This window comes from Phalacrocorax carbo, chromosome 6 (assembly GCF_963921805.1).
Source record: "Phalacrocorax carbo chromosome 6, bPhaCar2.1, whole genome shotgun sequence".
NCBI classification, from domain to species: Eukaryota; Metazoa; Chordata; class Aves; order Suliformes; family Phalacrocoracidae; genus Phalacrocorax; species Phalacrocorax carbo.
This window is the reverse complement of record NC_087518.1, coordinates 42,681,348-42,735,956: the sequence shown is the minus strand read 5'-3', so window position 1 is coordinate 42,735,956 and position 54,609 is coordinate 42,681,348. Positions and strand designations below refer to the sequence as shown.

At 46.0% G+C, this 54,609-nt stretch overlaps 2 protein-coding genes and 1 long non-coding RNA gene across 11 annotated transcripts; 1 reads left to right on the top strand and 2 right to left on the bottom strand.

The window, feature by feature from the left end:
• Window positions 1-5,044: 5,044 nt before the first annotated feature.
• Window positions 5,045-28,805, bottom strand: KANK4 (KN motif and ankyrin repeat domains 4). 6 transcript variants are annotated; one of them, XM_064454928.1, is made up of 11 exons: window positions 28,708-28,791; window positions 27,941-28,072; window positions 17,591-17,673; window positions 14,279-16,192; window positions 13,233-13,344; window positions 11,637-11,852; window positions 10,965-11,052; window positions 10,332-10,551; window positions 8,767-8,909; window positions 7,626-7,826; window positions 5,045-6,752 (listed from the first exon to the last, which is right to left on the bottom strand). In XM_064454928.1, the coding sequence occupies exons 3-11, from the start codon at window positions 17,604-17,606 to the stop codon at window positions 6,651-6,653; spliced, it is 3,012 nt and encodes a 1,003-aa protein (XP_064310998.1). In that variant the 5' UTR covers window positions 17,607-17,673; window positions 27,941-28,072; window positions 28,708-28,791; the 3' UTR covers window positions 5,045-6,650. The 6 variants fall into 6 exon arrangements, with proteins under 6 accessions (XP_064310998.1, XP_064310999.1, XP_064310997.1 ...); XM_064454929.1 differs by lacking the exon at window positions 27,941-28,072 and having other exon boundaries at window positions 28,708-28,805; XM_064454927.1 differs by lacking the exon at window positions 28,708-28,791 and having other exon boundaries at window positions 27,941-28,635.
• A 3,574-nt stretch (window positions 28,806-32,379) lies between these two features.
• Window positions 32,380-40,399, bottom strand: LOC135314088 (uncharacterized). Of its 4 annotated transcripts, none has more exons than XR_010373563.1 (6): window positions 40,325-40,399; window positions 38,159-38,712; window positions 37,446-37,538; window positions 36,690-36,808; window positions 33,722-33,921; window positions 32,380-33,562 (listed from the first exon to the last, which is right to left on the bottom strand). It is a non-coding gene; the product is annotated as an uncharacterized LOC135314088 (long non-coding RNA). The 4 variants fall into 4 exon arrangements; XR_010373564.1 differs by lacking the exon at window positions 37,446-37,538 and having other exon boundaries at window positions 38,159-38,324; window positions 38,409-38,712; XR_010373565.1 differs by lacking the exon at window positions 37,446-37,538 and having other exon boundaries at window positions 38,159-38,324; window positions 38,646-38,712.
• A 513-nt stretch (window positions 40,400-40,912) lies between these two features.
• On the top strand, window positions 40,913-54,300 carry USP1 (ubiquitin specific peptidase 1). The gene is made up of 9 exons (XM_064454924.1): window positions 40,913-41,070; window positions 41,409-41,647; window positions 42,746-42,869; window positions 43,232-43,339; window positions 43,862-44,022; window positions 44,454-45,172; window positions 46,292-46,462; window positions 47,616-47,817; window positions 52,719-54,300. The coding sequence occupies exons 2-9, from the start codon at window positions 41,478-41,480 to the stop codon at window positions 53,446-53,448; spliced, it is 2,385 nt and encodes a 794-aa protein (XP_064310994.1). The 5' UTR covers window positions 40,913-41,070; window positions 41,409-41,477; the 3' UTR covers window positions 53,449-54,300.
• Window positions 54,301-54,609: the final 309 nt, after the last annotated feature.

The following is a 54,609-nucleotide window of genomic DNA, read 5'->3' as shown; positions in this document are numbered from 1 at the left end:
ACAACAGAGGAACGGACAGCCTGATGCGCTTGCTGAAAGCAAGCAGAGCCGGGCCCCTGCAGTACCTCCGTCTCCTCCCATAGCAGCTCTTGGGGCTAATGCTGCACGAGAGTCCAATGCCTCCTTGCACGGCCCGTCGCGGGCTTTGGGGGGACTCATGCAGCCCCCAACAGCGATGCTGCTCAACAAAGGCCTTTGTTAGTGCTCACCTTATGAGACAAGGAGGATTTGCGCACTGAAGATAGTGTTTTGCAGCACAGTAGTGCCAAAAATCACTTTTCAACAGAGGTGGTGTTTGCTCCGAGCTGCGTTTGTGTTTGAAGAAGCCCGTTACCAGTGACCCCCTTGCTGGCATTGCCAGCAGTCCCTGCTCCGGTTTCTCTGGTGTCTGCAGCTGCTTGCTGGAAATCAACCTTAGCCAGTGAAAAGTGCATGTGGGATCATGCCTGTCAGAGGCAGGTTTATTTCTTAGGTGTTTTACTGCTCCTGCCAGAGAAGCAATAACTGGTTCGCAACCCCTGATGCTTACAAAAACCTGATAACTTGCTGCACTGGGGAGAGGCGATAAAACTGGACAAATCATTATTATGTGGAAAAACATTTTAAAATATTGCTGTTTTTTAAATCTGGGCATGGGACAGCAAACGGGGACAGTTGCTGTCTACGTTGCTGTTACCCTGGTGCAGGGTAAAGCGTGAGCTGATGCTGGCTGTGCATTATTTAATTCCCTCGATGCCAGGTTTTCCCCTCGCAGATCACACGTGCTGGTGGTAGGTGGTCCCTGGCCTTTGGGTGATGCCAGGGTCTCAGTGGCAGTTGACAGCTGGTCCTCATCTCCTTGATGGTTTGGGCCCACCCTGCCAGAGTTTTGAAATCTGCTCTTACCTTGCAGGCCGAGGGCCAAGACCTTTGCTTCATTTATATTTCTCTCATCTTTCTCAAAATGGGACTATAAACCCTTTCAAGGAAACATCTGCCCTTGTAGACATGATGTTTCTTATGAGCATTTTCAAATATTAAGAAATCACTTAGTATTTTTGTTACCTTTCTTTTCGTCCCCCCTAGCAGCGTACGTGGGAGGCAGTGTGTTCCTGAGCCGCTTGCGCACGGCTGCCGTCGGCTGATGGATGGCACCAGCTCTGGACCAGGGCAGGAAACTGGCGCATCCACCACCAGCTAGGGAAAGCTGCGCAGGCCCCAGCCGCCACGGCTGCACCGGCTCCTGGTGGTGCACTCCTGGTGTTGCACTCCTGTGGCTTTTTATGCTGAAATGGCACTAGATGGAGCAATTGACAAAATATTGTATTTCTGCTGCCTTCAGCCCAGGCCTGGTGGCCGTGCCTGAGGGATGCTCTGAGGATGCTCTTTCCTCTCAGCCCAGACCAGGAAAGACAAACCCCCATACCTCTCACCTGGCTTTTTCCCCTGCAAATAGGTACATGCTGCAAAAAGGAGGAGACACCTAGGTACCACGATGAGAGATTTCTAGGAAATGTAGTCACAGCCCATCTCACCCCTGCTGATAACTGCCCTCCTCCCTGGTGAAAGCGGGGCTTAGTGGCCCCTCCACACCAAGCTGTGGGGACTGGATGGGGTGCCAGGGGGCAGCTTGGCCCTACAGCCCCCAAAGCGGAGGTGCTGTCAATGTGCCTGACACCCTGTCCCTGTGGCAGCTCATTCCCCTGCAGCAAATAAATCTGCCTTTGCCACTGAGATGTTCGTCTCTTCTAAGAATATTAAATTCTGCTTATAGTCACTGAGCTGACACCGTTCAAGCTGCTGATGGGGCAGTTTCTGGGTGATAAATGGAGAGGTGCTGATTTTCTCTGCCACATGCATAGGCAAGACTCAGGGAGGAAAGAGAAAGCAGAATTTATTGTGTTTCATACCCTGTGCTTTGACTCAGACCCGAAAAAGCTGCTGGTCATTGGTTCTGCTGCTCCCCCAGCATTAAGCCTCAAGAGGCTTGTCCCAGTACCCGGTCATCACTCTCTGTGGGGAGGCAGTGGGCAGGAGCTTCCCACACATGTCTAAGGAGCTGAGCCAAGGCATGTCCCCACCGCCTGGGAACAGCCTGCTGCTTTAATTAACCATGGAGGTTGTGTTCACCAATTGCATGGGTCTCTGTGTGCACATTGGGCTCGAGGTGGTCTTCTCTCTCCTTGCACTTTGAAGGTGGCCATGGCCCCATTTCGGAGGCCAATGAAGATTTCTTGCCCTGCTCTCCCCCTGCTCATGTTGGGCCTCCTGGCTCGACTCCTGTCCTACCCGGAGGTAGTGGGGTCCTCCTCTGTGCCATGGGCTGAGGATACCTATACTTACAGTGCAAGATATTAGTTAACCTTTAACAAAAGCTAACTGCAATATTTAAAGTAGCCTGGACAACATTAGCAAATTACTGCAATTATTTCATCCCCTTTTCTGCACTATGATCTCAAGCCAGTGCCAAGGAACCATCTGCATCCCTGCAGCAGGGATGGAGCCCTCTTTGCTGATACTTTTCCCAGCTGGAGGCCCATTGCCCCTGACACAAGACCTGTGATGTTTTTACCACCCCACAGATGCAAGCGCTGAGCACAAGGCAGCCTTTTGTCTGGGCCTGCTGTATCACAGGGACCGCACATTTCGCCACGGACCCAGCGTTTTCATTCCTCACATATCTTGCAGCTGATGTCAGGGTGGTGTGGGGGTGGCTGCAGGGGCCCTCCTGCTCGGGGGGGGCATAGCATGGCCACATCTCCATGTGTCGTGTCCCCCCCAGCAAAATTTCTGGATGTTGCCTTCCAACCCTGGTGCCCCCAGGGAGTCATCGTTCCCGAGCTTTGGCAGTTCACAAGTGGTGGGAGGAACAATCTGGGATCATCTGGTTTTTGGCAAGTAGTGGGGAAGCCTCCGGCTGTTTCTTTTGTGTGTTGTATCTACCGTGGGTATCGGCACCAAACCACATGCAGAAGGCGGCTGGCTGGGATGAGAGGGTCTCTCATGGCTCTGGCCGGGTCCAGCACCAGTGAGGTCGGCTGGGGCACAGAGGAGAGCTGGGAACAAAGTGAGGACAGACACAGCCCCAGGGGGGCCGGGGTCTCTACTGCCCCAGGGTTCTGTACCCCAATGCAACCCCTCCATGGTCAGGCACCATGTGGTTGTACGGTTGCTTCAAAGCCAGCTTTTGCCATGGAGCTGGAGCCTGCTGACTGTGGATGACAGCTCCAGACATGGGACACAGAATCATAGAATGGTTTGGGTTACAAGAGACTTTTAAAGGTCATCTAGTCCAACTTCCCTGCAATAAGCAGGGACATCTTCGACTAGATCGGTGCTCCATCCAACCTGACCTTGAATGTTTCCAGGCACCCAGGGTCCCCTTCTGCCCCGGATGGCCCTTGGGTGGACCTGGCTGTTGCTCCTTGGGCGCCTCCCCTTTGGCACCACCATTCCACCTTCTCATCCCTGTTCTGCCACCAAAGCACTTGGTGTCCAGCATCGCGTTCAGGCAAGCCCAGCATCCCTGGGGACATCTGATGGGCTCACGTGCATGTGGGTCAGGGGACAACGTCTGGGCAGAAGAGAGCTTTCTTTAAAGGTTATCAGTAAGAGGGAAAAACAGAATCACTGGAAGTTATCCTGTTTTCAGTCCCAGTATAGATGCTAAGGGCTACGCAGAGTGACATGGTTCTCTGTGACTATGGAGGTGCTTTGGATGAGACTGTCAAGTCCCTGCTCCCCTCCTTGCAGCAAAAGAAAGGGGCACACTAGAAATGGCCATAAGGAGAGTGGAAAAATCATGTTCAACTGAATTTCTTGTCATTCTTTCCCTTCATAGCTAATCAGCTCCTAGATGGTGAACCCATAATGATCATTAGATTAATTTCTTTCCTTGCTGTGACTTAATTGTCTCTATTTGTATTGTACAGCGCTCACACTGGGGGGTGTATTTTTGCTTGCCTATATTTAGTTTGATCTCTACCATGATATTGAAATATATAAATTAAGGCTGGTTCTTGAGCACTTCCTGGCACTGAGATCCTGCAGATGATTTTTTATCGGTTTTGTGCCATCCGGTACCCTGTCAGCGTGATGCTGGGTCTGGGAGGTGCCAAGGGCAGCATCGAACTGTCCACAGTCCCTCGGGGCTGCATGAGTGGAGGAGCTGCTGCGGGGCGGGGGGGTGTCACCCCATGAGAGCTTTTCCTCCTGGGAAGACAGTTTGAGGGGAAAAGAGGAACTATGAGGCAAACAAAAGAAAATAAACATTCTGGGGTTGTATGTGTTAACTAGCCTGGGCTGCAGGGGTGGGAATGTGAAGGAAAGGGGGATGTGGAGGGAGGCAGGGGGAAGGCAGCAAAGTCCATGCTGCTTTGCTGCACAGCTGCAGCACACCCTCAAAATAATATGCCCTGCCCCCAAATCACGCTATGGTGAGCTCGCTGTCCTGCGGGATCCCACAGGCAGGAGGAGGCAGGCACTTCCCAAAGCCATGCTGATCCTTAGCAGAAAATCTCCCACGTTTATTATGTTGAAGCCAGAAAGTTCTCTTCCTTCTGGGAAGCGGCAAGCGTCAGAGTGACATTCCTCTCTGCAAGCCCAGCTCCAGAGCTGATGGAGGGGAAAAAACTCAGTGAAAATTGTCACAAAATGGTATTATGGCTCTCTGTTTGCAGCTGGGGCTTGGCAGCAATGCACTGGGTGCTTATGCTGGCAGTGGGTGCGCAGAGCCCAGCACCCAGGTATGCAAATAGAGGCAATTCCTGTGCAAAATATGCATACATACACCCCCCACACCCCCTACACCCCACCCCAGTTTTTTTCTGTCCAGCAAGCTGGGGCCTGAGACATCCTGGGGTGGGAGGAGGTTACTGATCTGCAGAAACACCTCAAAAAAAATTACTGATTTAATGATGTGCACATACGTGGAGTCACGACAGGCTGAGGGCTTTCCTTGCCAGCCTTTTGCTTCTAGGGGTCAGTCTGTCTGTCAGAGCATCCCTGCTGCCTTGTGTCAGGAGAGCACTGCGGCAACGGGGACAGGCACAGAAGAAAACACAAGTAAAGGCTTAACTCAAGTTTATTTATACATAAAGGAGATAACTGAATTTTGAGTTTAAAAAAAAAGCAGATAGACATTTGCGATGAGGAATGTTTATGACTGAAACCATGAAGAAAGGAAAGAAATGGAGTAGATGGCAAATTTCAGTGGAAATAAGGTGGCAAGGTCAGTCTTCCCCTCCCTGCAAGGCAAGGTAATGGGAGCATTACTGGCATAAGGACTGGGCCTCAGAAATGGCCTTGACACATATTGCGAGTAAGAGGGAAGGGGAAAAGGCAGTTCATGATGTGAACAAGCACTCAAAGTAGTCCAAGATTAACTTGCGCTTAGTAACAAAAAAAAGAAAAGTAATTAACTAGGGAGATTTGCTTTTAGCAATGGCAAGTAGATCTGGGTTTATGGACATGTACTACGCACCAGCTCAACTGGTGATGGCATCCAGGTCCACCAAAGGCTACAGAGATGCAGCACAGCCTCATGAAATGGAATTTCCCAGTATGTAGCAACATAATGACAGTGTAAAGATGTTTGGAAAAGTAGGGCCCGAGCCCTCCTCTCTTTGTCAGCAGCAGAGGGATTTAAGAAAAAAAAAAACCAAACTGTCCTATGTATTATTTAAGGTGATGCTGGTCTGTGGGTCCCCCACAGTGTGTGCCCCATGTCAGGGGAGGCCCTGGCACTGGCTGACTCCGGCAGCTAAATCACGCCATGGCTTTACACGGCAGTAGCTTGGGCATCTCAACATTGAGCACAAGGGAAAGCAGAGAGCAGACTTTTCCCCAAAAGGCATCTGTCAGCAAATCCCCTCGACGAAACCCTTGGACAACATTAATGCATCCCGGGACAGGAATCTGTTGTGATCTTCTCATGCTGTGCTCAGGACAACCTGATCCTCCCTGCTGTGCCTGAGCAACACGTGTGCTGATGCACGGTGCATGTCAATGGGCTATGCTTCCCCATTAGCTCAACCATAATTAGAAAAAAAATAGGCGCCATATGGTAATTCCAAATACAGGCAAAACAGTGTCTGTGTGTTTGGGTCTGGTATACTCAAATATTTTGCTAGAGCATTAATTTTTAATTCTTATATCAGACCCACATAAGCAAACATAAATAGGATTTTATACTTTACATAATCCATCCAGCTTGTGTTTGCTGTTACATACACTGAATAATCACTGCCTGCCACTAGTACAGAAGAGCTAATAATAAATATTAGGACACAAAGTTACAAGTTAAATGAGATACAGTTAAGTAGTCGATTAAAAGGACAACCATAATGTAAGGTTACAAAAGGCTAAGTATTGCTTTTCTAATGTGCTTTTCTCCTTTGTTTTGGTCGCTCACCTGCCAAATCTATACCAGGAGGAGCGTATAGGAGAGCTTGGAGTAATTTGTGGCAATGTGCATATATTGGATGGGTGTAAGCAGGCTTAATAAGGAGAATTCATCATGGGGAATGTATGCAGATAATTGACCGGGTTCATCCCCTGTATGTATGGAAATCCACGATGATAGCCCCAGCTGCCGAGGTGAGCAGCGGGGCTGTTACAAGAAGGGACTGTTTGTTTCCCACTCCCCATCCTGGTTTCTTGTTCCCACTTGGTCACGCAGAGAGGGACGGGCCCTGCTCAGCATGGGCTCGCAGGAGGGCTGCGATGTCCTCGTGAGCAGCGCGCTGGGCCAGTGACAGGGCCGAGTTACCGCCCTGTGGGGAGGTGGTGAAGACGTTACTGCCTGAATCCCTGCATCTTGCCCCAGCCACCCCCATAAACCACCCAGTTCCATCCTCAACCACCACCACTTCTTGGCCCCATCACTGCTAAGAGCGGCTGTTTGCAGTTTGCCCACTGATGTGTTTTTCTCAGCTCTCCAGCAAGCGGTTGGACAAGGCAGCTTCACATCCAGCTATTTACCCCCGAACCTCCTTCCCTGCATTTCCCCCCTCATTTCAAATGAGTCCTGCAACCTCCCCATGGTGTTTTGGGGCTTAACCTCAACCACACAAAATGTATCCTGCCTGTGCCTTCTCCTGGTCCCAGTGCCATTCCACGTTAGACAAAATTGTATTTTAATTAGAAAACAGTTGCAAAACTATAAATGTAGCTAAGTGGCCCCATCGCCGTGAGCCCATGCAGGAGGAGGATTGCCACCAGCCAGCCGTGCTAATCCCAGCCCAGCCCCATCCCACATGTCACCCCAGAGAGGTGTCTGTTCTCAGGGGAGAGTTAATTGCTGCTAATTTCTTGGAGCTGAAGCTCTCCTGCTTCCACATGTCAAGGATTTAATCTTTTTTTTTGGTAGGTTTAGACTGGGTTGGGCTTTTCCCCCCAGTGCTACTGCCAGGGCTACAGCTGGGATGCAGGATGCCACCACAGCCACCCCATCCATGGCACAAGCATCAAAACCAGGGGTACTCTCCTAAAAGTGGACCCTTGATTAGAAAGTGGACCAAAATTGTACTTCACTTGAAAAACACCACTCAGGAATTGCTGCCCATAAAGCATGATCCCGTGTGAGCATTCCCTGCCTGGTGGATGTGAGTTGGTGTATGGGACCGAGCGCGGTGCCAGAGCCTCACCTTGTCTGTCAGTGTGACCTGGCATGTGGGCTGGGCCAAGAGGAGCCTGACGATGTCGGTGTTGCCCTGCTGGCAGGCCACCATCAGGGCCGTCATCCCCTCCTCATCCTGCAGGTTGACATCGGCCTGGCAGGAGAGGAGGGCTCGCACCATGTCATCCCGCTCGTGGCTGACCCCCAGCATTAGGGCGGTCTGGCCTCCCTGCAACCACACAGGGAAAGGCTGAACACCCCTTACCCACTGGCCTCCTATAGTCCTGCTCATTCAGACTGTTATATGTATTAATAATAAGGAATGTTATTATTGCATATATATAAAATATTGCATATAAATATTGCATAGTACATATGTAACAATTCATCTTATTAATGCATATTACTTCATATTATTAGTAAATAACACTGGAGCTCTTCAGCAGCTATTGCAGGAGATATCTGCTCACTTGCACCACCGCCACGTGAGGGTCTCTGCAGCAGCTGCCAGCTGCCCCCTTAACCCTCCTGAGTAGTTTAACTTAGGTCTAGACTAACTTTTACAGCTGTTTGGAAGAAGAGCTGGGTGAATACTCTGCCATTTGTAGGACCAAAAATTTGTGACTTGTGAAACGACTGCTCACCAGCAAACCTGGGGATCCTGTACCCCAGGATCCACCCCACACCACTCCTTGCTGGCATCACTTCCAATTTTTTAGCTCAGAAAAATTGTTCTGCAAAATTTTTAGCCTTCCTTTTGCCTCTTTGTTTTACCCAGCTCTCACATCCCTTCACAGGGAGCTGTTGGGTGGCAATGCTGCAGTTTAGCTGAGTTTGCTTTTGTAACTTTTGGGAAACAGCAACTCCAACCCAACATCTACCGCTGAGTCTCAGCCTGGCACTGCACATGCAGTGTAAGGAACTTGAATAATATACCGCCTGCTCCCACAACCCAAGACCTCTATGGGGACACGATGATGCCACAGTCTGAATTAGCATCACATAAATGATGGCTGTAAATAGGAGGCTACAAGCTCAGCAGGAGTCACTTTGCAGATGCCTTTGCCAAATAAGTGGGCTGGTTGCCTTCCGCTCGTGCCTGCGGCATGATCCCACATGAGGCCATGCTCAGTTTGCAAAGAAACAGTAGAACTACTATCAGGACGCACCTGGGCAGCTCGCAGGTTGACATCCCCCTCCTTCAGCAGCTTCATCACCACGTCCATGTCCTCGCCTGTCTCGGCAGCTGCCAGCGGGGTGAGCATCACTGCTGTGTAGCCAGCGCGGTTCTGCAGGTCCAGGCGGCACAGGCCTGGTGGGTGATGCACCATACAGGAGCAGGATTCAGCCCCATGATGAATCAGACGGAGAGAGACAAGCAAACAGGGAGGAAAGAGGGAATTATAAAATACACAGCATCTTATGTTCCCAGAAACAGGAGTTTCCATAATGATAAAGGATTGAGATATATCTGTGTTAAATATGTAATCTTGTGAACACAGCAGTAAAGGATATTTGGTGCTACACATTGCTACAGTTAATTACAATTGCTGAGGTCAACTCAATTAACTTCAAAGACCATAACCAAAAAAAAAAAAGGGGGGGGGCGATAGTTAATGCCTTGGGCACATGCCAGTTGTGGAGCTGTGGCCTGTTTGCTTCAACTCCTGCAGCAAGGGAGCAGCAGAAAGACAAATGTCACCCAGTGGGCTGTGTAAATCCATCCTGGCCCAGTTTCACTCACTTTTCACCTCAAAGAGCCTATTTCCAACTCCACCATGAAGAACGAGCCATGTCTGACAGGCTGGGGCTCACATCCAGCCTAGCCCCGGAGACCCCGCCGCCCCGGGTACTCAGAAGCAGGAGGGGACAAACCGCCACGGCTCCCTGTGCGTCTGTGGCAACAATCGGGTTATAGATGGGTATGATAATCTGCCATTTCCCTAACATTTAACAGATTTTCTGGCCCATGAGAAAAGGCCAAAGTGCCTTTATTCTTCCTGAGCGCACGTGCGTTTTTTCCCCCATACAAGCTCAGCTGAGATTTTTCTTTCTTTGTAACTTGAGCTGAATGTTCAATAGTTTAAAATGGAATTTTTCTGCAGTGCTGTGGGGTTTGTTACACTCTCAGGGGTCTGATCCTCCAGCTCCAAGCCATGATGTGGCATTTGCTGCTACAAGAAGCTGGGGGAGCCACCCCATCCCACCTGGACCAGGGCCAAGACACACTCCCCTTGGCCATGGGGACACTGAGCCCTCTCCAAAGTCAGATTGCAAAGCCCTCAAGATGTGTCAGGGTCCTGAGGGTACTAATGAGCCTTAATGTCCTTGAGGGGCCTCAGCTGGGACCCCTGCCCACACCCATGGGACCAGGGCCAAGCTATGGAGGAGGATGCTGGTCTTCAGATCAACCATGTCTCCTGGGTGGACCTTGGGCCCCACATTTGTCTCCTGGGTGGACCTTGGCCCCATGCTTGTCTACTGGATAGCTCTCTTGCATGCAGGTTGTAGTTGATCCCCAGCCCCACCTCTGTCCAACTCCTTTTGCTCCTGACAACTCCCTGGGAGGACCCTGGACCTCATTCACTGTTTGCCATGTCTGGGACTGTTGATGGATCCCTGTTACCTGGCTCTGCTGGCCATGGTCATCCCCTATGGGACCATGCCCCATTGGCAAGTGCAACATAAAGTAACTTCGACACCCATCTCCAACAAAAGCCGTAGCTGTTCCTACCTGTGTCTAGCAGGAGCTTTGCAATTGGGAAGTTGGAGTGAGAAACACTGTAGTGAAGGGCTGTGTTGCCATTCCTGTCAGCCAGGTTCACCACCATTGCCAAGAGCTGGGGCTGGATGGACCCCAGTGCCTTGAGATATGCTGCAACCACCTCTGGGCTGGAAGACTTGCGGCTTGACACCCGGAACCACTCCTGGCAGACAGTGCTCAGGACATGCCGCTGAAAACACCAAGGTCTCACCATTACTCCTGGGGTAGTCATCCTGCAAAACAGTTGCTGCCCTGGCTCCTCACCCCACACCACTTCATCCTGTGCTCTGGCATCGCCCAGCCGGTATTTAGCTTGTGGTTTGGGGATTACTGCTATAACTTAAGGAGGAAAGGAATTTCCTGTGGTAACTTGAATGAGTAAGCAGAGAAAGCCATAATCTTTTTTTTTTCCCCCCTTTTCCTTTCTTTTTGGCTAGTCTAAAACTGACTCAGAGGTCATCTTGTGCCCCCTCTCCTCACAAAGCTACATGTCCATGGCATGGTAAGGCACAGCCTGCAACATGCTGTCAGGATAATCTTATCCATTAAATGTAACCAGAGGGTGGGAAATGCATCTGAAATGGGATTGAAAATTATCTGTACCAGATGCTTGTCACTTGTGGTCCTGATTTCTGAGAGGTGCTTGCTGAGTAGCTGGCAGTCGGCAAGGAAGTCTTCAGACGGTTTGCATCTAAAGGGAAAATACTTTTGTAAATCCAACATGAGACATAACTTGCAGGAGATATTGAAGCAGGAAGGAGACCATGCAGTTTAGGTCAGAATACATTCAACTTATTCAAGTGCTTAGTTTTATGGACATAATTGTCCCATTGACTTGACACAAATTTTTAGGTAGAAAGTTAAGCACTTAAATAGGTGTCTAAGTCCAGAGTCCCAGAGCTGTATGGTCAACTTCATCTGTTACAAGAAGCCTTGAAGGGGGAGGGGGGAATCTTTTTCCTGAATCTGCAAAGAATTTTACTTAGAAACCTTACTTGAGAGGGGAGAAATGAGGTAATTCAAACTAAATATACTCACTCTGCCTTTTCCACAATCAAGTGTGGAATCAATCCCCATTAGATTCTGTAGTAACTAAAAAAAAGATTTAGCTCTTTAAAGCATTTTCCCCTGGCTACAGAGGTCAGTAGCTGCATTTCCACCGAGCAGATGAAGCACTGACCCCAGCCCTCTAGGAACGGCTGAATGCAGTGCCATTCGTCCTGTGGCTGCAGAAACATGCTGGAAAGCATGATTGCTGTCTGTTTTTCTGGTTACCTGTCAGCCTGGTGCTGAATGCAAGGCACTGCTTCTGCTGATGGCTCCTGCAGGTCGTCGTCCTCACGGCTCTCCTGCGAGGAGGTCCCCAAAGGAGCCCCCTCACCTTCACTACTAGCTTTTGCCTGTGCGGGCTCCAAATCATCAGCTCTTCTCCCCATCTCACTCTCTGTGTCCTCGTCTGATGGGCTGTCTTCGCTTGAAGTCGTTTCATAGCTATTTGGGGACACCACATGTTATTCTCTCCTTCCTGTCTGCAACCACAGGGCCTGACCAAGACTCATTGAAGACACCCACTGACTCCAATGGGCCTTGGATGAAGCCCAGAGTGATACGTAAGTTAAAAGGTTAGAGCCATAGAGCCACAGCCAAATTTGGGGTTAGTTTGGGGTGGGGTTTTTTGTCTTCTTTAAGCCAGAAGGCACGCGATAGAAGCAGTTAATTAGCGGTAGGCAAGGTTACTTCAGGGACTACTCAGTTGGTTTGGAGGGACGTCCATTGCACAAGCCCCAGCATGGCCAGGCAAAGGCTGCATGCCGCCTCCCTGCTGGGAGCTCCCAGCACACTGATGGGGAGCCGTGAGAAACATGGACCCTGTGGCAATGTGGGACAGGTGGCATGTCGGCAACCTTGAGGACTGCTAGAGAAAAACTGTGTTTGCGGCGCCAGATCCAGCATGGACCTGAATCCACCATGTCCAAAAGTATTAATAACAATAATGTCTTCCATGAGACAGAACATTTCACTCTGAGGGATCCCAAAACTTTTCTCAAACTAGTCAAGAGTCCTCTACTTGCTACAAGTTGTACCCATTTCAGTGACTGTTAGTAGAAGAAGCTCTACACAATAAGAGTAATACCCAATGAACCCAACAGCAGTAGCCATCGAGCTGGGAAGTCAGAGAAGAGTATGTCAGCAGAAACCAGCATCCAAACTTGCACACATAGCTGTTTGCACAGTGAAAAGAAAGTGAAATGCATCCTGCCCTCTTCATGCCAGCACACTCCTCAATAGAAGATGTACCAGTGCTGCTCTCAGAGGTGCATCTACAGCACATGTTGTATCTAGTTAGCTCAAAGGCCAAAGTGTGTTAGATATTGGATACACAGGGAACTGGGTGTTGGAGCACAACTTAAAATATGAATCTCCTCCTCCCCGAGATAATGCCTTGTTTACTGAAATAGTCTTCCCTCAGTCCCTGAACCAACATCTGTTGGCTATCACTGGAGCATGGAGAAAGGTTAGTGGCAGTGATCCCACACAGGCAACGCTAACCGCCTCCAAAACCCACCAAAGTTAGTGGGAATCTTCCCATGGACCCAGTGGGGTTTTGGATGAAGCCCCAAAAGATGGTGTGCAGAAAGTGTCAGTCCCCAGGATGTCCCTTGCTGAGCTGAAAACACCAACATCTTTTCTACAGGGTTACTTACAGGTTATCATTGCTGGATTAAAGAAGGGAGAAAGAGGCTCCATTTCAAATGGCCTTTTAATCAAGAGGTTTGGAGGGGAAAAGAGGGGGGAAAAAAAGAACTTCTTCAGCGATACAGAGGACATCACGTGTTAAAATGCAGTTTTATCTTCTGAATGGATGCTTACCCACCATTTACCCCAACAAACTGAAGATTCTTTTTGGTCCCATTGCCTCCTGCATGGAAACCATAACCTTTCTTTTTCATGATAGATTTAAGACTTGTGGTTGGAGAGATTTCTAGCAAAATACAAAATAATAGATTAATTAAGCAGATGTGCCATAATTATCAATGATGATCCCAACCTCTAGAAACAAACTACAAATCAAAACCATAAGCATCTTAGTTCATCTTAGGTGATGCTTTTTATGTCTTGCAAAACTACTTATGCACCTGGCCACAATGTGAACCTGCCCTGCCACCTTTAAAATACAGGTCTCAAACATCTCCAAGTGACTAGGAATATAAAAGAAGTGACTGGGCATTATATACGTGTCCTATGAATATAAGTATGTTTTACTTTTGTACTAATGTTTTCCTTTTTATTTTTTTTTCAATACTAATGTACTGGAAATCTATATAAATCTTCTGTAATACTACATGAATGAGTCTTTCTAGTGGAGTTTGAATAGTCTCACATGTATTGCTTATAAATAACAGGCCACTTAGCTATTTGCAACTCCTGCCACCAGAGAACAGGCAGTCTTCAGTTTGGGATTCTTATCTTCATATAAGCTAAAATTATTTTAGATGAACGGCTGTGAGTTGCTTAGTTACCTTGAATTGGTTTTGGTTCTGATGAACTTCATGCTGATTTAACCCAGATGAGCATGAGTCCCATATCCTAGCAAATTGAGATGTTCAGTCAAATCAAGAAAAATGGTTATTTGAAGGAATAGCCACAAGTATGGCCACTTTTGGAAGCTGATCCTGCATATAACTGAGGCACAGCTTTACCAGCTTCTACATGGTTTCCTTTGCTTTTTTAATTTAAGATCATATAGCTTATGAGGTACAGAGATTTGCATTTCTCATATATGTGGGGGGCGCTCTTTCTGATCTGACTGATACTATTTATTCCACCAAGCTCCACTGCATTACCCCGCTCAACACTTGAATAAATGGGAAGAGATTTGGCCTGGACACATTGAAACCCACGCCAATATTATTTACCCAACTGTTGATAGTGTGTGTTCGAATTCTCCTTATCTGTGGGCCCTTGCGTAGAGTAGGCAGAGAGCAATGAGTTTAAGGAATTAACTATTTGGTTCTGAATGGAGCTGAGCTTGGAAGCCGGCTGTTTAATAGCGCTTGCTAACTCAGGGTAGCCATGCTCCAAACACAGCCACTGCTCCTGCAAAAGCTCCTGGATTTTTTTTACGTATTGGCCGATGGGGTCAACAGCAGGGAGCTCCTTGTGGTCAGGTGGACCTTCCTCTTCGAGCCCATCTCGAGGTTTATCTTCACCAAAGCCTGACTTCTTTTCTCTGTTTGAGCCAATTCTTGTTCTTCGACAGCTTTCTGCAGTCACTGTGTGAGCAGAGAGACTCTGGGTATCACAGTTATTCCTGTGATTTTGATTGTCATCGCTGAGTTGCTCATCAATCTTCAACTGGGTGAAACATGGTGCGTGAAGGTCAGCCTCAATGTCAGCTTCACCCAAAAGTCCAGGTCCCTCTCCACTGACACCAGTACAAGTGTCTGCCAGTCCCTGATCTCTCCAAGCACCCCGCTCCGTTGCCTGTGTGTTCATGTTGTCTGCTCTGCGGATGCTGCATCCTATGGATTTGGTGGAGACTAGGATATTTACATTGATGCCTTTATCATGGGCTTGCTTGGCCCCAGTTACCTGCGAGAGGTCAGTGTTCACTGCTGCATCATAGCACTGCAAAGCCCCCCCACTCTGCCTGGATGGTGGCTTGGCCTTTTTGGTGTTTTCCCGGCACAGCTTCTCTTCCAGCTGAGCTTTGGAGCTAGCTAGTAACTTAATGCATTTCTCCTTCTCCTTGATCTCATGATCCTGCTGCTCCAGCACTGCCCTGATCTGCTCAAGCTCTTCTTTCTTCTTGCTCAGCTGCTCCTCCAGAGCAGCAATCTGCTGCTTCAGTGCGGCGACCCCGACAGGCTCTCCTGCATCACAAGGCTGAGGACCACAGCTTTCCTTATTCTTTATAGCCTGGACACTCCCCTCCTCAGCTTTCTTCAGCACGTTTGGAGAAATTGCACTTACACTTAACTCCCCTTCCCCAGGGTTCATGTTCTCCTCTGCAAGCTGGAGGGTGCCAGCGTCAGCAGCATTGCCCTCCTCGCCTCCGCTCTCCATCACAACCTGCAGCTGTGGTGCTGCAGGATGCTGGCTCTGCCATGGGGGCTGCACCTGCACCAGCCCTGGGCTGCCTCCACCCAGATGCTCCTTCTGCCCCATGGAGGCATCTTGCTCCAAGACCATCTTCCGGGGGAGATTTAACATGATGCCGTCAGAGCCAGGTGAACATGACGTGGGATGAAATGTGCTTTCAGAGCTGTTCTGGTCATGGCAGAGCTGCGGAGGTGGCCAGAGGGGTGAGGGCACCCTCCCGTCCCCCGGCAGGGCCTGGCCGGGTGGCAGTGCAGCGGGCATGCTGGAGGCTCGCAGTAGCTGCGGCCGCCCACGGAGCTCACCCTCCTGCCGCCCCAGCTCCACCTGCCGCCGCGTCTCCGCCAAAAGGGCTTTTCTCCGGTAACTCGGCTCATCAGCCATGGGAAGGGTCAGCTCACTGGGCAGGAGGGAACAGGGCATCTCTTCCATCCCGAGGGATGCCTTTCGCTGGGGGAAGGAGCAGGTTGCTGTCCAGCTCTTGCTGGGAGCAGACGTGCATCCATGGGAGCCGTTTTCAGGCAGGCTGAAGTTTCGGGGCAGGGTGCTGAATTTCGGCTGCTTGGCTTTCCGATGGATGTGAACCCTTCTGATGGTGTTCCCTTTCTCAATGTCGTCCACGTACTTAAGGAAGTCCAGGTCCAAGTGAAAGCCATATGGTGTCTCCACGGAGTAGGGGAGGCTGCGGGGCTGCTCCCTCTCCCCGTCTGGTTTGGGTAGCTGGCCGTTTGCTGAAACAACCCAAAAACAAAAAAGAGATGACTGAATTTTGAAGACAACAAAAAAAAATTAACAAAAACTATGCTTAGAGCAGGGGAAAAATGTTGCTGCTTTTTTTTCATCTCAGTTTCAGGCAGGCAGGGGCTCAAGTTCATTATCATGGAGGCTTGTGGTAAAAACGCAGCAGCATGTGCCAAGGTCCAATCCGGTTTTCCGGAAGCGAATCAGGTAATAGTTGCACTGAGGAAGCTGTAAATTTGCTGAAATCATGGCTTTAATTGGCAATTAAGCAGAGAGCAGGATTTGCAGGCAGGGCTACATGTCTGTGTGAGTATAAGAAGCTGCCTGATGTATAGTAAATCCAGCTCAAAAAACTAAGGTGGAACAAATCTGTGACAATTACATTTTTCAAGGCTCTTGGTTTTAACTTTTCAGTGGTGTAAGTAGTGCCATGCACACCAAGCAGGAAAATCATTGCATCGTTTCATCAGCAAACACCAGGTCACAAATTATTCCTTGAAAATGATGAATACAGCACCGAGCAGAGGTCAGACCCAGACAGCGCCAGCTTTACACAGCTGCATCCATGCGAAACACGTGCCTCCCAAGGTGACTGGCTGCACACCACCAACTACAGTTTTTAATTGAGGAAAATCGCCAAGAAATGCGTGACAGTGTTTGCCCACCCAGATGTTGCAGGCAAATGGCACAGCTCCAGCAGCGCAGCCCAAGGCTCCTTTTTTAATGCAACTTAATACAGTCAGATTCAGCCTGCAAAAATTCACAGTCCCCAAATTTCGGCCTTGAGGGTCTAAATACTTAAACCCCTTTATCATTACTTATTTTCCTTTATGCTGCAAGTCCCTGAAATCACCATGGTTTGGGCTGCTTTGCACCTCTCAGCTAACAAGCCATGCTCTGTGAGGATGAGGAGGAGCAGCTCCACCAGGAGAAACCAGGTTTCATGGCTGCTCCCTCTCTCTCCATCCTGGTGCAGCAGCTGCATGGGGACCAGCAGAATTTGGCATGGCTTTCAGAACCACTCATCACAGAGCATCACCAAGATGCAGCTGGCTTTCTGATGGGAAGCAGCACTTGAAAGTCAGAGGAATGACAGAGGGAAAACATCACACAGGGTAATATGGCACAAGAGCAAAGCCCAGGCAGTGGAAGCAGAGGAGATCTGTCCTGCCTGCAAAGGACAGGAGGACAAACGTGCTGAACTGAGAGCTGCGGTTTAGGAAGTCTGCATAATACATGAACAATGCATTTTTCTCCTCCTGGCCCTAACACATTTCTATAGAAAACAGGTTATTTGCAGTATTTCTGGTAAGGAAATTACTTCAGGGCTTGGTTGGGTTTTTTTTCAAGAAACAAATGAGCAAACAAACACCCTGCAGCCTCCATACCATCTGTCTTCTCCATGGTGTTGTCTAATTGGGCTGTCAGTTAAACATCTTCTGACAAGCTAGAGCAGATGAGTCGCTTCACCCTTGAAAAAAAAAAAAGATATATTTTAATTTTAAAAAAGGCTCAATCATCTGAACTTAATCTCTCCTTAAAGCTTTACACCTCCTCACAGGCTACCCCCCTCTTATTTCCCATATTCTGCAGCCTGACTGTGTCTGCTAAGCACTTGCAAGCTGCTTAAATCAATAGCTCCTTTTCCAGTGGTCACAACTCATGGTTCATAGACACATCCCAGGCAGTTGGTTCTTATAAAACATGCCCTGCATTACAGATGGTTTTGACTGCAAATGAGAAAAGACAGACATTTAGGATAATTTCAACTGGGCTTGAGATAGATGGCACAACGGCTCTTCATTGACTCTGAAAAACAGCAAGGGATATAAACTATACACAGAAATGACTGGGTTTAATGCATAACAACCAAAGATTCAAAATTTGTGTTATATCTTGTTCAAACAAAACCCATTATTTCAGTGCATGTTATAAAAAACCTTCACAAATTCCACTAAAATACAGACAAATCGCTTTAATATCAGGGGAGATCTTCAGGTGGAGATCTACCACAGCCTGCACTGTGAACTTCACATCCAGCTGTGTCTGTATTGCCCTCCAGCTCTTTCCCATCATGTAGACACAGGCAAGACCCTCCTGGAGCATGAGAGGAGATTAAGGCTCCATGCCCTTTAGGAAGACACACAGAGGTGGCTAGCAAGGGAGAAGGAGGTTAAGGCAGTTGGACATCACTGTAGGTGGCTTCCTGACTTGTATGAGAAGGGCAACATTGGCCAGAGTGAGGTGGTCTGTCTTTTAGTTCCTGCTATGGGGGAAAAAGTGGGTGTTTCTTGGAAAGTAAGTTGCTTATTTAGGATATGACTTCAAGTATCTAATTTGGTTCCTGGTCAGAGATGGTCCCACAGCAGCTTATCTGGCAAGATAACTGGATATGCAGTACAGATTAGGATATATGGAGTATAGAGGTGCTGCTGTTATCTCTTCTAGAAGCGCTGACATGTCATGGTTTAACTACAACAAAGACCAGCAGGAAAACAAAGCCAAATACTGTTGTGTTGTTATCACAGTACAGATACTTTGAAAGATCCAAACCATTTAAAGAAACTATTAGCTCTGTCATTCAGGTAAGCATGTTTATTGTCAATGTATAGCCCTGATGGAAAGTTGGAAGGGTCCCAACTCAAGGAGAACACCAAAACTCTCAAAAGCTCCTCCAAGGTTGGTATCTCCTCAGTGCTCGTGTGGCCAGATGGCAACGCCGATGCCCGCCCAATGCCATGCAAGCTTCTGAAACACCTTGGCCAGGGGCTTCCTGACATGCTCTCCAGTTAACTGCTCTTCTTCTATAACGGCCAATAAACAGCACGTGCCAAAAAGAACACTAACCTCTATCAAATGGGGACTTTTTAAAATTACCACTTACAGTCAATTACAGAGCACTTACAGATCCCAGCTACTGTCTGACCAGCTACACTGCACTCTTCTAGGTTATTTATTCAGAGGGATGGAGCCAGTGAATAGGATGCTTTTTAATACCTAAATAATTACATCCAATTGGTTCATTTATGAGCTAGTTGGGTCCCAACTCTGTAGCCCAAACTGATACTATGACTTTTTTCTTTTGACCAGCCTACTTCAAAATTGCCTTGTAAAAGGATGCTGAATGTACCCTACCAGTTTGCTGATGTTCTGTCCCCCACCCCGGTGCAGCTCAGGCATGGGGCAGATGGCTTTGAGCCAAAACCATGGCTCCTTGGACCTCACAGGTGCTCTCCAATGCCTGTCCCTAATGAAAATGAGACAAAAATGAAGTGATCTACTGGAAGAAGTGTACCCATATGCCCAGGGTCTGGCCCACAGTTTGGGGCAGGACACAGTTTTAGGTGGGTATTCATCCTGCTAAAACCTGTTACGCTGACCCTCTGTTGGGTTTTGTATTTGTTGAGTTTTTCCCTATGGCATAGAATTGAAGAATACTTATTTCCCCCTCCAGGCAGCTGACATTGTCACATGCACAGCATTGCTGATTTTCACCTTGAATGAAATTACATTGCTTTTCTCAAGGCAATAATAAATATATACAGAAATGGAAATCAAGAAGGCAAATATATATATATGAGAAGACAAAAGCAGAGAGCAAACTGGTTTTATTCCCTGGGGCAGTCCATTTGCAGGGACAATGTACTGTCTTTTTAAATAGCCCTGTCTCAAACACTGGCTCTTTACAGTCACATTTAACCTCTCTTTTACTCTGTCCCACTTGCCAGGCAACATAAGCGCCCGCCTGCTCCCCCATCCAGCCCAGCCAGCAGAAAGGAGAGCAGCATTACACCCCAGAAGATTTAAAGAACAAATTAACTGAACCACAAAGACAAATATATATGAATTTCATTCTCCGAGAGCATTTTGCTAGTTATTTTAAATTGGAAACATTTAACTCTGTGCCTATAAATAAGAAGATAATTCATCCCTGCTGAGCAGCACGTTAGCACAGTCTCATTAGCTATAAGACAACATTTTTTTGAGCTCTGCCTGTCTGTTCTCCTGCACTGCAGCAATGGCTTTAGCACTTTGTGGTGAAAGGAAAAACTATCGTTAGAAAAGCATCTTGTCATGTTACTTTCTCATGTTCCCACCTACAAACCCATAGAGGAGCAGAGGCACTTGCCTCCCTCCAAGGCATCTTTTCCCATGCCTAGAGCCAGCAGCGAAGGGTTCAGGGCAGCAAACATGCCCTTTCCAGTTGTTAAAAAGTTGGTCAGCTGAGCAGTGACCTTGCTCAGAAAGCAAATACAAGTTTAAAACAAAAAGCACAAAAGAGGGATTAATTTTCTAATAAAGTAGCCCATCGCTCTTGTATGACCTTTCCGAGGACAGTTCAAACCTGCTGTATAAAATGAGTTACTTTCCATACCACAGATAACTTTTCCATAAAACACAAAACACTAAGCGCTGCTTCGGCTGTCACCAGGCTGCCTCCCTTATCAGGAAAGATTACTGAAAAGACAGTCAGCTATTAATGATATGGTTCTTATTATACCTGATGCTGCAGGCTGCAGCCAGAGCTCGCCCTCTGCATGCTGCACCCTCCGAGGCTCAACGCATTAGTTATTCTGCTGAGTGCCTCTCCCAAGGAAATGCAAGTGGCTGCCGCGACTAAAAGGCGGTATCTTTAGTAGAAGCCGCAGAAGGTCTCAACATCCATAATTAATCCTGCTGAAGCCCCATTCCCACATGCAGAGCAGACACAGCCCTCAGCCCTTTACCCTTCTCGCTGCAGCTGCGGCCCCTCACATCTCTCCCATCCATCCGCTGTCCCCAGGAGACGCTGAACAGGACGGGGTGATGGCAGGAACGCAGCCGCACATAACCACGGCAAAGGCAGAGGATGGCTGACCCACTGTGCTGTGTCCTAGCCACTGCGAGGAGGGATGAGCAGCTGCCAGACTCCTGGGTGTGCCAGTGGGACTCTCCAAATAAAATGCTCCAGCCTTTCGCAGAGGGGTTATCAATGCAAACTTCAAACTGCAGGCAGGTGAGGCAGGGGCAGCTTGCAGAGCAGACACGGTGTGATTCTGGGCAGGGTATTCATGGCATGTGGCTCAGTGACAGGCAGAGCGTCGATCCCAAGCACCTGTGCTGGTGTTCCTGTCGGGCATCCTGGATTGCTGCACCCCCAGGCTGGCAACAGGGAAAAAAAACCCTAGCCTCTGCTTGGAACTTGCAACAACTTCACGTTTGCAAAGGCAGAGGGGTTCAGACACTGCCTGGATCCCTGCAGCTGGGCTGTGAACTTCTTCCAGGGCTGGGAAAGAAAATCCTGAAAAGCAGAGGCATGCTACTGGGACCTGGAGGCTCTGTCAGGGGCTTTCACCAGGGACTTGCATCATGGAACAGCGCCAGCACCTTTCCCATCACTTAACAAGCAGCACAACCAAAATGCTCATGTTAGCCGGAAAAAAACCATTTCATTACTCTCTGCCTGCAGAACAGAACTGCCAGCACTCCTGCAGGCTCACTGCGCTCATGCAACTACTAAATGTAACTTCAACAGATTAAGTTTGAAGGAAAGCAGAAAAGTTTTGCCTTTGCAGGAAGTAAAATAGCCTGGGCGTGTACAGAAACAGCAGCAGTCTGTCCTTGCTAGCGCTCCCCAAGGCACAGATGGGTTACTTCTTACCCGAGGAATGAAAAATAACACACACACCCCCCCCCACTTCAGCAGCCGGTTAAATGCTGCCTTTCCCACGCGGCTCCAGCATCCCACACCGCACAGGGCCTGGACTCCATGTTGACAGCTTTCTGCTTTCACAGGCAATTACTGTGCTTGGGGTTGAAAACAAACTTAAGAGCATGTTGGTTTATTTTCTGCCAAATTCTTCTGGTTTTGTTATGCTTGTGCATCTTTTCTGAGCATATTCTGTTGCTTAAGTTCTCTAGACAAAGCAGCACAATAGAAAAATATACACATTTTTGTATGGCGCTGATTTTAAAGTAAGCCTAAAAGAATTGTTTTTTTTTCCCCCTGGAAAGACCTAGCAGGAATCTTTTAATTGGAGCATTTCCTTATCGCAATTATACACATAAGACCTACAGTTCTTCCCAGATGTAATCCCTGTGGGCCTGAAGAAGGTCTTCAAGTCTCCATCTCCCTAAATAAGCTTTTAATCAGGACCTAGCAATGGATGGAGTCAAAACATGCAAATTAATTAAATATGGGCTGGTGCTTGATGGAGCTACAACTGGCTTCAGATAGCTTTGGCCAACAGGGCTGGCGCAGGGTAGGAGATGGGGAGGGGTTTCACCTGGGCACACCTGAGATCATCCTGCAAGCATGAGGACTGAGGTCATGGCCTAAAACTGCTGCTGCTTTATCTTACACACTACAGCTGTCAGGGGATTTTGCTTTGCAGGCTGCTCGCATGGATGACAGGAAACAGGCGGCCACAGAATGGCTCAAAAGCCATCCTGTTGGTCCTTGGCCATCCCTGCTATGGCCACCGCTGCCTTCTTGGATGCTTTCAGGGCCGATGGGCTGGACGGCTGCCTGCATTCCTCTCCCCAAGCAGAAACGCTGCAGGAGGGCAAGTTTGGGCTTCACCTGCCACTCCCTGCTCCCCTCCACCACACAGACCCATGGATGGAGCTCACACTCGGTACCCAAAGGGTTACACCCAAACCTGCTCCATCTAGGCGGTCTGCTCAATTGCACAACCACCAGGCCAGCTATTACTGCAAGTGGACATACCAGGAATAAATATAGCCCCTCAGGGAATATTTGTTGTACGGATTTTTCAATTCTATTTTCACTGCAAAGGAAGAAAAATAACCCATTTCCAGTCTGCCTGGGACATCCACACTTGGTGGGATCTCTGTTGTGCAGCAGCGGGCTGTGATCAGCTGCCGGCTGGCACAGGCACAGGAAGGAGTTTCCTTTCAGGAGGAAAAAAGAAGTTTGAAAACTTTTTGGGATTAAATAAGTAAATAAAAGCAGTTTAAATTCCTTGTTTGCATTGCCAGAAGTTGTCATGAGGTTTTCCAAAGTGAGCTCAAACAGCGTTTCTGCTGTAAGAGATCAGCATCCCGGGAACGCATCAGATGCCTTCCTGGGTGCATTCAGCATCATGCAAACCTTGCTGCCAGCACCCCCGTGCCTCATGGCATCCCTCGGAAATGGCAGCTGGGACCACAGCAGATGTGGGCTGGGCTGGGCTGCCTGTCACGGGGCAGAAGACAGCTGAGCAGCCCCAAAATTAAAGTGGGGAGACCAGATGATGCCCGAGCCCCAGGAGGCACACTGCTATAAACCCATCAGCATCCAGGAAGGTGAACTGGCAAGCTGGATCCGTCCCAGCCCAGCATGGACCCTCCAGCCATGCACTGCTTGACCCTGTGCTTGCTGGGCAGGCTTCTCTCCACACTGGTGTTACCTAACTGCATGTGCGAAAGCAGAGCAGGACTAGATTTAGGAATGCAAAACCAGTCACTGTATGGGAAGAGCAGAGGTGGTGGAGGCAGCAGGTAAAAAGGTATGATGAGAAAAGGGACATAAATCTTTAAAACCCTCTGAAAGTTAAATGCCGCATAGTCCAGATGCCTGCTTAAAATTCACCCTCCATCCTGGGGCCAGCAGACAGCTTTGGCACGTGGCTTATGGCAATAGGTACCCTGCAGCGCCAGACCCAGTGTGCTTTTTGCACCCCAGGCTGAAGCTCCCTCAGCTGCTGCCTGCCTGGGGCTTCTTGAGAGAAGAGCTGGGAGCTGGAAGCAGTTTGTTAGTGCTCGAGAGAGAGAAGCTCCCTCTGCAACCCATCAGCTAGTGGTTACACCAATGGAGAGGTTCAGGCTGGCCTCCCATCCTCTGCCAGCCACCACCCTCTCTGCAAAATTATGTCCAGGAAGGAGCAGAGGGAGTTGGATGGGGCTGGAGCCGGGGGGTGCTCACATGGAAAACATCCTGGAGGTGTGTGGAGCCTCACTGGTGTTTGAGAGAGCAGCGGGCTCGCAAGAAATCTGAATAATTAACCCAGTGCCACTTAATAAAGACGACGATTGCTTTCAGGGTAAGCATGCAACCCTCGGCGGCCGGCAGTACTTAAACAGCCATTTCAGGCATCTTTTCAAATGGCAGTAATAAAGTTGTGCAGATACTGATTTTATTAAAGCTGCTTATTGCTGTTTAATAAATGTCAAGAGCTTCCTGCCAGCATTTCCATTAGAGACAGGTCAGGATGAGACTTGGAGATATCAAATATCCAAACTCTCACCCTCTTTTATGGCTCACTGGGAGAGGAAAATGATCACATTCAGCCCCTCTGATAACCTCTTTTCCAACTGACCTTCAGCTCACTCCAGCCATAGTCTCATAAAAGTTTTGGCTGATTCTCATGATTTTATCCTATGCCTTGAAAACTGTGACATTGTCCCTAAAATGTCTTTTCCCAGAGGCAGGCAATCAGAAAAACCACTCAAAGCCATGAATTGAAAGCACTCAACAGTCAGAAGGCAGACAAAAATCTGAAGTGACTAATTTCTAATATTTTCTCTTTTTATCTCAATCCCACAAGTTTGGGGGAGGGGGGGGACGACGGGGGATGACACACCAATAAAGCCCTCCTTTGGCTTCTGGTCTCTTTCAAGTTGCTGTTTTCCATCTCCTTGACCTTGGGACAGGTTGAGCCTTGCGCTCGTGATACCGAGTAACTTCCATGTGGTCAAAGAAGCTGGTAGCAACTTTATGACAATGGAGTCGTCCTTGGTTTGGCCAGGGTTTGGTGCATCCTTGGGGCTCCTGTTCTCATCCCACTCAAGAGCCTGAGCTTTGGCCCTAGATGGGCTGGAAATGTCTCCATTTCCTAAGAAAAACCAGGATTCTTTGGGTGTTTTTGCAAGCTGGGTGTGGAGAGGGACCATCAAACAAAGGAGCTCCTGCTTGCTGGGAAAGGCTCTTCCACCCTGCTCTTGCGTGGCTGCTTGCTGAGACATGAGATGGATGGGGCAGCGCAGTGAAGGGTGTTGTGCCATGTTCGATCCCCTTGGTGCTTCCTGAAGGATGAAACTCTGGAGTTTGTGGAACTGGAGAAACCCACCCTGACACACAAACATGGCTTCCTAAACCCACCAGCCTGAGAAATCTCCAAAAAGTGCATTTGTGATAGTGAAAGCCAACTGGCAATCCAGCGTCTGTCCTGTCTCACCCTCGTAAAGGTCCCATCATCAACACAGGTCCTCTCCCACATAAAGCGGGACTTTCAGGCATTTTTAGGAAAGCCCTATTCTCTGCATGCCTGTTTTTTTCTCTTCCCTGGGCAACCACTGCAGTCACGACAGGTTTAAAAACCTCTTCAAACAGGAACATTTATTTTTCAGGCCACCTGAAATCACTCTCCATGTTGATCAGGACAACAGAGAGGATGGACGTGACACCTTCCTCCTCTGCCTGTGATTTCCACGTAGAAGACAGAAGTGCGGCAGTGGAATTCACATTTCCTCCTGTGCACACAGGTTATGGGGAGTGTTTAGGATATGGGGGCTTTCCTCTAGTTTTTTGCCCAAGCCCAGGCTGCACATTGCTGGTATGTTTTTGGCCTTCTTGCTTGTGCCACGACTGACGTTCATCCCTGATGGACAGAGGAACTGGCTACTATAATGAGTTGAAGATAATCACATTTGGAAGACAGAGGCCACTGTGTGTGCATGGGTTTTTCACTGTATTTCACATTTCTCACTCCACCAAATTGTCCACTTTCGTAGTATATTATCATAACAATGACAATAACTGCTTTTTCATGTGCTGTTTAAACCCTGGGATGTGCAGGACTCGAGGTTTCCCGAGGCACAGCTCCGGAAATGTGAATTCCACCGAGGTCTAAAATAAATAAGGCTGAAGAAGGAGCTCTCTGCAGCTGGTTCCTCCCCACCGCTCTCCCCTCACGCTGACAGCATGCAAATGTGCATGGTTGGGGATTTCTGCCCTGAGCCACAGGCTCCGTCGTGCCCCTGAGCTGGGGTCAGGGCTTTACTAACTGAAATCTGCCACTCGCTGCTCTTGAGCAAGGCAGAGTCGCGTAACCCCATCATACGGGGCACCGAATGAAAAACACAGTAATTTAACATATTTATTTTTTTCTCTAACAAGTGGGCCCACGTCCACCCCTGGTGCTACTCCCAAAGCTTCCTTGAGATGACCCAAGATTTGATGCATAACACTCGGTGATAAAAATGCAACTTTCAGAATATTTGGCGGCTGTAAAACTGCAGGGGGAGGGACCTGAATCGCCAACGAGCTTCTGAATGAGCCTGTATTCCTCTAACACCGGCCATCTCATAGAATCTCAAAACTGTTCCTGATGCGAAGGATGTTTGGAGACCAAACCTCTCCCTCCCGAACCCCACCCACGCCGAGGACAGAGAGGCTGTTTGACAGGAAATAACACTGCACTCCTGCTTGGTGGGAAATAAGTATGTGGGGGGTGTTTTTGGTTAGCTGAGAACAAAGGGAGACCGTGACACTGAATTCGATGGCTCCCGTGGTAATGGGACAGCCCCAGCACTGCACAATGGGGATGATTTCTGCACCTGGGACACAAACCTTCTCCAGAACTGGACTTTGCATAAAGAAATCGAACATGGCCATGGTTTTCCTATTCACAAGTGGTTTGGAAACTACACCAAGAGACCGACAGCGCCCACAGCAGCAACAGGCTGCCCCCCATCTTATCTTTCAGTTTCAGGATTATTTTAATGAATCCATTAACTGATCCTGCCTCAACCACAGATTCCCTGGCCAGGTTGCTGTTCATCAACAGCTGTCATTTTGGCAGATATATTTATTTTTGAAATACTACAGTTGAAGTGAAAAATAATCAATCATAAACCCAAGGTTATGGGCTCCCTCCTCTCATTTACTCTTTTGGGAATCATTTAAGAGATCAGCTTTTTCCATTTAGTCCATCCCAAATCAAACGCAAAAACACTGGAAGACTGTGAAACAGGTATGAAGGTAACTGCTGTTATGTTTTACCCTTCCCTCTGCCCTTCACTGCAGCTGCTGTTCTTACGCTGCACATGCTGCATTTTTGGGTGCTCACTGCCTTCATGTGGGCCACACAGCTAAAATAATTAATTTTTGGTTTAGCCTCCGGACAAAGGAAACCCTTCCCGGTGGTGTCGCATCCCATAGCTGTGAGGAAAATGATATAACCCTGTCCAGTTCAGTCCCGCTTCCAACTCTGGAGGGTGAACATCATACCCAGAGCACCCAGACCAAAACTGCCTTCACCCTGAACTTACTTGGACTTGCATTTGGGTTATCTTCTCATGGACTATCCACCCTCTTCTACACAAACCTCGGGCGATGGTCTACCCCAGTGCGGCAGCTCCCTGTTCACACTCACTCTGATTTCTCCCAGAGCACAGTCAGAGCCCAAGATGCTTTTGTCTCAGGCCTGCGAGACATCACAAGCCGAACACCAAGAGCTGACAAAGTGCTTGCACGGGGTACGCCTGGTCCCGGCAGAGCTGGATTGCTCAGAAATGCCCTGGCAGCAGCCGCTGCCGAGGAAAGGCGATGCTGCCTGCGAGGGAGCGGCACTGCCCGTCCCTCTGCTCGCTGCCAAACGCGCCGCTGGAGCGGCCCCTCTCTCGGCCCCCTGAGGATGCAGAAACCCCGAGCCCAGCCGGGCCCTGCTCTGCAGCCGGACCTGCAGCCGAGCCCCACGGGACACGCAGCTCAGGGAACCAGAGCATGAACCTCACTGGAGACAGAAATTACTTACGGCGCCAAGAGTTTCTGTGTCCGGATGGCTGGAAAGCCGGCAAGGAAACGGAGAGAGGCTGGAGGCAGGCGCCGGCGACCGTGCTCGGCTGGGGAGGCTGGGCTGGGGCTTGTCTGAACCACATCTTCACAGCTGGGGAGGGTTTTACAGTTGGGCTTTGAGGCTAAATGCAACTCTGGCTGCTCTGGGATCCTGTTGACTTCCGCCACATTGCCAGGGGCCTGGGGGCCCTTCCCAGCCCTCACACGGTGACATCCGGGGGTCCTGTCGGTGCTCGGAGCCTTCCTGACCTCTCCCCACTTCCCAGCCACGCTCCGTGCCTCCGTCCCACACCAGAGGTGCGCTGGAAAAGCTCCCGTCCCGGGTGGTGCAGGACTGTTGCTGCCCCGAGGCAGCCGCTCGAGGGGCCAGGCACCCCTGAGCACCCCAGGAGCACCCCCAGGAGCACCCTTCACAGTGCTCCCGGGAACCCCTGAGCACCCCCGGAGCACACTACGGAGCGCCCCTGTGCACTTTCAAAGCATCCCCCTGAGCATCCTCCAGCACGGCCCGGAGCCACCCTTGGAGGCGCCCCCACAGCATCCACCAGCGCACCCCCGGAGCACCCGCGGCACCTCCCTGGGGCGCCCCTCCGGAGCAGCCCCCGGGGGGGGTCAGTCCCCCGGGCCCCCCCCGGCTGCTGGGATCCGCGGCCCCCCGCCGCCGGCCGGCCCCCTCCCGGGCTCCCCCGGCGCGGGCCGGGCCCCCCCTGCGCGGCGCGGCCGTACCTGGGAGCGGCGGAGCGCGGCGGGCGCTGCCGGCGGCCCCGCTGCCTCCGGCGGGCGGTGCCCGGGGGCGGGGCGGGGCGGGGCGGGGCGGGGCGCCCTCCCGGGGCAGCGGGGATGGGCTGCGGGGCGGCAGCGGGAGCCGAAAGGAGCGGCTGTCGTGGGAGGCCAGAAATGCACTTTTTTTTTTTTTGGTCTTTTTTTCTGTTTTCTTGTGACTGCGGTATTGTGCTCGCGTCCTTCTTTTGAATGCTTTATTTATACTTTTCTAGCCCATCCTGTTTGCACAGATGCAGATCAAGGGCGGTGGGAAGGGGAAATCTGCAGGGACGGCCGTGGCTGCAGAACTTGTCCTGTATTTGCACCAGCTGTTCCCCAGCTCAGCCGTTCAGCCCGGTCCGGTTTACGTCGGTCCCTTAATGTGATCACGTGGAAGATGTAAAGAAAATGCAATCAGAGTTCTAGGTTTTGAGCCTCCTCATGTGCCTTACCCCGTGTGATTTACATGCTCCTCATCTCCCCAGCAAGTCACTGTAATGACAGTTCTGTTTTAGGCTCTGGGGACAGGTAGAAAGCAGTAGTTTAGTGACCTGCAATAATACCTGCTTTAGGTATTTTACTTTGGGTTAAGCTTTTGATTTCAGTTGTCTTGAGACATAGAGGCAAACCCCTGCTCTTCTAGGACATGGGAGAGCAGCAGCCCCAGCAATGCTGGGGCAGCTCCATGGCCTCCATCTGGGCTATGAACTCAGCATCCACTGGGGATGAATGAGGCCCACTGCGATTCCCCCTTCCTTCGACAGGAGCCCAAACACCTTTCAACTCTGAGAGGGAAATGCTGTAAATCAGAGCAGAGTCTTCAGGCTCCTGTGGTCCCACCAACACTGCAATTTGCACCTCTTGGGTTTTCACCTCAAGGCACAGCTCCTGGGACAGTGCAGCTTAACCTTTACCCATCCCTTAGGCTCACACCCAAAGCCATGACCATCCCTGAGCCCTAAAGACAAGGCTTTTGCAGCAGAAACTTTGGGCACCTACAGGAAGCTATTGTGGTTTCAGACATTCAGCTGAACTTGTGTTTTGTTCTGTTTTCCCTGGGGTTAGATTAAAGCATTAAGAAGTGTGCGGGGGGGGTAAGAAGGAAAGCAGTGGCAGTTCACAGCATGCACTTCTGCAAGCATGACCCAGAAAAGCAAGCAACAACTACCAAAAAAAACCACTTTTGAGCAAACTGAATCAAAATCGGTTCCCCTTTTCAGTCACTGAGGTTTTACTTGCTCGATAACTTCCAGACAGAGTCTCTCTTCTACGAAATGTTAGGTGCTCAGAAGCGTAACATGTATATGCATAAAACTTCTGTGACCCCCCTCTTTAATCCAATAGAATAACAGGGCTTTCAAACAAACAGGGTAAGAGAGGAGTACTTTGCTGTGTGTATAAATGAAACATGATTAATTGTTTAAAAGCAGATTAGGTGCATTTGTGGAAGAGGTGGCTATTGGACACGATGGTTGAAGAAGCCTCCGAGATGCCGCTTGCCAGGAGCTGGGAGGGGATGGCAGGAATGCAGCCACGGTGCAGCCACAGCCCCTCCCTCCCCTTCTCCCACAGCGTCCTTCAGCTCCACGCTTGAGCAGTGTCAGAGGCCGTATTCTCCGCTATGTATTTCAGTCTTGCAAAGTTCAGCTATTCTTAGGCAAGGTTGTGAGTCATTAAACGTTTTCAGAATGTTTATTTGTCAAGCCACAGGCACTTAAATTTACTTCTGAAGCCAGACAACCCACTCAGAGGATTTCTTTCTGCCATAGGAATTACTAGGTGAAATTCCATGGCAAGAGGTCAGCCTTGCCGCCTGGAACACTGTGAGTCAGATCCCGCCCAAGGGCTGCCACCAGTTCAGGTTTAAAGTGGTCTCATTTTCAAAGGTCAATATAGAGGGGAAAAGAACAACAAGAAGAATGTGGTTTCCTACAGTCTTCCACCACCTGATTTAGCTTTTCTTATGTGTGTTTTTTTTAAGACATGGACCAGACCTTCCTGGTTGTCTGTAATCCCTCTGAAGGTGGACAGTGGTTTGGATGGTGAAGGAACTCCCAGGGAAGCATGTTTCCTTCAGCTGCTGGGATTAATTCCTCCCAGAGACACTGCCCTTGCCTGCTCTGCAGTGGGGTTTCTCCCTGCAGCTCTCGAGAGCAGAAAGAGAGGAGCGGGGTGAGTGCCCCATGCTGGGAGGAAGATAAAGTTGATGTGGTGTTCAGAGCCTGCAGTGATGGGGCCAGGGGCTCATGTGATCAAGTCCTTTTGGAAACTCAGTACAAAATCACTATTGTTCTATACAACATTACGCTTGTGCCAACATCCATTTTTGTAGACACTCTGCAAACTGCTCCCCCTTTGCTGTGCTCACAGGAGCTGCCTTGTATGGTCTACGAATGCTAAAATCCTGCCCCATCCACCCACACGTGGCTGGCATGGCTATGGCCTTCCATGGTCCCTTCTTAGCTGGTAGCATGAATGGGGCAAAATGCTTCTGCAAGTATCTGGGTGCTACAGGAATACAAATATCAACCCAACAAAGTAGCTCAATTTGGGAAGATTTTATGGACCATGCCAAGGTAATCATAACATTTAAAAACACCTGGGATGTGTTGCTAACTGCGCTCCCTTTCACACACCAAACCAAGCATCTGTGCTTCCCTACGCACCCCAGCCAGGCAGGAAAAACATGGAGGGTAGATGTGGCCTCTGTGTCCGGGAGGAGAAGATACAGCCTCCAGGAACCAACCTAGGCTCACTCAAAAGCTGCTGGCCCCATGCTGTTCTGGGCTGTGCACATCCAGTGATCCCCAAACAGGTACGGAAAATCCTCCATTTCCTTATGGCACACGGATCACTCTTGCGAGGTTCACATCAAACCATGGGAGCTTTCCTGTCAAATCAATTTGCTACAGTTGCATTGCCTATAAGAAATCGCTATGTCTTTGCAAGCATGAACAAGAAATCCTACTGTTTATAGGGCAGTCAGCACTGGTGCAGCTGTAGCTGGAATTCAGGCATATGTTTATAGACCCCAAATCTACTTAAAGAAAGGCAAATTCTTATTTCAGTTAAATATATATCTTGTAATGTACAGTTATAATTTTTCCATAGATCTACAGTCATTGCTGTATTTTCTGTTCCTGTTCTCTATCAGTCATCCCAGTCTCCAACTACTGCTTATCTATTAGGGTGTGATTGCATTTCATATGCTTCTGCACTAAAAAGAGGGTAGAAGAAATATACTGCGCAGAACATGGGTTCAGCTAGCAAGAGGCTTGTGCATGAACTGTGTCACAGCATAGGGTATGTCTGCAGGACCGGCTTGTTGAGAGACAGCATAAACTGGCCTGCACAGAGCTCCGTGCCCATGTACCAACACGTCACCCAAACGAGAGGATTACTCAGAGGGGACAAGAGCTCTGTTTGGCACTGCTCTGCAACACGCAGGGCGTATATCCCTACATATTGCTAACTGGCTGCTCTTTATCTGTCTCTTATGGAGCAGCTATTTTCTTGCCATACTTACTGAAAGCTGCCCACGGTCACAATAAAGACAAGCACCCTCAACTCTGTGTCTAGGGCACTGGCTTTTACTGTGGGCCAAGAACACAGAATATTTTGATTTTTAGAGGAAAGCAAAAATGGACTGAAGGGTGGGGGGGCAAAGGAGGTGGCTGGCGCTGCAGCGGGGTTTGGCACCGCCGCACAGGCCAGACCCACTCTGCCTGCACATCCTCACACCCAGCCTGGTGGCAGCACAGGCTGGTGTGCCCATGTCAGTGACGGCAGCTGAGTGTGACAGCTACCCAGGGAGTGGGCGTGTGTGTTCATGACCCGGGCCTCACACAGGAGAGAGAACACATACATCCGTAACAGAGATGCTCAGCTGTTTTCTGCCTTAGCTTTGGTTTTCTGGTTTTTTAGTCACATGGGATTTGTCACTCTGGTCCAAGCAATGGTCTGACTAATTCACACTGACCTGCCACGCTGGGAGTTTCTGTGCTTTAATAGTGGTTTAATGCCTGATGGTTCAGGGGACAACTCATCTATAATACTCCCAATGAGCAGCACCTAGAGAAGACCATTTCCCCAGGCTCCTGTGGTTCCTGTGGAGGATGCTCCAGGCTGAAGGGTGAATTGTGACCCCTTGGCTTCGCAGGGCTCCGAAGGTCAAAGATGTTACTTGTGACAAAACTGCCAACCCTCTTTAAAAGCCAAGCAAGGGCATTTAATCTTGTGTCTTCTTGGAGATGTGAGTTGAGCAGACTGACTGAAGCCTGCATGAGGAGGCATTATTCTTCTTTGACACCACCCTCCTGTGACCCACTTACAGCCCCTTCTTGTACTATGGGATGGGGCAAAAAGGAGGAACCGATCTGCTCCTACATACCTTAATATCATAAATGCTTTAATAAAGTTTTGCTTTTACTGGAGTGATTTATTCACTTCACTTGCATTATGATGTCTTTGACAGTAACAAAGTGCTGTGTTTAATTTTAATGTTTATTAAGTCTCTGGGGTGGGCAAGGAACCTGACAGGCATCACTAGATCCCATTCTTCTGCTGATAGTTTCCAGCAGGGACTGCAGCAGTTTCGGAGGGAATGGCTCTGTGATGGGGACAAGACCTGGCACAGCTCTGTTACGGGGCCAGCACAGACCCGCCCGCACCAAAGGATTTGCCTGAAGGGCGATGAGACACTTGACCACAGCCATCTGCAGGCAGCATGCGATGGGGCTGGAGAGGGTAGACCTCTTCTCTGGCTGCTCTGGCTCCTGCTGACTGCAACAGCAGCTGGTGGAGGCTGGTCTGTTCTGCCCTGCAGGGTCACAAAAGGCTCTGCAGTTCCTGTCTTGATATGGCTACGCTGGGGGTCATGGAGGCCTTGCTATATAATTCCTTAAAAACCTTGCAGAAATGGCTCTGCTACAAAGAACCGACTGTGGTTTGATTTTTTTTTTTAAAACCAAATCCTTACCTGAAACTTGAAACTTTGTAACGGTGGTTTCATGTCTCTAAATGTGAATGTATCCATCCAGGTTTGAGAGGAATTATAAAATCTGGTCTAGGTGTGTCTGTCGACAGAGATGCTACCAGCAGAGGGTGCAAGAATGTGCAGGTTGTGTTTCCTCCTGCCTCTGCTTCCAGAGGTGAGTTACAGCTCTGTGAGATGTTATTCTGACCCGAGAACAGAGACAGGAAGAGATTTTATTTTTATTTTAATTAGGGCTTGCAATAGAGCACCTGGCTTCTCATTTGAATTCCAGCATGCAAAACTGCACTGCCTCTGCTACCGGCGAATCTGTGGATCCATATGTTATGTTAAACTGAGCAGCAGGCTGTGAATTGTGAAAGAAAATATGCCTAGACAGACAAAATATGGGAAAACACCCCTAACAATGCAATGGGACCACTTACACAACATCAGTTTTTCTGCACTGCAGAACTTAGCTTTCAAAGAGATTTGAGGAGAACTGTTTTGTTTCAGACCTATGTCACAGAATCATCTTGCCTTTGGCAGTTTCAGTGTACAGAACCACATTGTTTATATTGTTTGAACTAATCTGCTTTATCTCCAGGTTATGGGTGTAATGGTATCATAGATGCATGTGTAGCTCTAGAAGTTCCTAGATCACAGCCAACTCTGTTTTCTCCTAAGTTAAGAGAGAGATAAATGAGAGCTAAGGCTCTATACTGCCTGCAGTATCAGGAGCTATACATCTCGATTTCAAAACCGATAAACTCGCCAGCATGAAGCAGCACATCATGGTTTGTGCATTGACAAGCTCATCGTTTGTGGCTCAGACCTCCAAGCTGATGTTTGCCTTTTCAAAGCTGAAATGGAAAGGAACTCATTTCTCATTTTTTATTTCCTGCTTTTGCTAGTCTGCATCTTTAAGGATGCCTAATCTAAAGCTTTTTAGACAAAAACTGGTCACACAGGTCAAGCTTTTGGGCTAGGTTTTACATGGGACAGTAAAAATGGAGCTGGAGTAACTCTCTGACTCCCTCCCAGGTGCCTTTCTCCTCTGGGTTGTTCCACAAAGTTGCTCTGCAATCCATGTTAGCATTATCCAGTGAAGAAGAATTTCTCACCCCTGACATGAGACAGTAGCTCTGCTGCTGCCTCACCCCCTTGGTCTGACGTCAGATTGCACAAACTTGTCCTCTTGAATTGCTAAAAACCAAGCAAAGCCCTGGAGAGGTACTTCTCTCAAAGGGACTGTGATTCTACAGTGGTCAAACTGTTCCCACATGCACCAAAATAACTGTATCAAAGTTAAATAATTGGTTATGAAATTATTTGAGATCCTCTGCAAGCAGATGTAGCTCATCGAGTAGGAATTGTTTAGGGTTTGTGAAGGTCCCAGGCTATTTGCTGCGGGACGAGTCAGATTCCCTTTCCAGTGTGGTGAAGTGAGTCGGACAATTTGTTCCTGCGTTTCTGGTTGTGAAAGGGGGCACAGCTTGCATGAACTGTGGATCACCAAACAATAAGAGCCCTAAACATTAATTTCTATTCCTCCTCCCTGAAGCCACTCATGTCTTGACACTTTATAGTCAGTATTCTCACCTTTGTTAATGGTTTCTTACCTTTCCTGCCATAGGGCGTTTGACCGAGACTCATACTCCACAAGAACAAAATAGGTTTTGCTAATGTGAACCGCAGAGAGTGCAGCACAGGGTACAGACCTTCCCCGGGTGATCCCTGTGACTGGGGTGGGAAGGCTGCTGAAAGAGCACATTGTCTGCGTACAATTTGCACAATGTTCATGAAATTCACAGAATAATTCTGACAATACGGGAACCCTGACAGATTTATAGGCCTATTGCTGATATGGCTGCAGGGTTTGGAAGTTGCTATAATTTATAAAATTCAGCAACAGCTAGAGGTTGTGGAGGTTTTTTCCTGCAGGGGATAGTGCTCTGTACTGGAGACTTCCTCCATGAGTCCAGAAATCCCACCTCTAGGGAATCTGCTCTTTCCAGGCATTTCATATGGTTATTTTTGGCTATGTCTGTGGTGATCTCTAGTTTCCCAGTGCAGCTATTTTTATAACATACGGCTGTGAAGTCTATAGTATTAGACATAATTTAATCTTGCATGTTTGAGTGTTTCAGGACTGTACGTATGCAATTGCTGCCTCTTGCACCTGCTCCCTCTTTGGCCTGTATTTGAAACACTCCTTCACTGTAAGAAGCTGAAGCTTTGGAGGCTTCTAGACAACAGTTCCTTTATTGAGTGTGCTAAGCTGCCATAAATATTTAATTAAGTGTTGGTTTATTTTTGGGGAGATACAGAAAAAAAATAATCTCCATTTCCTTACATTTGAACAGAACATTTTCCTGCTGGAAAAATTTCCCTGCATTAACTAGTGACAGGGAACCTATTTTAAGAGGGTGCATAAAAATTTGAGAGGGTGAAAGGCTGGTAAAGAGGAGATTTCACTAAGCTGAGCGTTCTCTCCTCTGGTTCTCTAGGTGGGAAGGGGGGCTGTCAGATGGCTGGTTTTGAGACGGAGCTGTGCGGGTGCCTTTCAGACAGCATGGCATCATGTTGGACTGGTGGGTGCAGTCGCTTCCCAATGAGGGGAGCTTCTGCTTCTCCTATATTTGCTGCCTAAAAATAAATCATGGCCTCACTGGTATTTTTTGATGGCTGACCAAGCTGCCCTGGGTATGCCGAGTGGTGACACTTCCCGGAGAGCTTCCTGTGCCTTAAACCATCAGATATAATGATTACCTGGACTGTAATCCCAGCTGCTGTATGCATGTATACCTATGTAAGGAAGCAAAGGCAGGGGTGTGACTGTACTGCCAAATTAAAAAACCCAATCAGCTGATGGAATTGCAGCTAAGATTTCACCCCACCCATTAACAAAACAGGTCTCCTAGGAAGTTTGTTAAAATTAGCTAATTGTAAGGCCTCATTTCATGCACCAAACATTACCTTGTGTCATTTGACTTGAAATCGCCTCCAGGAATGCGCAGGAAATACCGAGAATGAATCCTGACTTTTACGGTAGTTCTTACACTTCAAAGGTAGTTCGAGTCTTGCCGGCACCTGTATTAGAAAATCAGCCTGATTACTTAGTGTGGTCAGCCCATCTCTGCTGTGTCCTTGATTGCTTGTCCTGTGGCTTCCCACCCAACCAACCTCACCTCTTGACCTCACCTCTCTTCACCTTGTTAACTTCTACTCAAGAAACATCTGAAAATGCCTCTGTCCTTTTCAATGGTTAAAAAAAATAAACAGGACAGGATTAAAGGACCAAATTTTAAAATGCTGTAACTGCACTGACCTCAAAATCACCATCTGATGGCACAGAATTAAAATTAAGTACACTAAAATCAACAGCAACTAATGCTTTAATGCATATAAAATTTAGGTGAAAAATATCGTGCTCTGTATATTGCGAACAGTTTTCCATACTGGTGACAGAGGGGACGCTTAAAGATCACTCAACCAGAATCTCTCTTATAATATATTGACTTTGTCTTTAGAAGCCAAAGGGAACTAATTTACAAGTAAAGATACAAAAATTGAGTATGTATGGTTTGGTCAAAATAATGATGTTGGGAAATTAGGAAGCAATTTGTGAGTGTGTTAAGGGAGAGAAATTATTTAGAGCAGGATAGGGATTACACCTAATCAGATTAAATTACCAGGAGAAAAAGTACAACATATCCAGTAAAAAGACCTGACACTGAGATCTACTGGGCTGCACAACAGGCTCATCACAGGATGGCACAGAAGACTCTTGAAAGAGGAGCATTTGGAAACAGACCCCATACTGTGGGAAAAAAGGGCAGGTAAAGTTTGTTCCAAACGTGTGCTGACTAAGTATTCTGAGAAGTACTTTACTGTCTTGTACTTAACTTGATGTATTGGTTGTGAGGCAGATGCATTTGTTGACTAAAATCATCATTATACCTATTAAAACTTAACTACTTCATTAGCCAAATAAATTGTAATACACAGAACAAAGCCCCACTACTACCATGTGCAAAGCGGTGTACGCTTCCAGTCTCTGCAAAAATACTCTCAGCTAATGCCTCCCTTTCCTCTTTCACTCAGTGACTGCACCTGAAAGTTAAACCATGAGCCTGTAAATGTTCAGAAGCCTAACTTTAAATCCAAATGTAGGCCTTCCGAAGTCACTGATGGTGTTCCTAGGCACAGGCATACCTGCAGCTTACCTAACACTTGTACATGTGGAATTAGATTCTCAGATTGTCAGATCCTTGGACATAAACAGTCTTTTATCATGTTTGTTAAAGCAGATTGCAAACCACGCGCTTGACAGGGTAGACTTTTATTGAAATGCAATACCAATAAGTAATAAGCGGCCTTAGTCATGCCATTGGACTTGAGATCTGTCAGGACATGCTGCCGTATTGAACACAAGCCTACCTGGAGCAACTGGACTCCTACCCTTGGAGTTTATTCCGATCCGTTATTGATTCAAGGTCCAAAGACTTTGAGATTTCATCCTTCTTATTACATCACTCTGTTGCTACCATGGTCTTGATTGCTCAGCACCTTCCAGCTCTTGGTGAAGCAGCTCCTCAGCCGGCCACTCAAACCAGCAGCATAAAGCAGATTTAATGAAACACATTATTAAGCAACCAAGCAGTTACATGACTTTCTGAGCACCACCCACCTGGATAAGACTTCCTTACACACACCTGTTGTCTCACACAAAAGGACCTCTGTAGTCCTGAGCGTCTATTAGCTGCAGTGAACTTAAGGCAACGCTTGCGAAGTGAAGCTGAATGTCACACTGCAGAACTCGGGTCAGGAGCTTCAGTGACTTTCAATGGGAGCTCAGTATCTAGCCAACTGCAGAGCTTTGTAAACCCCACTAGCCAAGTAAATAAATCTTTAGGTCAATATATACCTTGAGAATCTGAACCCTGGCTGGGTGATGGGGGTGTCTGTGCGCAGGCATATAAGGATATTTTACCCTGTAAGAGAAAGCAAAATATGTGTAGTAAGCATGTATATGACTGCCGGAGTATATATAATTTCTGCCATAATTAAAATGTATATTTAGGGATACTCATCTGCAGTAATAATTAATTCATGTAGCAATGTAAAAAACATCCAAAAAGATCACAAAGAACTTTTCAAAATAAAATTGCTTTAAAAAATGCTATTTAAACTAAGTGCTAGGCTTCCAATTTTTTTCTAGCACTAAGATTATTTTACAGCAAATTGCTAAGATATACACTGCAGTACAGGAAATAATTTTTTTAAAAAGTGTACATGAATCACGAGGGAACTGCCTGAAAGGAGGGGAGTAAAACACCCACGAACATGGATAGGACACTACCAGTGCTAATACGTTTTGAAGAATGGTGTGGATCTTTGGCAACCGTGCGTGAGTTGATGCCATCTAGTTTGTTTTAGTATTTAGCAGGCAGCACAATGCCATGCTCAGGGAAGGCAGCAGGAGTTTGTCCTTGGGTCCTTCAGTTCTGTACTAAGAGTGCTCAAATTTGGGGGTAACTCCGCCCAAAGTGAAGGGATGCTAAGGCCTAGGTCTGGGCATGGCTTAAAGTTGGTTATGAAATTAATCCTATAAAATATCTTCCTGAATAACTTAGAAACCTTTTACAAAAGTTTTCCAGTGGAGTCACGGATGTAGTTGAATAAACAGCTGTGTTTTGGCTTAACAGGCTTTTCTTTTAATATAACTGTTAACATCAGTGCCTAAAAATTGTGACTGCCACATAGAGTTCCTTAGTTCTCAAGGTAAAAGATGAATCTTTAAAAGATTTCTGACATTTTTGGGCAATATTAAATTACACAGCATCACAGTATATAGACTTAATGTAGCTGATCCATGTTTCGTAAGAAATGTTTATTACAGCAACGCCTCCATCCTGTTTCTCCTGTCTCACACTGTCCTAGTCCTGCCAGAGAGCTGTGAAAAATATAAGACCTTATATGGAGTAAATAAAAAGCAATTTTTAGAGCCAGATGAATTTGTGAAATATGGAAGCCATTGTATAAGTAATAAATACAAGACCTCGTAACTCACAGCAAGTCACAAATTAATTACTGAGGCCTTTCATCATAAACAGAACGAGTCTGTGTTCCGCAGATGTTTGCTTTGTCGCAAGACCAACATTAGATTTAAAATATTTCATTCTTTTTATTTAAAAAAATGAAAGTGCACTTCTCTTTAGGTTAAGCAGAACTGTTTCTCTTTGTAGGGAGCATCTACAGATGGAGTCACAGAGGGCTAGAATTTACTTTGCTTCATTTACAGAGGTAACAAGATGTATTTTACAGTCTCTTATCAGTTTGGTTGTCACTTTTAAGACAAACCTTATCCTTAGCTTGCAGGGGAGTGGAGGGAAGTCTTAGCTTCTCTGCAGGAAGGGGCCTTCATAAGCGGTGTGGTGAATCTATAGCTGCCACATAATGCCACACATTTACTTCCAGACATCGTCAGACTTAGTCACTCATACATTGTTTATACATAGAGGCTCCCGCAGACCTCCTAGTGCGGCTATGTCAGCAAGCCCTCCCTGTTGGGGCCAGTTTAAAGAGCAGAATGGAGTAACCTACACTGTTTTCCCAAATACCATCTTTCGCGAGTGCTGATGACTGTACCAAGACTTCCAGCAGCCTCGGCCGGAACCGCGACTTGGCGCGCGCCGCGCGGCGCCGCCGGGGCGGGCTCCCAGCGCAGCCCCCACGGGAGGTGCCGAGTGGGGAAACAACGAGAAAGGAGGCAGCAAGCCCCGCCCCCAGCCCCGCCCCTCAGGCCCGCTCGAGCGGCGCCGCCGTGGGCCGCGCGCCTCTCGCTGTGATTGGCGGAGCTTAGAGCGGGACCGATCCATCGCCGCTGGAGGGGGGTGTCTCGGCGAAATGGTTCAGCTCAGCCGCCGCCCCTCCCCCCTCGCGAGCGCGAGCCCTTTGGCCAGGCCGTTACCAGCGCCCGCGCGCTCCCAGGAAGGACCCCGGGGGCTGCCCGCCGTATGTGCCTGACGGCTGCGGTGGCGCGGCGCCGGCGCTGCCGCCGGGCCTGTGCGGAGGCGTCGCTCCGTCGTCGCTAAGCTTGCGGGAGACAGACCGCCGGCAGACACCATGGCCCTTCATTCCTGGCGGGCGCCGGCTGCGGCTTCCGCTCCGGCGTTTGAGCCGGGCGGCCGCGAGCGCCTGAGCGCGAGGAGGGGTGAGGGCGCGGGTCCTGACGGCGCGGAAAACGCGCCAAGTTTCCCGTGGCGGGGCAAGCGGGGCCGGGGCGCCCCGCGGTCCCCATGGCAACCGGCGGGCGGCGGCGGCGGCCCGCGCCGGGCCGGCATGTAGCGGTAAGCAGGGGCGGCCCCGCCGCCGCCGCCGCCATCGGCTCCCCCCTGCTCCCGGGGCCCGGCCGGGCTGGGCCGCGCCGCCTCCGCCGGCGGGCGAACGACCGGCCTCCCGGGCGGGTGGGACTGTGAGGGACCGTGAGGGCGGGCGGCGCGGAGCAGCGTCCCGCGGGCCGGGCCGGGCTGGCCGGGCGCCGCCGCCGGGGAGGGGAGGCGAGGCGAGGCGAGGAGGCTGTCAGAGCCCGGGGCTCCGCTCCGGCGGCCGCGGCTGCTTCCCGCGCTGAAAATAAATGGCGACGCCTGTGTCTGTATGTCTGTCGGTCCGTGTGTCTGTGCGCCAGGTGTGAGCGGCGAGCGCAGCTTCCCGGCCGGGCCGGCCGCCTCCCCCGCTCACCTGCCCGCCTGGAAAGATGCCCGGGGTCCTGCCGAGTGACAGCACTGGGCCTGCGAGAGGGAGCCCCTCCAAGAAGAACAGGCTTTCGCTGAAGCTCTTCCAGAAGAAGGAAGCGAAAAGAGCGCTGGATTTTACAGAGTCCCAGGAAAATGAACAAAAGAGCTCAGAATTCAGAGGCGCTGAGATGTATGTAAGAGTTTCGGTCTGAATAAGCGTGTCTGGCTGTGTTGTGAAAGTAGTCCAGTAGCTGAACATGAATTATGTTTTTATATAATAGGTAAACAACACTGCCCTATCTGCTCATTTAAGTTGTATTTTCTTGAATAAATATGTGCTTCAACATGTAATAAATAAAGCCCTAAGCTGAGTTAGTCAAACTGAGCTAACTATTTACTTCTAAGGAAACAAGCTTGCTACACTGTGGATGTTTAGCTGGCTGGTATAAACTTTTTGATAACTTGAAGTTAGCTTATCAGAAGTTAAAAAAAGGTAGTTATTCTGAAGCTGAATTATTTAAAGTATATTAAAATGTGGGGTTTTGCAAAATTAGTTTTAATAAAATATTGGTTTTCAAAGGTTATTTCTGTGGCAAGAAAAAGAATCAATTGTGCTGCTTGCTGTCATTCATTAGGGTGTTTCAAGCCCTGAGCAAATCTGCCTGCTTGTTTCATTGCAGCTAGTGAGGAAATTTGAATGGGAAAAGTTGCTTAATCATGGCCAATTACAAATGTGGTGGAGACTTTACTATTTGGTTCTATTGTGTCCATAGAGTGCGTTATCACTGCATATAATGTGCCAGGTTCATTGATTCTTTTTGTTTGTTTTCTGTTTTTATCCTTTTGGTTTGTGTCCAGAAATGAAGTGATGTGAACCTGAGAACCTGAAGTCAGGGATAATGACAGAAAATGTATGAGATGGTTTTCTTAGCGCTGCCTTAGGAATGAACAAAGAACATACAAAGGCATTTAAAAAAAAACTTTTTTAATTCCTTAAATCGGTCTCCTGGTATTTTTTGAAAAATATGTATTGGAACTAACAGCATATTTGCCTGCTGCTTGTAAACCTGTCTGGTTTTGCATAGGTTGCTGAAAAGAAGGGTTGTAGTTGAGCAGCCTCTGTTTGAATGCCCACACGGACACTCTCAGAAGCACTTGGATGTGATTTTCATCTGTATATATTGGCCAGCTCTGAGACGGTGGATGGCCAGGAGAGAGATGTGCATGCATACCAGAAGGAGTAACTTTCAAAAGTTGTGTTTTACATGCTGTTTTCTCTATTTAATAGTGATCAGGTTGTTCCTGCAGCACAGCCTCCCTCACTTGTTAGCTGTGAGAAAAAAGACAACATGTTGCCTTTTGTGGGCTTGAACAATCTGGGTAACACTTGTTACCTTAACAGCGTACTTCAGGTAAGATCATGTTCAGGGGCCACAGGTAGATGATTTTCTTTTGGTTAAGCACAAGTGAATGAGATTCTGAGTTTGCTAGTACGTAAAGGTGTCTGGATGTGGTATGAAGGGAATCTAATTACACTGGGGGAAAAAACCAAAGTGATACTGCAGAAAATGTGTGCAGCGTAGGCTGCCTTGACTGGGTAATTTTTCAGTTTACATACTCTGGGCACCTCCTTGCTATGAATAATCCTGCATCTTTGTTTGCTGTGCAGCAGCCTCAGGAGGTACAAAGCTAGTTTGATTGTAAATGTGGATATGTATATTGAGTAACTTCTTGCTTTACCAATTATTCTCTTGTTTTAAATTGGTGCTTTCAGGTATTATATTTTTGTCCTGGTTTCAAAACTGGAGTAAAACATTTATATAATATAATTTCAAGGAAGAAAGAATCTTTGAAGGATGAAGGAGAGCAAAAAGCAGAAAAGGTAACGTATCTCACTGCACGTTCCTTTACTTGTAATTTCGCAAGTGAGGCTGCGTGCTGGGGTTATAATGAGAATTTAACTCTGATTTCTTCTGTTTGTAAGAAGTTTTGCAGTATTTTTTCAACAGTGCTGTTTTAGGTGAAGATATGTTTGAGTTGTTTTGAATTTGAGTGTTCAGAGAGACTGCAAACTTGTAAGCACAAGTCTTCAGTTTAACAAATTTGAGAAGATATCTCACCATGTTTCTGACATTAAAATAATTCTGATACAGTACTTTGGATGGAAATTGGAGTTTGGGCAAAGATGGTTTGGGTTTTGAAAATAATGGATAGTCTGGCTTTATATTTGTTTCCTACTGGCAAAAGAGCAGTATTGCCTGAAACTCACCTGTTTACCATAGCAGGCAAAAAAAAAAATCTGTCAAATGTCTGTTAGAATGCTATATGAGGGCGGGAGAGAAAAAATTAACTTGTTACAGACAAAACTGCAAGTATTTTTATTCTTTTTATATTGTTATTGCAGGGAAATTGTAAAGAAGATCCACTGGCAAGTTACGAACTCATCTGCAGTTTGCATGCATTGATTCTTTCAGTTGAGCAGCTTCAAGCCAGCTTTCTCTTAAATCCGGAAAAGTACACAGATGAGCTTGCCACTCAGCCACGAAGGCTACTAAACACCCTTAGGTACAAATTGTCTTAAACATATTGACAGAATTTTCACCTAAAGTTTTGAGGTCATTGTACAGAACAGCATTAGAGGCTTGCAGGAGGTAGATGGTGTTAAATTTGGGGCATCGTTATAGGAAGTTTTTTGTGTTTATTGTTACCCCAATGACATCATAAACTTGAAAGTAGATTTTAATTTTTTAAGAATATAATTTAAATCTAGCAGTATATTTAAAACAGTACTTAGCCTTAAGTATTCTCATTGACCTGAGAAGGACCGCTGCTGGGTTGCAACTGGATGTGCGTTTAAATGCATAAGGCTGTGACTGAGAGGATCCTCTCCTGCTTTTATATCTAAGGTCCATAATTTAAATTTCAAATCATATTAGCTAGTCAGTAAAGAATAACTAGTCTTCATTGCCTTGCTCATTTACTTCTATTTTTAATAGAGAGCTCAACCCTATGTATGAAGGCTACTTGCAGCACGATGCGCAGGAGGTTCTGCAGTGTATCCTGGGTAACATTCAAGAAACGTGTCAGCTGCTGAAGAAGGAAGAATTGAACAAACTGCCTGTGGAAGAGCCTACAGCTAAACTGGAGGAAAAACTTAATCAGAACATTGAGAGCAATGGAACTGGCAACGCTGTTGAGGAGGAGGATAATGTACCAAGTAGCCACGTTGGAGAGAGAGCTGAAGACAAGCTACTGAAAGGAAATGGGAAAAGAAAAAGCGATGCTGAGGGTGGCAACGCAAAGAAAAAATCCAAAGTATCAAAAGAGCAAATTGCAGCAGAAGAAAATCAAAGACAAACCAGGTCAAAGAGGAAAGCAACAGGAGAAAAGCTAGAAAATCAAACTGATGCCATTGCCAAGTGTTCCAGTGAAAACGAGAGTGCGAAGCCAACACAGAAGAAGTCACGGCTTAGATTAAACTGGTTGAAATCTTCATGCAAACAGCCTAGTATTCTGTCTAAATTTTATAGTCTAGGAAAGCTAACTACAAACTTGGGATCCAAAGACCCAGGGAAAGAATATGATGACTGTGAGCTTGAAGACTCATCTGTACAGTGTGAAAATGGTAACAATATTAAAGAAGAATATCGTGAACTAGTGTCTCCTGTGGAAAGCCATAATGAAAAAGGAACTGAGAAAGAACCAAAAAAGGAAGGTTGGTGAACAAGTGTATGGGCTTAAAATTAGAATGATTAAGAAATTATAATGTGTGGGAAGTCAGCCTTCAGACTGTGTAGCCAGCAGAGCTCTCTAAATACAAAATAACATTTTCAGGAATTGAAAAATATTTTTATGAAAGAGAATTTATTTTTATACACGTTTGATTTTTTTTTTTTAAATTTTAATAACTTGACCTTTTTAGCCTAGATCTTAAAAAGGTATTTATCTAACATTACGTCATCATAGTACAATATAAAAAAAAAAGTCAGAATATTACCAGGTTTATAGCATCACTAATTTTTGTCATCTATAGAAATAGCAAGTGGGTTAAAAATGTAAAGGAAGACTACTGTCAGGAGCAGACAGAATTGGCTGTGGCTTTGTGTCCAAGTCTTTACACATATTATCCTCTCCTTCCTAGTCCCCAGTCTTTCCATGTTTTCATTCTTCCCAGGACCTAGGAAAGACACCGGATGTATTATATATGCTAATTGGCTGGCAAGTATGGATTTTGTTAGCACCAGTGAAACAAGCTACTTCTGAGGGAAGGGCCTTGCTATGAATTCACTAGTTAGTAATTTGGAACTTTCTTTCTGATCCAACCACCAATTTTAATAAAAATTTGAATGAATGCACTCTTATGAGATCTCAATTTCTTCAGCAGATTTGACAAAAATTGGCCAACAAGTTCAGAAAGTATTGGAGGAGAGGACTGAGAATAAATAGAGACCAGGCAAAAATACAAGTGTGATCTTCTCTGAGAAGACTAGAAATCCGTACTAAGAAGGCAGTGCATTGATGACAAACAGAAATTCTCCAGAATGTGACACTGTCACACTTAACGTATAAAACAAGAACCTAATCTCAAAATGGGAATTAAGGTCTGAGGGCCAAGAGAAAGGGGCTCCCTGCTCAGTGACAAGTAGATTATGTGAGAATTGCATGTGAGAAGCAGCTCTCTTTTTTATTATTTTTGTTACTGTTTTTCCTATCTGGAATCCCTGAAAGGCCCTGTCTGTAACACAGTGACTTTTCCAGGACTGATAGCCTGGTTCTGAAATGCCTTTTGAATAAAATGCGTCTTGGTAAGTGATGTGGCATATACTTTCTCTAGGTACAGAGCTGGCTGTTTTTGAACTAGTGGAGAAACTGTTCCAGGGCCAGTTAGTACTGAGAACAAGATGCTTGGAGTGCGAGTGCTTTACTGAAAGAAGAGAAGATTTTCAGGACATCAGTGTTCCAGTGCAAGAAGATGAACTTTCTAAAACTGAAGAGAGTTCTGAAAGTAAGTAATTATCTACAGTGGCTGCAGTGTATGTTTCTACTTCAGCCAGCCATTGAGGAAGGACAGTGCCATATTTATTGAGGAACGCTGCTCCTGTTTGTGCTGGTTAAAATTAGAGGCTGTTCTGTTATCTCTTGCAGTGATTAACTTCAGACTTTGGAAACACAGCACTGATCATGTAGACAGGTTCAGACAGTATTAAAATTGTTTCAGGTCTTAACACATAACAGACTGCTTACAGTCCTTCCCTTATGTGCATTAATTTTTCCTGCTTATAAATAGGTATTTTCTTTGATTTGGGTCTTCCCTTTCTTCCTGGATAAGAAATTATTCTGGTTTTTCTTCATTTTATAAGAAATAGCTGCATTTTTTTCTCAAAAATAAAAGAAATGAGAAACCAGCTTTTTTTTTTGTTACTTTACTGTACAAAATTATTTTTTCAGTGTTTTAGACTGTCATTACCTTACTAGCCTTTGCTTTTTATTTGTAAAGGTTAGTCCTCTGGTATGTTTCACAAATTCTAGTGATCTATACTTATTTTTTAGATATTTTCAAAAGTAAGGATGGCAACAATACATTTTGAAATTCTGAATTTTAAAGAAATGAATTGTATTTCTCATGGACTTAAATTGGAGTAGCTTTTACTATTTTTGCACTCCCTGTTTTGCTGAAGGACTTCAGAGTTGAGTGTGTGCATGTGGTGGTGTTCACATGTAAAATGCTACCGCAGTGTAGGTGATCTCATCGTCAGCAGTGTGAAGCTGTCAGGGGAGGCAGAATGTAAGAAGTGAAAGGGAACTTTTTGGTCACTTTGGAAGTTTGCCTTAATGAGAGAAATTCTGGTCTCAAATACGGGTACCTCCTTTCCAGACATGGCAACAGAATTAATACACGCGATCTGAAGACAAGCTTTGGCAAAACCATAGATTTTAAGTAATAATATCCATAACATCCAAGTGGTATTTTTATCACGTCTTGAAATGATTCAAAGATTTGAATATATCCTCTACTTCATACATACTGAGTATTCTTTACAGTGTTGATAGTAGTTTTTGAACATGTCTTAACTTGACATATTCTGTTTTGTTGTTCTGGTGGGATGCCTTGGAAATGTAAATAACATATCTGTCAATGTAACGATTCTCTTTTATAGTTTCTCCAGAGCCAAAAACAGAAATGAAGACTCTTAAATGGGCAATTTCACAGTTTGCATCAGTGGAAAGGATTGTGGGAGAGGATAAATATTTCTGCGAAAACTGCCATCATTACACAGAAGCAGAACGCAGCCTTCTATTCGATAAAATGCCTGAAGTTATAACAATTCATTTGAAGTGCTTTGCTGCTAGTGGCTTAGAGTGAGTATGCAGATTGACTATATTACAAAATGGTGTGCTGTTGGAAGGAAATTCTTATCAGAAGAGATGAAAATGTCTGGTTAACTCTTCCAAAAGCAAAAGCAGGTTTCTAGATTGAAATTAACCTAAAGCAGTGGGACATAGCCCCTGATTTCATAAAGGCTTTCTCTTGTTACAAGTAGTAGCAGAAGTTACCTCCAGGAAGATACGCTTTCAGGAGACTTCTTAACAAAAATTGTTTTATCTGTATTCTTACAACAGCCTGATAGCCTGATATTTCTTAAAACTTTGTTTAATTTTAGTGCCACCTGTCCGTATGAGTTCAGAGGCAGGTTTAAGTACTTTAGCAGAACAAGTAATGAGAACAAAACTGAATTTTATGGTTGCAGCTAGTAGTGCGCTTTGGTCCCTAACTGAATGTGAGTTCTAAAACTTGGGGGGAAAAAATCAGGAGATAAACATTTTAAAGTGCTAACACACAGTACAGAAACATTGATCAATTCCTTTAAAAATACAGTAATAGCAATGTCATTGATGTTCAACTGCTGACCAATCAGTTTAACGTTGTATACTGTAGAAATCCTCATATTTTGAAAGATACTATTCTTATGAGTGTTCTTTACATTTTTTTTTTGTACTTAGGAGTTTAGGTATTTCTATTTGGGAAAGGAGGAAAAAAAAAAACAAACCACAAACCCCACCCCCAAACCCTGTCCCTACAGTACTGTGCACAAATGAAGCAATGACATGATGACATGACACTTTATGCACAGCCTTTTGCAGTAAGCTTATTTCTCCAGTGAGATTCAAATAATGAAAAACGACAGAAGGCTTCATCAGGAAAGATTTTGTTCAGAAAATTGTTAAACCATTAATTGTGTTTTTGAGAGCGACTATACAATTTTTAGTGACATTCACAGACTTGGCCTGTATTTTCAACTTTTCTTGGTAGCCACGAAGACATAACTTTTGCTTTCTGCATCAGTGTTGCTGGGTGCAGCAAAGGAAGAAAAACTTGTGCTGGTTTCTGCATCCCCGTAGTTGGCATATGTTGCAGAGAGCCAAGCACACTTCTCTCCTGCAGCCTGTGTTTTATAACCTGATGGCTAGGGGTAGTTCTGACACTTAACAGTGAGCTGCTTTGTGATGTGCAGTAAGCTGCTGAGGTGCAAATTAGTTTGGCCTTTTGTCCACCTAGTTCCCTCTGCTTTGCATTTCCCTCTTGGTTGGCTTTAGACCTTTAGAGCCACCTTGTCAGCAGGAAGTCTAATGCACAAAGTCTTCCCTGGAGTTTATACTGTGTCACCAATATTTTAGAACTTGAAGTGTATGGGACCTTTGGCAGTATACAATACCAAATAAAAGTTTACAGTTGGTTGGTCAGAGGATGCTCTATAAGCAAGTACTGATAACTGTGGTCAATATAATGACCTGAAAAATAGCTAGTGTAAAAGATTATATTAAGATGCTTTTAGAGGTAGGTTTCCAAGATTGTTAAAACTGGAATTCTTGCTCTGCCTGTGTTTAGTATTTGTTCTTAGGAGTATCTAGGTTTCTGACGAAGTGGAAAGGAAACTTCCTGTCTCTGAAACATCTGCAAACTTCTCTTCATACGAAGTCTAGGACCATAATGTACAACATTGCCTCTTTCATTGTTCTATACAATACTTAACCGTCACAACAAGGCAGGGAAAAAGTTGCACGCTTTTAAAAACTGTAATGTTATTGTTGAGTAGCCCTTGATGTGAGATGGTATCCTGGTATGATTATAGGCTATTAAAAAAAATATATATATATAACCAGAGATGTCCATGTGAAAGGAAACCTGGATGTTACCTTCAGTTTGCTCCTGCATTTGCTACTTTTTTGTTTCTATGAGGAAATACTTGCAGCTTGCAGGATAACCAGCCTTCTCCTGAATTACTTACTACTTCTGTCCTGACAATCTTCAGGTCCTTGCTCCCAATTACTCAGACCTATATCTGGGTCAGACTGAATCCAGTCTCTTGTGGTGTTCCTCATGTGTCCTCCGAATCATGCTGTACGTTTTCTGCCAAGTGCTAGCAGCCAGAGATTAAGGAAGTAAGAGTGGAAAAATCAGAGGTAGAACTGGAGTCAGCGATGAAGCTGAAACTGCTTTAGAAGATTGTTTTCCAGTTTTTGGCTTGGATGTTTTAACTTGGACAAACCCATGTCACTTCTGAACCTCTTGATTTGGAGTAATAAAGCAAAGCTGCAAATCAAGTGGGGAACAGCTGAGGCTCGTAAACCAAAGCACCGGCTTACTCCATGGTGTCTAGAGTCAACTCCGGTGGTTTTTGAACAGTGAGCTTTGATGGAGCTTCCCCCAGCTGACTTAAGCTAATGTGTAATATTTAGTAACGGACTGTTTTGCTGGCCTTAAACCAAGATTTTAAAACTAAGAATCTTCATACAACTTCTCTTAGCTCCAATAAAAATTTTGAAATCTTGTCTGCTTCTCAGTTGTGCTCTACTGAGTTTCTGATGACTTAGTTTTAAATAAACGAAGAGAAATGAAGCAGAAGAGAATGGTGATATAAATATTTGCAGTTAGTAGGAATTCAGTTTTCTAGATGGTGGCTTGCAAGGTGGTTTGTTTTTTGTTGGGGTTTTTTTTTGAGGGGTGGGGTTGGGTGTGTGTGTTTTGATTTCTTTTTAAATAAAGCAGCCAGTGTGAAAACCTACTTGCCTGGGGATGAGTAATTCTCTTTGGCAAGTGTGTGTGGGACGGTGGGGAAAAAATGCTAGACCAAGTGTGCTCAGACTGGGAAGCTGTTTAGACAAAACATGTAACTGGTAACATCTAATTAAGCATTTCCACTACATAAATTCAGTGGTGAGAAAATTAGATTTTTGTCTTGTGAAATGGTATCAGGTAAGAGCAAGTGATTTGTAAAATTTTTTTTAAGGCTTATTTTAGGTTTTCTAACAGTTACACTTGCCTATTGTGACAGCAGTGCTTATGCCACTGGAAATCTTTATTTGGAGTATTTCGCATCCTTATGTGTTTAAAAGTGTTGCAGTAAAATAGTTCAAGTCCTTAAGGCTCTAGAGTAACTTGAGGTATTACTTCAGTACAGTAGGTAAAGTTCCACTGATGGACAGCTTCAAAAGATGTAGTTGCAGAAATCAAGTTTGTTGTGTATGAACTACTGTGCATCAGTCAGAGGAGGCAGAGTATTTGGCATGCAATTTTTCTGTCTTCAGATTCATGTTAAGAAGAACAAAAAGCTAATAGGAAAAGATTTCCTCTCTTATTTCCTTCAAATCTTTCTGATGCTGGATCTCATTCAGAAGAAAGGTAGAGCCTGTTTTTTAATGTTTTATTGTTAATATGATTGTTACAGTGTGCTTGAGTGGAACTGGATTTCTGATTTAGAGTATCAGTAAGCAGTTTCTCTGTTTCTTGACTCTCTTCTGAATATCTCTATTCCTGGCTACTAATAAAATAGGGATTTTCAGAAGGTTTATTATTTCTGATTATATTGTCTTTTGTGTTTCTTTTGGTGTAGTCAAATGTTTATGGTAAGCCTAGGTCTAAAGTGAGATTTCAATTACTTGAGTGACATCGTGTGTGCATAAATGTATTTATAAAGGTTTATGGCTGTGAACATAAGCAAAATATCTAGAAGCACAGCAGAATCAGAACTAAACCCAGTAAAACAAGTAACATTCTGTTACTGCAGTTATTTTTATGGTGTTTTGCCGTATCTAGTTTCCTTGGATTAAAGATAGTTATTCTTTCTTATGACAAAATGCAAATTTAATAATAGTAGTTAGCTCTTTGAAACCTACATTTTACAGGGTTTGTCTATATTCCCCTATATTTTTTCCCTACAACACCCTAACAGTTGAGCAAGACTGAATCATCACTGAAATCTATAGGGCATCATATCATCCCGTAAAGGCGTTCATTAAATTGGGCTGATGCAATATGTAGATCACGTAAGATCAGAATCATTCAAGGAGGCTAATACACAATAATGTAGAAGTCCCAAAACTTATTTTCGTTTCAAACTCTTCAGAAGGTCCTTATTGTAATGAAAGGACTTAAACTTTTCTTGTTGTAAATTTGTGCACTGTGAACAAAATGCTAAGTATTTATGGAATGCTAGATGCTTTTCCAGAGTAAATCAGCTAGATGATAATTGTTTATATGAATAACTTAGTGCAGTTAATGAGGAATCCCTAGTAATAAGGAAGTATTTGTAACTTACTCATCCTTAAATAACCATTCCATTACCATTGGCAGTATGCTGCAGTGCACTAAGACGAACTGAGGAAAAATTACTTATTCAGTTTTTCTGAGTGACATTAGAGCTACTTGAAAGTAAAATAGATTTGTATTCCTTTATTTAGTAAATGATTCTTTGAAAGGTTTAGAAGAAAATAAAAATGACCCTGCTTCTCTCATTCAACCTTGGATGTTGAAGAGGCATTTCTGGTTTGGGTTTTTTGTTTGTGTGGTTGTTTTTTTTTAATCTGGAAAGCAGGGTGGCGTCTGGGAAGAAGCGCAAGTATTTGCGCATAGATGCATGAATGAAAACAGAACAATTAACTCCTTTTATCATCGCTATTTAAAAATCAACTTTAGTTGATACTTCAGAAAATGGGAATCTCTTAACTATTTAAAATACATAGTTACTAGGCTGTCAGATTTAACATCATACACACTCGTTAAAATGGCTTTACTGAACAGGGGTGCCTGGGACAGATGTTCTCGATAAGCAAGTTTAAAAAGTGAGCAACTTCTCATATTCAGATTGCCCATGTCTTTTAAACAGAAGGAAAAGGATATAGATGCAATATATGGGCCACTTCAACGAGTACTGTGAGCTGTTTTGGTAAGAGGTGTCTTAACTTTTGTCTGTCTTCTAAAGGTTTGATTGCTATGGTGGACTGTCCAAGATAAACACTCCCTTATTGACGCCTCTCAAACTGTCACTGGAAGAATGGAGCACAAAGCCGACCAACGACACCTACGGGTTATTTGCAGTGGTCATGCACAGCGGCATTACAATTAGCAGTGGACACTACACAGCTTCTGTGAAAATTACAGATCTTAATAGCCTAGAGTTAGATAAGGGAAACTTCATCACCAATCAAATGTACGAAATGATTAAACCAGAACCACTGAATGAGGAGGAGGCAAGAACTGTTGCTGAAGACTATGATGATGGTGAAGTCTCTTTTAGAGTCAATGGCAGTGCACAGCCGGGTAAAGTTCTGAACAAAAAGAATGTGGAAGCTGTCGGACTTCTTGGGGGACAGAAGAGCAAGTCTGACTGTGACCTGTACAACAAACCAGCTAACCCTGAGAAGTTTCTTAATGTAGTTACTGAAAACAGAAATCCTGAGTCTAGCAGCAGTAACGGAAGTGCGGAGAGCAGCGCAGAACGTGGTGAGCAAAATGGCGTGGCTTCCAGCGGACTAGAAAACAAAGCTCTGTATGTACTGCAGAGCCTGAAAGAGTATGAAGGAAAGTGGTTGCTTTTTGATGATTCTGAAGTGAAGGTTACAGAAGAAAAGGACTTTCTGAATACTCTTTCTCCGACATCATCATCTACATCAACTCCTTACCTACTGTTTTATAAGAAAATTGTAGAGTGATACTGTATTTTGACTGTAAATATTAGGGATTTGCATACACCTATTGGTCTGATTTGCATCAAAACTACCTGGAAGAAACAGCTGTTTGTTTTTGAAGCTACTGGATCATAATGTTTCTGGTCTTTTTGTTCGGTGTAAGTGGCTCAACTTGAATTAACAAACCATGACATAGAACTTAACTCGCGTAATAACTTTTATGCTGGAGAATAGTGATATTACCTTTTAGAAATACCAATTTGTATAGTTCCTAAATGATGCCTACAGCACACGGTAGTGGTTTTAACACAACTCTAGGTCTCAGACATGCCTATTGTATTATTAGCTTTTTTTTAAATAAAAGTTATTTGTATTCATATTCTGGAGTAAATGTATATTAATTAGGAAATTTCATCAGAAGTTGTGTATTTTTGTAATTTGGGAGGTAATACTTCATATTTAGTCTTCGGGTAATTGACGTGGTTTATGCTCCTTATCCAATTCTATACTGCTCGGTGCAACTTGAAGCACAAGAAAAGGGTCTTGTAACCTTGTTTAGTGTATTGGAAGGAACTGAACTTAACAGATATGTTTGAATGGTCTAATTTGCATCTTGTTGCATAGGTGTTAAATGGGCAAAGTGTAAATAGATGTGATTAATACTTCAAAACAGGGGGAGCGTGTAGTGTAATTAAAATAATTTTGTACTTTTAAGAGTAAAGCCCTCTAATATGCATATCTGTTTGGGTGGATTTGGAACTTAGTGATGATAACAGTTAATTTGTACTTGGAGCTTACTGAAATGTGGGAAAATAAAAGCATTTGGCTTTGATGCTTTAAGAATGTATATATGAAATAAAAAATTTATTATATGCATCTGAGATGACCAGATGAGACTTTTGTGTTTGGAGAGGGGAAAGTGGTTGGGCACTACTAGAAAAAGGTTGGGAGACTATGTCTTAGAGAATGTTATCTTTTAAAGTACTTTCAATATTCCATTTCTTTGTTTTTTAACTGATTCTTCTACAGCATATCCTAATTCGAAGACACTTCATGACTTAGAGGTAAGGCTCAGAGGCAAGGGAAAAGGGAAACAGATTATTGTAAAAACATGTGAAATGTTTGGCACTAAATACTAGAGACTAAAATCCAAAATCATCTGTTAGATGCTAAAATGTTAAGGTG

Bases quoted from the DNA above. Each gene is read 5' to 3' on its own strand.
- USP1 (XM_064454924.1), top strand. From the start codon at position 41,478: ATGCCCGGGGTCCTGCCGAGTGACAGCACTGGGCCTGCGAGAGGGAGC. The intron at 41,648-42,745 runs GTATGTAAGAGT...TCTATTTAATAG, and splicing joins GAATTCAGAGGCGCTGAGAT to TGATCAGGTTGTTCCTGCAG. The intron at 43,340-43,861 runs GTAACGTATCTC...TTGTTATTGCAG, and splicing joins GAGAGCAAAAAGCAGAAAAG to GGAAATTGTAAAGAAGATCC.
- KANK4 (XM_064454929.1), bottom strand. The intron at 11,053-11,636 runs GTAACCAGAAAA...TTTTCCCTTTAG, and splicing joins ATTCAGCACCAGGCTGACAG to ATGCAAACCGTCTGAAGACT. The intron at 8,910-10,331 runs GTAGGAACAGCT...ATCACCCACCAG, and splicing joins AAAGCTCCTGCTAGACACAG to GCCTGTGCCGCCTGGACCTG.